Source organism: Odocoileus virginianus, chromosome 16, assembly GCF_023699985.2.
Source record: "Odocoileus virginianus isolate 20LAN1187 ecotype Illinois chromosome 16, Ovbor_1.2, whole genome shotgun sequence".
Classification (NCBI taxonomy): domain Eukaryota; kingdom Metazoa; phylum Chordata; class Mammalia; order Artiodactyla; family Cervidae; genus Odocoileus; species Odocoileus virginianus.
This window is the reverse complement of record NC_069689.1, coordinates 58,080,188-58,152,276: the sequence shown is the minus strand read 5'-3', so window position 1 is coordinate 58,152,276 and position 72,089 is coordinate 58,080,188. Positions and strand designations below refer to the sequence as shown.

Here is a 72,089-nt window from a genome sequence, read left to right as displayed (position 1 = left end):
AAGAGTCTTCTCCAACACTACAATTCGAAAGCATCAATTCTTCAGCGCTCAGCCTTCTTTATGGTCCACCTCTCACATCTGTACATGACTACTGGAAAAACCACAGATTTGACTCTACACACCTTTTTCAGCAAAGTGATGTCTCTGCTTTTTAATACTTAGGAACCCCTAAGTGACGAATGGACTTGGAAAACATTGAGCCCAGTGCCTGGTACATAGCAGGGGCTCATCTAAGGTAACCTGCTTCCCTTTCCCCCACTCCCTCCCTCCCCATTCCTCACGGACACAGCAGATGATGGGTCAAAGCATGAACTACCAATCTGGCCCCAGTCCGGTCCTGCTCGTTACCTGCTGTATGATACTGGGCAGGTCAGGTTCACTATCCTCTGAACTTCTCTTTGCTCCTCTGTGAATCATGGTTTGGGGACAGCATGATTTCAAAGGGCCCTTTCAACTCTAATATTCTATGATTTTATCATATAAGATTTAATAGAACTGCTTTTTCCTGGAAGCTCACACCTTTGCAATGTTTACACACAGGAATCAAAATATAAAGCAAAGGGTGCCAACTGCCCAAAGAAGAAATGCCCGAGGGTGTTCAAAAGGACCTCCATCCGCTTAGCCTCTTATCATCTGACCTGCTTGCCAGGCGTAAGTGCCTCCTAGAAGCTCCCAGTTGCCGGCCCCCCTCAGAAGCCAGGTTTCCTGTAGTGGCCCCACTAACTCACGACTTGTCAGACCCCAGCTATGCAGTTGTCGGTAGGGAGGGTGGAATTCTTTCCAGTCTCATGATGGAAATTTCAAGAAAATCATGTGAGACCTTCACAGGGAGCTGCACCCTCACCACCGCAAATGGTATCATGGCAAAGACAAATATGTAACATTTCAGAACTTGGGAGGGACCCACGCTCAGAAAGGGAGCAATCTGGCTGATGCATGGCCATCCTGTGGTCCAGCCAAGGGAAAAGAAAAACAACAAAGTTTCTAATTACCCAGCCACAATCCTGTATTTTGATGGCAAAGAAAGGAAATAACAGAGTTCTCCTCTAGTCCCAGGCATGCCAAAGAGGCCAGGAGAAAAGTCTTCAGCCCAGAAGACAGCTGAGCCCACGGCTGGTCCTCTGCCCAGGCAGCCCCAGTCGACACTACTCAGATGAACCCCCAGAAGCTGATGGTGGTCCCCACTTCCCCCTCTGCCCCTTTTGTAGGAGTATCAGCAGCAATTACCTCCTTGAGACCTCTTAACTCTCTTCCATGCCCTTTCTCAGACATATGTATTGGGGTGGGAGGAACTGGGGTCAGGGAGATCAAGCAACAACCCTAACTTACCCGATGATAAACCAAATTGCAGCTCATCCATCCCGGGCATTTCTGATCTGGGTGCTCCTTCACTCTGCACTCTCTGAAGCTCTGACACATCCTTCAGCTCTTCTGAATGTCACCTGTGGCCATGAGGTCAGTGAAGTTCTCCTGTCTTAGCGGACTGGCGCTTCAATCCTAAGGTTTTAGAGCATGACTCATACCCCACCTCAAGAATTTGTCAGAGGCATCAGCACAGAGAGTCTGGCATGAAAGACGCTGCTGTTTAGTTGCCAGGTCGCGTCTGACTCTTTACAACTCCATGGACTGTAGGCCACCAGGCTCCTCTGTCCATGGGATTTCCCAGGCAAGAATACTGGAGCGGGCTGCCATTTTCTTCTCAGGGGATCTTTCCGACCCAAAGATTGAAACCTGAGTCTCCTGCATTGGCAGGTGGATTCTTTACCACTGAGCCACCTGGGAAGACCAGCCTGTCGCTACACCCGCCATCGAGTCACTGGGAACCCTGGAACCTCACCCAAGACTTTGCGGCACATGAAGGGCAGAGTTGGATTGGGTGTCCTGGGCCAGATCCTAAACTTTTCTTAGGGTGTCACGTGGCTGTTCTTAACTTTGTGAGTCTAGGCCAGGAGGTTCTCAGGGAGCGGGGATGGTCCCTGGGGGACATATTAGAAACACAGATCCTCTGGCCCCTGACCCACTAACTCAGCAACTCTGACTGTGGGTCCCAGAACTCTGCCTTTAACAAGTCCTACAGGAGATTGTGAGGCTTCCTAGGTGACGCTAGTGGTAAACGCAGGCGACGTAAGAGAGGCGGGTTGGATCCCTGGGTTGAGAAGATTCCCTGGGGGATGAAATGGCAACCCACTCCAGTATTCTTGACTGGAGAACCCCATGGACAGAGGAGCCTGGTGGGCTACAGTCCATGGGCTCAAACAACCGAAGTGACTTAGCATGCACGCACAGGTAATGCTGAGTCAGGGTCAAGTTTAAGAATTTGTATCCCTCAAGATGTGGATTTTTCTGGAACACCGAACTCCTCAAAAGCAATAGTATATGACTTTTCACTCTTCTTCCCACATCTAGCATGGGACCTGGCGGTCAGGCACGTCTCAGCAGCAGGCTGTGGTCCTACGGCCCCTGCAGCCTCCAAAGGAGGTGACCTTGATGGAGGGGAGAAGCAGGGTGCTCATTTTCCAAAAGGGGCATCTATTTAGTGATTGCTATTTAAGATAAAATGGAGATTGCTATTTAAGATAATATCTGAAAAGATATTAGGGGAAGTGGCTGAAACCAGATGGTGAGAAAGGCGGAGAGAGCAGACAGAAGGTGGGCCTGTTTTAAGTGATCACTTCCCAGCGAAGCAGCCTGCCCTTGTCCAGTTCACTCACTGACTTGCTTTTTGCTTGTTTGTTTCTTAAATATTTACTTATGTGGCTGTTCAGGGTCTTTGTTGTGGCATGCAGGATCTTTCAGCTATGGCATGTGGGATCTAGTTCCCTGATCAGGGATCAAACCCGTGCCACCTGCATTGGCAGCGTGGAGTCTTAGCCACTGGACCACCAGGGAAGTCCTCACTCACTGTTTTTAGAGCTCCCCAAGTGCCTGTATTCAGGAACAGTGTCACCTGAACAAACTGACTGCTGGGGAAAATTCCTGAAAGCAGTTTGCCCAAACAGATCAATATGATTTCTAATGAATAGCTTTCAGTTAGATTCTCGGTTTGACCACTGTCTGATCACTCACCTGTGGCCGTGCATGGCAGGCCTCATGCTCCAGCCAGCGGCCAGGTGTGGCTGACTTTACAGCCGTGTTACCCTGGTGCTCCATCCCATGGTTACACCTAGGCCAGTGGTTCCTCACTGGGGCAACTTCACCATCCAGGAGACATTTGACGATATCTGGGGACATTTCTGGTTGGCACAACTGAATGATCTAACGGCCTCTAGTGGAGGTAGAAACGTGGATGGTGCTAGACATCCTTCAATGCACAGGACAGAGGCCCCACAACTAAGTGAGGGGTGCAAAGAGAGAGTCTCCAGCACATGGCTTCTTTCCTTTCTGTGAAACCCTGAAGTACAGCATCCATATCAGAATTGCCCCCCAGGACCCACGACAAGCCTGGGGCTTTGCATAAAAGAGTGGGTTATTAATAAATATTTGGTGAGTGAATCTTTCATCATTAGCTGGTCAGTATGTCTAGTGATTAATTTGCAGACATCTCATGGAATTTGGTCACTCAAAGAAGTTTCTCAGAATATTCTAAGAATGTTCATAACTCCAGAGAGAAACCTGCCAGCTGAGGCCGCCATGACGTGGCTGGGAAAACCAGCTCATCGTATTTCCCAGCCCTGTCCACCAATTTCTTGCTTATATATCACTTTATCTTTCGAAGCAAAGAATATAAAATAGCGATGTATCAGGCTTGTGGAGGAAAGTTTTCTCAGATTTCAAGTCATCAGAGAAAACAGAAAAGAATGGAATCAACAACAGAGAAACTAGTCTTTTAAAAGTGAATTATAAGCAAACTAAAATTAAATGGAGAAAATTATCTGCAAAACATATTTGCATTAGAAGTGATCATGAGTTCAAATGGATTATTGTTGTTGGTCAGTCACTAAGCCATGTCTGACTATTTGTGACTCCATGGACTGCAGCACACCAGATTTGCCTGTCCTTCACTATTTCCTGGAGTTTCCTCAAACTCATGTCCATCGACGGTGATTCCATCCAACCATCTCATCTTCTATTGTCCCTTCTCCTCCTGCCCTTAATCTGAAGTGTTTTATGTATTTTATCTCATTGAATACTCACAACTGGCATTTGAGCTCTGAAACACTGTGATTTTCATTTTTCACAGATGTTGAAACTGAAGTACTGAGAGGATAAGTAAGTTTTCCTGGTTCTCATAGCTGGTAAAAAGGCAGAGTTGGAATTTAAATCCAGATTTGCCTAATTAAATCCAATTCTCACTAGAAAATAGATAGCTAAATGCTGAGACTGTAATCACTGTACAAATTCAATTCAGTGACTATCTGAGTGCCATTTACACCTACTAAATTAGTTAACACTTTTTAAAAACTATTATTCAGTTCCACTGCAGATTAGGCACTAGGAAAAGGTGTACCCACAGAGCTGGCGACACCATGGATGGATACACACTTTGGGGAAGCAACACCGCGGAACCCATCAGAAATTAAAACTACGTTCACAGCGTTTCTTCCGTGATCAGAAGACTGGTTCACTTCTATTGGAACAGCATTCTGCATGAGGGGCAAGGATGTGCGGTCTGGGTCTTGCACTCTTTGGGCAGGAGAAAGACAAGTGTCTTCAGATATGCGAGCCACTGTGCTCTTATCTTTATGACCTAGCCCCGCCTAGGAGCAGCTTCCCCCAAAGGATTGGGGTGGGGTGGAGTGTGCCATTGGTCAGCTGACTGGGCTGGACGACGGGCAGGATGTGGTCCTACTAAAGCCCTAGGATGGGGTGACCCAGGCACTAGGACCCAGACAGAGGGGCACAGCTAAGTTCCGAGTTGTATCCTTCCCAGAAGACTCTTCGTTTGCTCCCAAGCCAGACTCTCACTCACCTGGCTATGGCTGCTCTCAGAGGTGCCCCATGTTGACGTCCAGATATTGAGCAGGTGGAGCCAGGAGGTTTCTAGCTAGAACCTACCATCCTTTTCTGAACTGGAGGACAGCTGTCTCCCTGTGCCCCTGCTGTGAACTCTGGGAACTGCAAGGGGCTTTCTGACATCCCCATTCCAATTTCTTCTGGAAACGAAGCAGGAATTTTCTATTTCCTTCAGTCGTCTCTTTGCCTGATCTAAATTTTGGGCTTTCCTAGTGGCTTGGTGGTAAAGAATTCACCTGCCAGTGCAGGAGACACGGGTTTGATCCCTGGCTCGGCAAGATGCCCTGGAGAAGGGAATGGCTACCCACTCCAGTATTCTATCCTGGGGAATTCGAGGACTAGAGGAGGCTGGTGGGCTACAGTCCGTGGGGTTGCAAAGAGTCGGACAATATTTAGCAACGTAAACAACAACCCGCCCCCCATATTTTAGTGGAAGCAGCAGACTGAGCATCCCAGCACTGCCGCTCATGCACTTAACGTCTTGTTCCCCTGCTCCATCAACGCTGTTTCCTGCCTCACAAGGCCGTCCTGAAACAAGATACACTGTGTTTTGTAAGGGCTTGGCATGTAACAGGCAATCAGTAAACATTCACTTTCCCTTTTTCTTTATTTTCACCCCTTCAACAGACGACAGGTGAAAACACCTCGGAGTGTCTTCATTTTATATGATAAGGCCCATCTCGTGTGGGGCTTTCCCCTCCCTCACAGGTTTTCATACGGGGTCAAAGGGTTGCACCGGGAATCCCGCCTGGTAAATGTACCAGGGGCAGAGAGGGCAGTACAACAGGGCTCCACCAGGGGGCAACAGAGAGCCGGGCTCCACGGGGCGGGGTCTGCACGGGTGACCTCCGGAGCAGGCAGACACACGAGGCTGTGGAAGCGCCGGAGACCCTCCCAGGCTCTGTCGTTAGGGACTGAAGATTTAGGGAGAATGAGCTGTGTCACCAAACTGAAAACTCTAGAGGCGCAGACCTAGGTGAGGCGAGCCTAGCATGGCTCTTAGGTTAAAGAGGAAGTAGTTCTATAAACTTCTATTATATTTATATAATATAAGCATATTAATATGTTTATAAATATGAACATATAAATTATATTATGTATACTATAAATATGTGCCTATAAAGCCATGTGCTTTATATTTTAAAATAGATTTATAATATATATATTATATATTAATATTTATATTATAAACATATATAGAAATTTAAGATTCCCCCCCAATAATATCCTTACTATATCAGCACATTTGACTAATAGCATCTGTTATTACTATTACTCCCCTATCTGAGAGGGTTTCTTCTGGGCTATATTTAGGCTGCAGCATGTGGGTCTTAGTTCCCCTCACCAGGGATCAAACTGGTGCCCCCTGCATTGTGAGCACAGAGTCTTAACCACTGGACCTCCAGGGAAGTCCAACCAATAGTTATTTTATCTGTGGTCATGTCTAATGTCAAACCCAGTATATTCAGGTCATAGAGATTCTTCTGGAGCATAGAGAAGACAGCTCAGCAGTCACAGGCTTCAGGACCTGGGGGTGGAGGAGGTATTGTGTAGGAGGAGACTATCCAGACAGGAGGAGGACTTGGAAATCCTGCTGTCTCCTCTCCACTGCACCACAGAAAGAAGACAGAGGAGGAGACACAGTGGAGCGGACACATGCGTCATGGGCTCCCCGCTGCAGCCCAGCTCACAAGATGTGGTGGGACTGGGTGTTAAGATGAGGGAAAAGCCAAAAATGGGGGGAGGGCCCCGCCATAAAGGTTACAGAGTCCACAATTTAGCAGGGGTCAGGTGGAGGGTGTGTCTGAGATTCAGAAGGCTCTGCAGTACTGAGAACAGTTGGCCAGGGAGAAAAACCAGACTTCAACTGCAATAAGAACACAGACTTCGAGTTAATGTCCATACCCAGGGAGAAGTAGCCCACGGAGAGGGTGGGCATCCCTCCCTGCCTCTGTGTCTGCCTTCCAGCCGCCTCCCCCTCCCCCCTGAACCCCTTCACAGCAGCCGCACCAATGTCCTCAGGTTTCAGTGCTGCCAGGCTTTCACCCGCCACAGGACCTTTGCACATCCCCACTCTCCTTCCTCCAAACTCAGCCCCCTGGCTCGGTCATCTTCTTCTCCATGCTCTCCTTTATGACAACACTTGTCATTTTATTGACTTGTAATTTTGCCTCTATCTTTTTTTTAAATTTATTTTTAACTGGAGCATAGTTGCTTTACAATGTTGCATTCATTTCTGCTGTACAACAAAGTGAGTCAGCTATGAGTGCACGTCTGTCCCCTCCTTCTTGAACCTCCCTCCCTCCCGTCTCCCCCATCCCACCTCCCTAGGTCGTCCCAGAGCGCCAGGCTGAGTTCCCTGTGCTATACGGCAGCTTCCCACTCTGACTGTTGTATAGATGGCAATGTATATGTCTCAGTGCTACTCTTTCCATTTGTCCCACCCTCTCCCTCCCCTGTCCCTGTGTCCACAAGGCTGTTTTCTACATCTTTCTATTCCTGCGCTGCAAATCGGTTTATTGGTACCATTTTTCCAGATTCCATATATATGCAGTAATATACAATACTGGTTTTTCTCATTCTGACTTACTTCAGGCTGTATGAGTCTCTAGGTTCATCCACCTCAGTTCTGCCTCTGTCTTGGATTAACACCTGCCTCCCCCACAAGATGATGAGTTCCCTGGGGGCAGGGACCATGTTTCCATTCACCCGTCACTGTGTGCCCAGCACCCAGCACAGACACTGGCGAATGACAGACCCTCAGTCACCTTTGCTGAATGATTGGACACACAGCTGAATGAGTGAACATGTGGCAACAACTTCATTTCCACTTTTGGAAGAAGATCAGCGGGGAGCTGTGTCTGCAGAGAAGGTGGGGGAGACTGGTCAGAAGCGGGGCAGATCCCACCCTCCTGGAAGAAGCATGTCTGTTCCCACATCATGCCAGCTTTTCCTTCACCCCCAGTCAGGGCAGCATTTTTTCTCTTCAGATGAAGAACCTGAAAATTTGCAGGGTCTTTTGGAGAAAGGAATGGCGACCCACTCCAGTATTCTTGCCTGGAGGATCCCCTGGACAGAGGAGCCTGGTGGGCTACAGTTCATGGAGTTACAAAGAGTCAGACCCCACTGAGAGACAAACACTTTCACTTTCACTTCAGTTTTGCATTTACTTCTCATTTTGATAATTTTCAGCAGATGAGAAAAGTGAGAAGGACAGTATAATATCCATTGGAGAAGAAATATTTTAAAGTAAAGTATGGGCACTTCCATGGTGGTCCAGTGGTTAAGACTCTGCTCTTCCGCTGCAGGGAGCATGGGTTCGATACTTGGTGGAGAAACTAAGATCCCACATGCTGTGAGGTGCAGCTCCTTAAACAAGTTTATGACAGGACAACGGGAACAAAATGATATTTAGAAAAATAAAGCAAATTACAGCTATCTTGACAATTTTCTGTCAAGAATTCAATTTTCATCTTTGCTTTATTTATGTATCTTTGTGTCTGTTGTTAGGGGTCTAATGGTTTATGATGTCTATCTTCTTTGTGAATTGTACCTTTCATCTTTACAAATATTCACCTCTGTTTCATTTAATAATAAGTAAATAAATTTTAAAAGAGAAGGACACTTCCCTGCATAACCCAAAGTCGGATTGGGTTGATCCATAATAGGATGATCAGGAGTTTCTTACTATCACCTCACACTTGGGCCTTGTTCAGATTTCCCCCACTGGGCTCCAAAATGTCTTCTACACTTGGTTTTCCTAGAGCCAAACGAAGTTCTTGCCCAGAGTAGCATGTTTTGAAAACCATCTCAATTGTCTTAATTCAGACCACATGCTGACCAGCGTGGAACCAGATGTCTTCCATTTACACACCGGCATCCTCGGTCCTTCTTCCTTCTCATCCATTCCTGGACAGCCTTGCAAGTCCAGGGAGGAATCGCCACGGAGCCCCAGATCCCTGGGGGGAGAGACCCACAGTGCTCCCCCAACCCCAGGAGAAGCAGCAGCATGCAAGTCAGAGGAGCAGAGAGATGAGCCAGATGGAAAGTATTTTCTTTTTCCAAACTTGCCAAACCCTCCCAGGAAATCTTGCCACCCGCTTCTGGAGGAAGGTGCTGCCCCCAGGCGAATCCTGCGGTGGGGTGGGGGGCGGTGGTGAGGTTGACCTTTGCAAAGTCACCCACTTAAGAGACAACACACTTTCTCTGGCTCCCGGCCCCAGCGAAGCCGGCCTGAGGTCGGCCAGAGGGGCTGCAGACGGGTGTGTCACCAGAATGCCTGGGAGTTGAGCTGAGGGGTGGACACAGGACTTGGCTGTGCCAGTGAGATTTTTTGTTTTTCCATCTTGATGGGAATTTTGTGGTTTTCACATTGCCTTGGGGTAAAATAGGACCTGGGTTCATGGTCCCCCGAGGATGTGGCTGCTGAAGTGTCCTGCAGATGACTCTCTCAAGTCTCCAACTTATACTTTGTTCCTTCGGGGGCTTTGGGGGTACAGCTTCCCCTGCCCCCTACCCTTGGATTGCTTGCCTCTACATGAGGGGACATGTGTGTGTGCTCAGTCACTCACTCGTGTCCGACTCTTTGCAGCCCCATGGCTCCTCTGTCCATGGGATTCTCCAGGCAAGAGTACTGGAGTGGGTTGTCATGCTCTCCTCCAAGGGATCTTCCCTACCCGGGGATCGAACCTGAGTCTCTTAGGTCTCCTGCAGGCAGGAGGTTCTTTACCTGGCAGGCAGGTTCTTTACCACTAGCACCACCTGGGAAGCCCAAAGCATCTATACTCCAATAAAATTTAAAAAACAAACAAAAAAGGATGGAAGAGACTCCTGGCTCACTGTCCCCTCCTGCCCCATCAGTGCAGACGCTTCTCTGAGGCAAGGCCTGTTCTGGGAGATGGAGGGTGTTCAGCAGAGGCCCGGCCTCTACCCACGAGAGGCCAGGAGCATCTCCAGACATTGCCCAATGGGGGCCTAAACCATCCTCGGTGGAAAATCTCTGGTTTAGGTCCTAAACAGAGACTTGTTTAAAAGGCCAGGAAAGTTCCAGAACTGTGCATACCAAGTCAACACAGGGAACTCCAGTGATGGGGAAAACTCCTGAGCATGGGGCCTGGCAAACCTCGGAGCTCTAATGTGTCCAGAAGGATGCTTATCTCCCTCCCGCTTCCCTCTTCCTCTGGCCTGGGCTGGTGAGAAGGAGGTAGATGGAGGGACTGGAGGCAGCCAAGGCCTGACAGCCAACTCAGGAGAAGAAGGGCGGGAATAAAAGGATGGGGGGTCTGAGGGGACCAGGGAAAAGACACAGGAGGTCAAGGGGAAGCGATCCTCTGGCAGCCCCTACTGGGTGACCCTGAGAGAGGAGGGCTGAGGACCATGTGAGCGCCTGGCGGAGGAGGAGCCCCTGGGATGGGGCCGAGGGGCCACGTGCTGTCCCGGCTCCCCCCACGGACTCCGATGTAAAGCCTGGACCGTATGACTCCACTGGCCATCTTACCCCCCCCTCATCCTCTGCAGGGGCTTGACGGTCTTGACCTGTCGGCTCGTCAACCACATCCCCCTCTTCCTTCCACACAGGGACTGTGGTGCTAGGCTCACCTGTAAGTGTGTGATTATTTATTGTTACTTCTGCTGAGGCTCCTCCAGAGGAGGTCAGCATCCTCAGGATCCAGGAGACCCTTTGCTGCTGGTCCTCCTGCCTCTCCTGGTCCCTTCTGCCACCAAGCCTGCCTCCCCACCTCACTGAGAGGTCCAGGCCTCTGGGTCTCAGTCTCTCAGGCCCCTTCGGGCTTCAGTCCTTCCTCCAACCATCTCCAAACAGCCCAAACTCACCTGTCCTTGTGGCTCCTCACCTGAGTCCTCCAGCCTGCCCCGCTCAGCTCGGCTATGTCCTCTGCCTGCCTCACCCGCCTGGGAATTTGCCAACTGACGCTGCTTAAAGGTCACCAAGCCCTTCAGGTCACCAAGCTCTCTGAGCAGCTGCCAGTCTGCCACCAGCCCCTCTTCCATCTTCCATGACCCCATCCTCACTGCTGCTCTCAGGACACCAGCATCATCTCCAGACTCACTTCTCAGGAGGATCTTCCTTCCTCTTTCACTAAAAAGCAAAACCAGATGAAGCAAAGGCCATCAGGGGACTTGCTCTGTTTCAAATATGACCTTCTCTCCATAATCACAGTCGCTGCCCAAGTCAGACCACTGTCACCTTCTGCCCGAAGCACCACAGTCCTTCCCATCTGACTTCTACAGAGCTGCCAGAGTGACCACTTGTAAATACAAATGTAAATCAGCTCATGTCACCCCATCTAGAATTCTCCAAGATTTTGATTGCCCCTAGGGAAAAGATGGAGAAGACAATGTCACCCCACTCCAGTATTCTTGCCTGGAGAATCCCATGGACAGAGGAACCTGGTAGGCTGCAGTCCATGGGGTCGCTACGAGTCGGACATGACTGAGGGACTTCACTTTCACTTTTCACTTTCACACATTGGAGAAGGAAATGGCAACCCACTCCAGTGTTCTTGCCTTGAGAATCCCAGGGATGGAGGGGGCCTGGTGGCTGCTGTCTATTGGGTCACACAGGGTCGGACACAACTGAAGTGACTTAGCAGCAGCAGCAGGGAAAAGATGAAATTCCTCAAATGACCTTTTCTGTCTGGCATCACTTCCCTCCAAGTTCTCTCTGCTCTGGCCATGCTGCTTCGTCTAAAGTCTTCAGAACTACAAATAATCCCCCTGCCACAGGGCCATTGAACACTGTTGGATCTGGAACATGATTTTCTCACCCATCCTGGCCTTGCTGTTGTTCAGTCGCTCAGTCCTGTCTGACTCTTTGTGACTCCATGGGCTGCAGCATGCCAGTTTCCTCTATCCTTCACCATCTCCTGGAGTTTGCTCAGATTCATGTCCACTGAATCAGTGATGCCATCCAACCATCTCATCCTCTGTTGCCCACATCTCCTCCTGCCCTCAATCTTTCCCAGCATCAGGGGCTGTTCCAATGAGTTGACTCGTCACATCAGGTGGCCAAAGGACTGGAGCTTCAGCTTCAGCATCAGTCCTTCCAAGGAATATTCAGGGTTGATTTCCTTTAGGATGAACTGGTTGGATCTCCTTGCAGTCCAAGGGACTCTCAAGAGTCTTCTCCAACACCACAATTTGAAAGCATCAATTCTTTGGTGGTCAGCTTTCTTTATGGTTCAACTCTCACATCCATACATGATTACTGGAAAAATCATAGTTTTGACTATACGGACCTTTGTCAGCAAAGTGACATCTCTGCTTTTTAATTACTTTCCTTCCAAGGAGCAAGAGTCTAAATTTCATGGCCAAGATGTGCTCCAAGGTCACTTTCTCAATAGAAGCTTTTTTCTGGTCTCCCAGGAGGTCAGGTTGCTTTGGCTTACATCCCTTCCTTCCAAGACACTCACCCTAGAGAACTGGAATGTCATCCCCCACCCCCCACCCCAATTAGGACCACCAATATGTCCAGAGTGCCTTGCTCAGCCTTTGGTATGTGGTTGGGACTCAGTAAATGTTGCTTGTTGGACGAATCTCACCTCTAGTCCTTCGTTCTCAGTGGACCGTGTCCTGATCTCTCTCTTTCCTCCCTCTCTACCCACACCCCACATCAAAGACTCTACTAGAGGTGAACTCTTTTAACCGCCGTTCCCTTCACCCCACACCCAGCCCAGCTCCCACGTCAGAAGTAGGCATTTGTGCTTCCACAGCTGCTCTGAGCCAACCACAAGAACACAGGGGGTGGATTCCACAGCTGTTATCGAAAGCCTTTCAGAACGGCTTGAGTCTTTCTGCTGAACACTAGACTGGGTGAATTTCTTGGAAACAATGTGCTTCTTAAGAAAGAGATGAAGTTGAATGTTTCTCAGCAGCTTCTTCCTGGTCTGCCAGACTGCGCCTTGCTAGCTGTGTGCTTCCTGGCATTTTCTGGCTCTCATTTCCATCAGGGAAACTGTGTGCCAACACGCCGGGGGGCCGTGCTGAGAGTCAAGGCCCAGGCACTGGAAGGGCTGAGTCTGAGGCTCTGTTGCAACCACTTATTAGCTGTGTGACCTTTTGGGATTTATCCAAGTTCAAGGCACTTTAGATCAACATCTGTCAATGGGGAAATAACTAACATGTACCTGAGTCAGTTGGGAGGCAGGTTTGGGAATATGAGGTCTGCAGTCTTTTTTTAAATTTTATACATTTTTTCTTTGGCTGCACCAGGTGTTAGTTGCAGCACATAGGATCTTTAATTGCAGCATCTGGGATCTTTTTTAGTTGGGGCACTGGAATATAGCTCCCTGACCAGGGATCGAACACCGGGCCCCTTGCACTGGGAGCTCAGAGTCTCAGCCACTGGACCACCAGGGAAGTCCCAAGGGCATCTGCTTTCTAAGACCTTAAGTTTTGTATGTAAATAATGCTAAGACCCAGAGGGAGGGTGGTGAAAGTTCCCTCCATTTAATGAAAGAATGAGTGATCACTGTGTGTGCGTGTTTTCCCAGAGCCCATAAGATTTGGAAAAATACCATTTATGGCAAAGCAGAGCTTCTTCAGACCCCCATCACAGGAAAACAGAAGCAATCCTACCCCTCTAGCTCTCACCCACCTGCTATTATATGACCTGTAGCTCTTAAAAATGAGGCCCCTAGTTTTTTCTTGAAGTTCTCTGAGAGTGTCTCTGAGGTGGGCCCCTGAGCTGTGAACACGGAGCCGTGCTCCCTCAAGCCCCCTGGGTGTTGAGACTAAGCTGAGTCACGGGCGTTAGTGGGAGAGGTGTCTTTGCTCTCTCCTCAGCTGCCCTTTGGGTCAGGAGGAAGGAAATTGTGCAGTCTTATCTCTCTGGGGGCTCAGAGATTTAGCAAAGCAGCTTTTCCAGTGTTCACCTAAAGCCTGCAATGGGTTCAGGGGGACAAATCTGAAATGCAGATCCTCTGAATTCAGAGTTGCTCCTGTCTTCTTTCCTTGCCACTGTCAAGAGCATGTGTGCTAAGTTGCTTCAGTTGTGTCTGACTCTTTGAGATCCTATGGACTGTAGCCCACCAGGCTCCTCTGTCCCTGGAATTCTCCATTCAAGAATACTGGATTTGTTCCAGGGCTACTCTCTCAATCCATCCCACCCTCTTCTTCCCCTTTGCGTCTGTTCTGTGTCTGCCTCTCCACTGCTGCCCGGCAAGTAGGTCATCAGTACCATCTTCCTAGATCCCACATACATGCGGTGCGCCGCTGTGCTGTGCTTAGTCACTCAGTCATGTCCGACTCTTTGCAACCCCATGGACTGTGGCCCATATATGTGTTAATATATGACATTTGTTTTTCTCTTTCTGACTCACTTCATTTTGCATAATAGGCTCTAGGTTCATCCACCTTATTAGAACTGGGTCAAATGTATTCCTTTCTGTGGCTGAGTAGCAGTCCATGGAGTCACAAGAGTCAGACACGACTTAGCGACTAAACCACCAACCACCACCAGTATTCCATTGTGTATATGCACCACAACTTCCTTATCCATTCATCTGTTGATGGACATCTAGGTTGTCCATTGCCTTCTCCAGAGGACCTTCCGGACGCAGGGGTTGAACCTGGCTCTCCCACACTGGCAGGCGGATTCTTTACTGTCTGAGCCACAAGGACGCCCTGAGTATAGCTAGCGACAGCCATCTGCGTGCATCCCAAGCTACAGCCCGGGAGCAGCCATCTGGTCCCATGGAGAACACGGTGCCAAGGAGCCCATTCACTCAAAACTCCATAAACCCCAGGACACCAGCTGCCGCTGCTGCTAAGTCACTTCAGTCGTGTCCGACTCTGCGTGACCCCATAGACGGCAGCCCACCAGGCTCCGCTGTCCCTGGGATTCTCCAGGCAAGAATACTGGAGTGGGTTGCCATTTCCTTCTCCAATGCATGAAAGTGAAAAGTGAAAGGGAAGTCGCTCAGTCGTGTCTGACTCTTTGCGATGCCATGGACTGCAGCCTGCCAGGCTCCTCTGTCCATAGGATTTTCCAGGCAAGAGTACTGGAGTGGGTTGCCATTGCCTTCTCCGCCAAGACACCAGGGCCCACCTCCTTGAGGCCTTTTAGATACAACACCACCAAAAGGAAGAGGGCGCTCAGCACAGTAATCCATCCCACCTGGATGAAGTCAGCATGTCACTTAAGAAATATTAACCTTTCCTAAATCATAACTGAAAAAGACAACATGCACCCCAATGTTCATCACAACACTATTTACAATAGTAATAGTAATAGTCATGGAAGCAACCTAGATGTCCATCAACAGATGAATGGATAAGGAAGTTGTGGTGCATATACACAATGGAATATTGGTGGTGGTTGGTGGTTTAGTTGCTAAGTCGTGTCTGACTCTTGTGACTCCATGGACTGCTACTCAGCCACAGAAAGGAACACATTTGACTCAGTCCTAATAAGGTGGATGAACCTAGAGCCTATTATGCAAAGTGAAGTGAGTCAGAAAGAGAAAAACAAATGTCATACATTAACACATATATGGGCCACGGTCCATGGGGTTGCAAAGAGTCGGACATGACTAAACACAGCACAGCACCGCACCGCACGTATATGGGATCGAGAAAGATGGTGCTGATGAACTACTTGCCGGGCAGCGTGGAGAGGCAGACACAGAGAACAGACACAGAGGGGAAGAGGGTGGGACGGATGGAGAGAGTAGCCCTGTAACCCATACATTAACATGTAACATAGACAGCCAGTGGGAATTTGCTATGTGATGCAGGAGTTCAGAGCCGGCGCTCTGTGACAATTTAGAAGGGTGGGATGGGGGGTGATGGTGGGAGGGAGTTCACCTGGGAGGGGACACACGTATACCTATGGCTGATTCATGTTGCTGTGTGGCAGAAACCAACACAATATTGTAAAGCAGACATCCTCCAGTTAGAAACAAAATTTTTTTTTTTTTTAATATTAACATTACCAGGGAAGGGAGTTATCACTGCAAGAGAGAAGCCCGGGCAAAGTCTCAGGTTTGAGGGTATTTTTGCCTTCTTTGGAGAAATATTTAACCAGGAAGCACTGTTTTTTCTATATCAAATTCCATCAAATTCCATCTCAAAGGCTAAATTCTATTTATCCTGAAGGGTTGAAGGTGTGGTGGTGGTGGCAATTTTAAAATGTTTCAAAGCCTCTGACAGCAGCCAAATGAATTCACCTCTCATTGACAGTCTCAAAAGTGCAGTTGTTTTAATAAAGGAAAATATATTGGAAAGGATAGGCTGTAAAATTAAAAGTGTGTATTTTCAATGATCTCATGTGCTTTGCTGGACAGAAAAATTCCCCTGGCTCTGGTTTTTCTAGCCGCTCTTAAAGATAAAACAAGGGGAGTAAACATCCATAACTAGACATCTCATAAGGTCACTTCTTTTTTTCTTTTTTGAATTAGGGCACATAAAAAAAGAAACATCTAAATGTGATGTTCAAACAACCTTTCAGTTTGATCCATTCTTCTCGCCTTAAGAGTACGTTTTATAAGTGCTCCAAATCTTTGAGCCTGTTCCTCCCTTTCTTTGCTCCTACCAGGTTTGAAAGGCAAATAACTTCTTCCTCCATCAATGTTCTGTCCAGAATGAACACCATATGGATGCTCTTTTTCAAACTGAATTATTTTTGGTTAGTTCTCTCCTTTGACCTTTAGCCTTCCAATCCTAAAATAACAGTGTATACATTTGAAAAGACTTAAGAGTTTCCATATCTACCATGGGGTGGAAGAAAGTTAATTATCCAAATGAGGCCTTGCAAATGTTACTTAAAATTAGACCTAAGAGGTATAGCGCACACTTTTGCTTGCAAATCACGAAGCAGTTAAGAAAATTTTCAAAAAGTGCAAAGTATAGCTTTATTTTCTTTATTATTACTTTTTAATTTATTTAACTGTGCTGGGTTTTAGATGCAGAGCAGGGGATTTTTAGTTGAGGCATGTGGGATCGAGTTCCCTGACCAGGGATCAAACTGGGGACCCCCTCATTGAGAGTGCAGAACAACTGGACCACCAGGATAGTCCCCAAAGTATAATTTTAAACTGGTAATTAAAATCTCTATGGCACTTGCTTTCAAACTTAAGTATGCATCGGAATCACTTGGAGGCCTTGTTAAAACAGCATACTGAGATCACCTCAGTTTGATAGAGGAAGTCTTAGATGGGGGCCGAGACTTTGCATGTCCCACAAGCTATGACAAACCTAGGCAGCATATTAAAAAGCAGAGACATCACTTTGCTGACAAAGGTCCATGTAGTCAAAGCTGTTGTCTTTCCACTAGTCATGTACGGATATGAGAGTTGGATCATAAAGAAGACTGAGTGCCGAAGAATGATGCTTTCAACTTGTGGTGTTGGAGAAGACTCTTGAGAGTCCCTTGGACTGCAAGGAGATCAAACCAATCAATCCTAAAGGCAATAAACCCTGAATATTCATTGGGAGGACTGATGCTGAAGCTCCAATCCTTTGGCCACCTGATGCAAAAAGCCAACTCACTGGAAAAGACCCTGATACTGGGAAAGATTGAGGGCAGGAGGGGAAGTGGGCAACAGAGGATGAGATGGTTGGATGGGATAACCAATTCAACGGACATGAGTTTGAGTAAACTCCAGGAGATGGTGAAAGACAGGGACTGTCTTCAGTCATCCTCATGACTCAAGATCAAGTCTCTGGCTCTCCAGCCCTGGGCCAGGATTGGCCAGGTTGGGAGGGTCTTGGTCCCTTCACTTCTGCCCTTGCAGGGAGCCCTTCTGTATGTCCTGCCCCCTTCCTTTCTTGGAGTCCATGGCATGTGACTCTCTCATGAACTGCAGGGCACACAGGCCACAGGCTGAGAAGCCTCCCCATGGCTCATCCCTGAATTGAGAGAAGATGCTGTCTGTGCCACAGGCTCTGTCTGTGGAAGGGGATCAAAGGAAAGTCTTCTCAAGTTCCATGGTCCAGTTTGTATGTTTAGGTTGACATTCATAATCCTCTGTTTTTAGAATCTGATCTAAATGCTTGGCTTTCATTATTAGTTTTATATTATTCCCCCCTAGTTTCGGAAGTCTTAAGTGCTCTTTGCCTTAAAAAGAAAGGATTACTTGGATTGCTTCACGAGGACACACCTTCTAATTCTTGAATTTAATCGTCTGTTCAGCTGGAGAGCTCTGGGCCTTACTTGTTGTAAGACAGGTTCAGTCGCTCAGTCGTGTCCGACTCTTTGCAACCACATGGACTGTAGCACGCCAGGCTTCCCTGTCCTTCACCATCTCCCAGAGTTTGCTCAAACTCATGTCCATTGAGTCAGTGATGTCATCCAACCATCTCGAGGGAAGGAATATTTCTTACTCAGTTTTAAGGGCATGGGTTGACCTAATATCTGAAATCAATTATTTCTCTAAACTCACTGGCCATAAATCTGAGCAATATAGTTAATGATTTTGAATCTAGGACACTGCTAGGTTTACCTAACTAAGTTTGAGGCACAGGATAAAAATACCATAAATATGAAGATCTTCCTCTTGTCCTCTGTTATAGTGAAGACATGGCTTCTGTGGATGAGTTCTCTGACCCCGACACAAATCAGGCCGCAGTCCCTGGAATCCTTTTGTGATGTGCTCAGAGCAGGAGGCGCAGCTGGATGAGATGTGGGACCATGGGCCATGCAACGTCTTCCAGGTCCTCTTCTCATTCAGCATGTGTGAGGATCCAGTGAGGATCTCTCTCCCTGTCCCCTCGAACCCCCCCCCCCCCCCATATACCTGGGGTCATAACAGGAGATGGATATTTCTCCTCAAGCCAAGTAGTGCTAGTGGTAAAGAATCCACCTGCCAATGCAGGAGATGTGGGCTCGATCCCTGAGTCAGGAAGATCCCATGGACAGAGGAGCCTGCAGGCTACAGTCCATGGGGTTGCAAAAAGTCAGACAGACATGATGGAGCGACTGAGCACATCGAAGTCTCACCCACCCACTTGCCGCCCCTTGCCCACCTGTGCCCTGGGGCTGTCTTAGAAAAGGCAAGAGATTGATGTTGCCTGTGTCTGTCCTCTGAGATCTTAGCACCTCAATGCCAAGGATCCTCCAGGAGTGAAGGTCTTGGTTGTGTGGCTTCCTCACTGCCCCCTGTCTATAAATGACTGCCAGAGACCAAGCCTGATATAAGAATAGCAACACCCCCATCCCAATTTGGGACAGGTTAAATACTTGGTTCAGACTTCCCAGGTGGCCCAGTGGTAAAGAACCTACTGGCAAATGCAGGAGACACAGGTTCGATCCCTGGGTGGGGAAGATCCCCTGGAGGAGGAAATGGCAACCCACTCCAATATTCTTGCCTGGGAAATCCCATGGACAAAGGAGCCTGGCGGTTACAGTCCCAGGGGCATCACAAGAATTGAACATGACTGAGCGTCACAGCTTCTTGGCTCACTTTCACTGCATTTCATACGTGCAGGTGAGGGTCTGAGTGTGGCCCAGGGACATGAAGTAGACACACACCTCAGTGAGCTGTCACACGTGATGGGGCATCCCTGGCTGGGGCCCCTTCGCCAGTTACACAACATGGCAGATGACTCACGTGGTGGATCAGCTGCACCCTGTGGCCTGCAGTCACCTCACTGCTTGCTGATATCTCCCCAAACATGGAGAAGGAAGAGCGGCATCTATCAGGCTGACGTCCTCCCCCAACACCAGCCTATCTGCCAGGGCCGGCAGGACGCAGCGAGCGCTCCAGCTCTCTCGGGGCTGTGCCTCTTTTCTATTAAATGCAGGATTTGCTGATAAAGTGGAGAGTCTAAGAATACTTTATATGGTACATCTGGCAGTTTGAATGATGTTATTCACAAATGCTATAAATCGATGTGTTAGCTCTTCCTGTGTTATCCAAGTTTTTAGATAACCAGTATGTGGTGGAACTCTCCTCAATTAATTCAGATTATAAGTATCTGTTCAACTTGGACAGACAGTGAAATATCTAGCTACACATTCCCCAAAGGCAGGATCAATCAGACTTAACCAGATTTGCCAGGGCTCTAGTGTTAAGAGTGACCTAGTGTATTAACACAAAACAAAACAAAACAAAAAACCCCTAAACAAACAAACAAAAAAACCATTAAAAGCATTTCAAGTCTGGTCTTATAATTTTATGCATTTTGAAGAAGAATCCTTTAAAGTGGCTATAAAAGGTATTAGGGAAACATCAAAAATTACAAAATCTATTTTTGACTAGATTCATTTGTCCCTTATATGGGGATCTCCCTGAATGAGGCAACTGAGGAGATTTAGGGAAGACATTTACAAGAAAGGCAATAATCTCATCATATAAGATAATACCCTTCAGTAAGGCTAAGAGGAAACAGCCAAGAGAATTACAGAAATTTACTCTTTTTTTTAAAAGAAAAATATCAGTTCAGTTCAGTTCACTCAGTCGTGTTCGACTCTTTGCAACCCCATGGACTGCAGCACACCAGGACTCCCTGGTCCATCACCAAATCCCAGAGTTTACTCAAACTCATGTTCATCAAGTCGGTGATGCCACCCAACCATCTCATCCTCTGTTGTCCCCTTCTCCTTCTGCCTTCAATCTTTCTCAGCATCAGGGTCTTTTCCATTGAGTCAGTTCTTCACATTAGGTGGCCAAAGTATTGGAGTTTCAGCTTCAGCATCAGTCTTTCCAATGAATATTCAGGACTGATTTCCTTTAGGATGGACTGGTTGGACCTCCTTGCAGTCCAAGGGACTCTCAAGAGAGTCTTCTCCAACACCACAGTTCAAAAGCATCAGTTCTTCGGTGCTCAGCTTTCTTTATAGTCCAACTCTCACATCCGTATGTGACTACTGGATAAACCAGTCTTGATGAGATGGACCTTTGTTGGCAAAGTAATGTCTCTGGTTTTTAATATGCTGTCTAGGTTGGTCACAATTTTTCTTCCAAGGAGCAAGTGTCTTTTAATTTTATGGCTGCAGTCACCATCTGTAGTGATTTCGGAGCCCAAAAAAATAAAGTCTGTCACTGTTTCCACTGTTTCCCCATCTATTTGTCATGAAGTGATGGGACCAGATGCCATGATCTTTGTTCTCTGAATATTGAGTTTTAAGCCAACTTTTTCACTCTCCTCTTTCACTTCCATCTAGAGGCTCTTTAGTTCTTCTTTGCTTTCTGCCATAAGGGTGGTGTCATCTGCATATCTGAGGTTATTGATAATTCTCCCAGCAATCTTGATTCCAGCTTGTGCTTCATCCAGCCCAGCATTTCTCATGATGTACTATGCATATAAGTTAAATAAGCAAGGTGACAATATATAGCCTTGTCATACTCCTTTCCCGATTTGGAACCAGTCTGTTAATTTAATTAACATTTATTTATATATGAGTGATACAATATATGAAGGAATGTGAAAACAGAAGGTTTAAAGGCCAACAGTTGAACATTACATCAAAACCTTGTTTTGATGGACAAATAAACCTTAAGATGAATCAGCTGTAAAAGTGACTTGGTTTAACTAATCTAAAGGTAGCTGGTCTTGCAAGTTTGTGGTCTCTTCAAAGGATGTTAAATGCTGTTAACCAAAGATTACATATAAAATATGTTTAAGTGGAGGATGTAGCTGCAAGTGAGATGCTGACGACAGGCAGAGGTGGGCTGCTCAATGTAGAGGAGGCAGCCCCCACAGCAGGGTCTGCGCACCCTGCCCTCAGCACTGAGCAGACTGCCCTCACCACAGCCTGAGCTTTACTGCCGGGGGCAGTTACACACAGGGTATGGAGGAGGCCCTGGGAGGGCATGGCAACCCACTCCAGGATTCTTGCCCAGAGAATCCCATGGACAGAGGAGCCTGGCAGGCTACGGTCCATGGGGTCGCAAAGAGTCGGACATGACTGAAGCACACACAAAGGGAGAAGGGTCCACTGCAATGCTTATAATAACATCTTGCTTTGTAGCAGAATCAATTACAAAAAAATTCTGGAATGCCCTATGTAAAATATTATACCGATCAACTTTATTGAAAGTGAATGCAGAGATGACGCAGCATAAAGAAATTTCCCCAGTATCAAAGCCTGGGTGACCTTTCCTTATTTATTACAAAGGGGAGGATCAGCCAGCAGGGCCGGTTACTTATTCTTGCTGAGGGTTCTCTGCTTTTCTGCGTGCTCCACAATCTTCTCTTCCACATAGAGACCCTTCCGCTTCCGCACTGCGTTCATGTACTTCCGGGCCTGGTTCTCGGAATCGGCCTTTTCCCCAAAGTGCAGGTACTCCTCCTCGGTGGTTGGTACCCAGAAGGGGTCGCTGGGGATGATCTTGTAAAGGAAGGTGACAGAATGTGCTAGATTAGACAACTATACTTTTATTCCCAGTGCCGATTCATACAGTCTTAGCTTAAGAAACGAATGCTAAGCAATGAAGAGGTAAGCTTGCTAGAAATGGTAATGAACAACCATGAACAAATGGAGGCAGATTCAATGAAACCTGTAATATACACGTTAGTCTTTACTCTTAGAGCCTTTATAGAACACTAATGAAGTAGGAAAACTATGACTTTTGAATAATGTAATAGGAAAAACTCTCCCCTACACTATGATATCCCTGGGTAGAGGTGTTTTTTCATTAATTTCGCCTTTGTCCTCAGCACAGATCAACCCATGGGTCTGTTCTTGACTATTAACGAGTTTTTGCTCCAAAATTCAGTGCAGTATTAGGAGGTCAGGATTGCCAACACGCTGACCACATTCTACAAAATTGGCTTTACCAATAAGGACAGTGAGATTCTGACTTTCATATGTCTTGTTCTTTTTGTTGTCTTTTCCTTATTTTCCAACTGGGCAGAAAGAGGTGGTATGTCTCAAGTGGTCTCAAATCTCAATACTCTTTTGTTTAAGACACAGAAATGAAGGAAGAATTTATTTTATAATAGTCAGTCTTCAATACAACAGTAGGAAATCTCTGTGGACCAGGAAGGGAGAGAAGAGAGCCCACAGTGATAAATGGAGGTACAAGCCCCATCCACTTCCCACAGGGAGTCAAGACAGGAATGGTCATGAGGGCCAGACTCTTACTGCCCACTGAGGATGGACGGGCCCAAAGCCACATACCCCAGGCATGTGGGGACCAGAACCACCTAGTCTTCTAGGGAGGTGGAGTAACTGTGTCTGTCTGGGGCTGTGGCTAGAAGTGACTAGCAGGTCACGAGAGAAAAGCCATCACCTTCTGAAGATGAGGCTCAGCCCATGCAGAGTCTGTGGTCCTGCATCATCCACACTGGAAAAGGCCCTGACCTGAGCCTCAGCCCTCAGGATGGCAGAGGAGGAGAGAAGCCCCGCGGCAAGTGACCCTGCCAGCGTGACTCTCCAAGGACAAGAGGAAATCCAGCACCACGAAAGACAGGCGCCAGACTCAACAAAAGGAGAACGAACAGTCAGAGAGAGAGAGAGAACAAGGCAATCTGAAGACAAAGTTCTAGGGAGTTCATGTAAAAATCCTCCAAGAAATAAAAGAGATGGGGGTGGGGAACAGCAGTCATAAAAGAGTAGGCAGTTGTGAAACAGAACTAGACCACATGTCACAGTCTCCTAAGTGTGTAAAAGCACAGACAGTGCCCTCAGGCTGCAGTAGTAGACATGAGGACTCAGGTGTCCTCAAGGTGTATGTCCACAGAGCATAAGCAACATCTCCAAGGGTGCCATCAGCAAAGGACTGGCAGGAGGCTGTTCAGTCAGTCACTAAGTCATGTCCAACTCCTTGTGACCCCATGGACTGCAGCATGCCAGGCTCCTCTGTCCTCCGCTACCTCCCAGAGTTTGCTTAAATTTATGTCCATTTAGTTGATGATGCCATCCAGCCATCTCACCCTACACTTCCCCCTTCTCCTGCCTTCAATCTTTCCCTGCATCAGGGTCTTTTCCAATGAGTGGCCTCTTCGCATCAGGTGGCCAGAGTGCTGGAGCTTCAGTATTAGCATCAGTCCTTCCAATGAACACTCAAGATTGACTCCCTTTTAGGACTGGCAAGTTGCTGGGGTCCTGCCCACTCCAGGTCTCATCTGACAAGGTAGCAGAGCAGTGCAAGGGGTAATGCTGCTGATCTGGAAGTCCCCACATGTGAGAGGACGTGGAGTGGCCAAGATGCTGGTAGCAGCCTGGGCGCAGGACAAAGGCAGCTCAGGTGGGGACTTCCAGAGATCAGTGGCTGCTGGAAAGATTCCTGAAACTGTTTGGTGCACCATGCTGGCTCTAGCAGCTAGATGAGACCGAACCAGGCAAGCCACTTCCCAGACAAGGTCACTGAGGCTCTAGAGGGCACTGTGCTGAAGCTGAGGTCCCACCCTCTCCCCACAGAAGGCCCTCTCTTTCTCGGAGAGGGGAAGGGGAAGAAGGTCAGGAAATGGACCATTTACTTGGGTGGTCATCCACAAACACTGTACTTGTAGGACACTAGTTCTAAGCCAGTCATTAGTGTCCCCCTCTAACTAGTTGGATGATAAACCCATCATGGAATATAAAGAAGCCACATGTTCTTAGCAGGTCTCAGCGGTAGCAGTGAATACATTTTTGTTGTTGTTCAGTCGCTAAGTCGTGTACAATTCTTTTTGACCCCGTGTACTGTGGCACGCCAGGCTTCCCTGTCCTTTACTATCTCCGGTAGTTTGCTCAAATTCATGTCCATCGAGTCAGTGATGCCATCCACCTCATCCTCTGCCACTCCCTTCTCCTCCTGCCCTCAATCTTTTCTAGCAGTAAGTGAGGGGCTGGTTGGGAGACAGCGGACTTGGACTGGCCAGTTTAAGACCAGAGAGTCCTTTTTTCAAGAATGCAGGACCCAGGAGCTTCAGAAGGGTCCCGTTTCCCCTCGGCACATATTTCTGAGGTTTGCTCAGTTTGCTTCCTGAGACTCTGGGGCTTCTGTATGTGTTCATCTCCTGCTGCCCAGGGACTTGCCTGACACAGGCCCAATTGCCTGCACCTTCTCTGTCCTGCACGGGCAGCTGATGTCTTCACCGGCACCCCTCCTGTACCTAGGTTCTTGCCCTGACATGTCGAACAAACTCTCAGGAGAGGGGAGATGGAGTACTCTTTGTCAGGAAGAGGCTAGCCTGGTTCAGCCCCATCTGACTGCAGTAGGGTCATTATGAATTTTCTTTGTGGGTGATGACAAGGTGACCCCAAAAACAGTACACGTGATGCTCACAGAAAAGCCTCTCTGAGGCAGGAGAGCAAAGTTTGCCATCAGTTTTGAAGAAAAGGTACTTCCTTCTAATTGGCTCACCCTGAATTCACGTGCCTGTGGGGAGGATATTTTTTGCATCTTCAGAATCTAAAGAGGACTTCATCTTCTAACTCACAGGAAGGAAGGCCCAAGTGCTAGTTGTTGCCCTGAGTGTTAAAAACAACAACAAAACAACAAAACTAGAAAATAAAAAAGCTTTGGGAGGTCTATTTCAACATTTTGCCCAGTCCTTCCTATGATTACAGCCAGCAGGTGGGAAATACCATGTCCACATTCCATGCCCGGTGCTGCTGCAATCACTTCTTCCTTACCCTGCACGGCCTTCAGTGCACCCCCTGGGGGAATCTCAGTATTAACAGGGAGACTCGAGGTTATGCTGACATACATGGAGAACAGCAATGACTGGTAATATTTCTTTCTGTGTCCCTTATTAGCTCCTTTTCTTCCTTTTTTGCAGAAGGGTAAAACATAGAAAGAGAAATTATGAGATTGCTGACTTCAAAGGTTTCCTCGTGGAAAATGCCTGTAATTTTATTTTCTCTCTTTTTCTGAAGCACTTTCTCTCAAAAGCTCTTGATTGTAAATTATATGGTGTGGTAGAATACAAATGAAAAACAGTGCCTTGGAGTGAGAAGCCAGATCTTAACAACTGTGTTATTTCTGAACCGAACTATGGCGGGGGGTGGCGGGGGGAGCGTGGGGGGCAGCGGGAAAAAAACTAAGACAGCCAGAAAATATCAGATCAGTAAAATTTAAGTGTAATGGATTTTCAAGACTTTCAAAGATTTGAAGCTTTGGGGAATGGGACCATGACAGGTGGCAAGGGGATGACAGAAGGATGGTACAAAACTGCAGCTAACTTTCTTGACTACACTTCCCCTACAGTTGTTTACTGAAGGATCGATTTGTAATAACAAGCTATAACTAAGCCTAAAACTAGTATTTTTAAAAAAACTACTATTAAGTACATAGGATTAACTTTCAACCCCCCACCTCTTTTTTCACATTTTGAGAAAGAAAACTGATGATTTTCATACCAACAAAAACTGCCTATTCGGTCAAAATTTGATGTTTTATATTAACTGTTCCTAAATACCTATTCTCTTTTTTCTTTGGTAATAGGTATTTTGGGTGGGCATACAGATGACTGAGGTTCTGCAGGGAGGGGTAGATCGTCACACCTTTTCTATAAAGCCCAAGACAGTAGGTAAAATAGACTGTGGGCCACACGGTCTCTGTCTTAACTAACAGAGTCCACTTGAAAGCAGTCATGTAAGATATGCAAATGAAGGGGTATGGTTATATTTTATTTACCAAAACAAGTAATGGGTCAGAGTTTGCTGACTCCTGGTGCTAGTGGCAAAGAAATCACCTGCCAAGGCAGGAGACCCAAGAGATGTGGGTTTAATACCTGTGTGGGAAGGGTCCCCTGGAGGAGGAAATGGCAACCCACTCTAGTATTCTTGCCTGGAGAATCTCATGGACAGAGGAGCCTGGTGGGCTACAGTCCATGGTGTTGCAAAGAGTCAGACTCAACTGAAGTGACTTAGCATGCATGTATGACCCGGGTAAGACCACACTGCAGGCCTCCTTGTCAGGTGGAGCCTTGCTTGACGTGCTGGATGACTTGTTCTGGGCAGTGGGATGAAGAGGAGTGACTTGGGCAGCATCCTCTTAAAGGGATGGAGTATGCCCTCTAGCTGTTCCTCGATCTTACTGGCTGGAATGCAGGGGTGATGGGAGGAGGTGGAATGGCTGCTCCAGACCACCAGTGGACAACGAGTACTGAGGGCAGCCCTGGACTCGAGAGAAACTTCTGCTTTATCTGAGCCACTCTGCTTTGGGATTCTTTCCACAGAGCAGCCTTATCAGTTTCATACACAATGTTATTTGCCAGTTGGGAAAAGATGAGAAGTTTTATAGATTTTAAAAAAAAATATGTGCACTACAGAATCACTTTCAAGGATAAGAGTGACTATAAGGTGATGAAGTATTTTAAACAAATAGAATAAGCGAATTCCAATACAGAACTCTTCCAATGATGGTGCCATTTCAAGAGCTCTGAATATGTGTCTTCCATCTGCATCTACAGAGAATCCCACTGATCACTCAACCTACACTCTCTTTGTTCTGATCAAACATCCTGTCACCCAGTTTTTTGCACCAGAGTTGAGCTAGGTCTTCTTAATGAGATGGACTCATCATCTCTTATGACATTCAGAAGCACGAGCTCCAAGTTCTGAAGGCTGTTTTCAGTAGCAGTAGCACAAGTGAAGAAAGTGTTTCATTTCTCAAGGTCATTACTTTGAAGTAGAGTAAGTCTTCTAAGTATCACTTTGCTGCACTGTCCTATAATCACACATCTGGTTGCTAGAACGTGTGGGAGACAATGCTGTTTTTCATTAGGAACATCAGTAGTATATTTATCCTGCTCCAATATGCTTGCCTCGAGAATCCCACGGACAGAGGGGCCTGGTGGACTTCAGTCCATGGGGTTGCAAAGAGTCAGACACAACTGAGTGACTAACGCTTTCACTTCTTGATAGACATAACTCTTCAGAAGCTCCCTTTATGAATCCATCCCTTCTATTTCTTACTGGTTTGTGCTCTTATGTAAAAGTTGAGTGCCAAAAACCAAAACCAAAAAGTGAGAAGTCCAGATAAGTGGGAAATTATTGCCCATAAGCATGGGGATTAACAAATAACTTACATGTTGTGTGCTACTGTTTCCTACATAATGAAGTCCAGCAGTGGTGTCTACTCAGACATAAGCCAGTAAAGCCACAGAAACATCATTTAGTTTTGAGGCAAAAATGCAAGAAAAATTTCACAGGAAATCACTGTTAAAAGGTAGCTTGTACCAACAACCAAAATATGTAATCTAAATTGGAACAATGTTAACTTTAGTTCTATCAAGCAAAAAGAATGTAACCTTCTTTTTTTAAGGAGAAGCAGACACAACTGGGTGTTCTGGACTAGCAACTAAATCTACAGATTTAGATGATATAAACTTGCCCAATTAAAATCAAATTTGCCCTGTCCAAGGTTAGTTTTTCTAAAGTGTCACCGTTCTTTACTCTTCCAGATTCACTTGACTAGAGAATTCATTTTAAGGAGAAAGCTCTCCCTCAATTATTTCCATTCCCCTGTATTGTCTAAATTTAAACTGTTCATTTGAAGTGTTCCAGAGAAGGGACCCAGTTGGCTAAAGAAAGTAAAAGAAGTGAGAAGAGCTTAGCACAGAACCTAAACCACAAGCTTTGTCTAAATTGTTTAAGGAATAAGTCTGGATTATTTGTTTGAAGTTGAGTTCCTTGTACTATACAGTAGGTCCTTGTTGGCTATCCATTTTAAATACAGCTGTGTATACATGTCCATCTCAAACTCCCTGATTATCCCTTACCCCGGTAACCATAAGTTTGTTCTCTAAGTGTACGTGTTTTGATGAGCCATTTTGTGCCACAACACCTGAAGCCCACAGGAGCCCTGAGTCTCCATAATGGGGACTGTAGAACATGAAACACAGAATAATTTAAAGTTCTCTCTTAATACTTAGGAGTATATCTACCTAAAGAAACAAAAGACCTATATATAGAAAACTATAAAACACTGATGAAAGAAATCAAAGAGGACACAAATAGAAGGAGAAATATACCGTGTTCATGGATTGGAAGAATCAATATTGTGAAAATGATTATACTACCCAAAGCAATCTACAGATTCAATGCAATTCCCTATTAAGCTACCAACGGTATTTTTCACAGAACTAGAACAAATAATTTCACAATTTGTATGGAAATACAAAAAACCTCGAATAGCCAAAGCAATCTTGAGAAAGAAGACTGAAACTGGAGGAATCAACCTGCCTGACTTCAGACTCTACTACAAAGCCACAGTCATCAAGACAGTATGGTATTGGCACAAAGACAGAAACATAGATCAATGGAACAGAATAGAAAGCCCAGAGATAAATCCACGAACCTATGGACACCTTATCTTCGACAAAGGAGGCAAGGATATACAATGGAAAAAAGACAACCTCTTTAACAAGTGGTGCTGGGAAAACTGGTCAACCACCTGTAAAAGAATGAAACTAGAACACTTTCTAACACCATACACAAAAATAAACTCAAAATGGATTAAAGATCTAAATGTAAGACCAGAAACTATAAAACTCCTAGAGGAGAACATAGGCAAAACACTCTCTGACATAAATCACAGCAGGATCCTCTATGACCCACCTCCCAGAATATTGGAAATAAAAGCAAAAATAAACAAATGGGACCTAATGAAACTTAAAAGCTTTTGCACAACAAAGGAAACTATAAGCAAGGTGAAAAGACAGCCCTCAGAATGGGAGAAAATAATAGCAAACGAAGCAACAAAGGATTAATCTCAAAAATATACAAGCTCAATTTCTGCAGCTCAATTCCAGAAAAATAAATGACCCAATCAAAAAATGGGCCAAAGAACTAAACAGACATTTCTCCAAAGACATACAGATGGCTAACAAACACATGAAAAGATGCTCAACATCACTCATCATCAGAGAAATGCAAATCAAAACCACAATGAGGTACCATTACACGCCAGTCAGGATGGCTGCTATCCAAAAGTCTACAAGCAATAAATGCTGGAGAGGGTGTGGAGAAAAGGGAACCCTCTTACACTGTTGGTGGGAATGCAAACTAGTACAGCCGCTATGGAGAACAGTGTGGAGGTTTCTTAAAAAACTGGAAACAGAACTGCCATATGACCCAGCAATCCCATTCCTGGGCATTCACACCAAGGAAACCAGATCTGAAAGAGACACATGCACCCCAATGTTCATCGCAGCACTGTGTATAATTTCCAGGACTGGAAGCAACCTAGATGCCCATCAGCAGATGAATGGATAAGGAAGCTATGGTACATATACACAATGGAATATTACTCAGCCATTAAAAAGAATTCATTTGAATCAGTTCTAATGAGATGGATGAAACTGGAGCCGGTAAGCCAGAAAGAAAAACACCAATACAGTATACTAACGCATATATATATATAATTTAAAAAGATGGTAATGATAACCCTATATGCAAAACAGAAAAAGAGACACAGATGTACAGAACAGACTTTGGGACTCTGTGGGAGAAGGTGAGGGTGGGATGTTCTGAGAGAATAGCATTGAAACAAGTATACTATCAAGGGTGAAAGAGATTACCAGCCCAGGTTGGATGCATGAGACAAGTGCTCAGGGCTGGTGCACTGGGAAGACCCAGAGGGATGGGATGGGGAGGGCGGTGGGAGGGGGGATCGGGATGGGGAACACATGTAAATCCATGGCTGATTCATGTCAATGTATGGCAAAAATCACTACAATATTGTAAAGTAATTAGCCTCTAACTAATAAAAATAAATGAAAAAAAAAATAAAGTTTTCTCTTTTAAGAAGCATAACTGTTTGCCTTTAAATGTTAGAAGTGCTTTTTCCCCAGAAGAAACATTAAGTTTCATTTTCAAAATATCTGTGGTTTTCTTACCTACAATATATCTTTGGAAGGGAAAAAAGGATTAAACGTTCTGTCTTAAATTTTACATCAAATGAAAAAAACTGAGTGTGTGTGTGTGTGTGTGTATTACAAAGCACATATAATCTCAGGTCTTCCAGTCTGGATGAAAAAATGCCATCTGCTTTGTCCTGTTCATCTGACCAAGCAGGACCAGATAAGACCAACCAGACTGGGAAGCGGTTGGCTCCCAGGGGTGCCCCCTGTGGGGAAGCACAGCCTGAAATGACAAGGAAGGAACTTGGATTTGGCTTCTTACCTCCCAGTGGCTGAATACCAGCTGTGGGCTGGCCAGGCCACTGGTCCTTTTCCGAATCTCATCGGCAAAGCCGAAGCTCTCAGCCACGGGCAGCACGGCCTTGATGATGAACATGTCTGTCCCCTCTTTCATCTCCTCCTGCAGCACTCGTCCTTCTCTCTTTGACAGGACAGCGTAGACCCGACCTGCAAAGCCACACATCTTTTAAATTCATCGACCAGTTACATGTCTTGAGCTGCACAGAGATGCAACTGTTCCTACACCCTCTTAACCCTCTACTAATGATTAACTTTGATCCCAGTAATTCTGGCTTACAAAGGCATGGTAAATATTCCAGCATTTATTTAAAAGGATAAGCGTGACAATCACAGAAAAATTAGAAACAAGTAACAAAAGGTGAAATCATCCCAAAGTGCATTACCCAAGACAATCCCCTCCACACAGCAAGGAAAGAGGGAGACCTTTAAAAGGACCCTGGATACACTGTCACTAGGAGCTGTCGTTGAGCATGAAATCCAATGAGTCAGTGTGACTGGGCTTTATAAATGTTACAAGTATTTTCACAATTACAAGACATGATTAATGTGATGATGATAATTATAATGATGACAAGCTATTTGGGCCTAGTAAGCAAGAAACTGGCACAATGACATTTTTATACTAAAAATTAAAGCATATATATATATGTGTGTGTGTGTGTGTGTGTGTGTGTGTGTGTGTGTATATATATATATATATAAATGCTTGCTCATATTTAAGCTGATAATATTTCAGTGGTACAAGAATATGGGTTTTATTCCCCGAAAACTGATTTTGTTTGGAATCTTTAACATCTGGTAAGAACTTTTGGCTTTTGGGCTTCCTGATGGCTCAGTGGTGAAGAACCCACCTGCCACGGCAGGAGACCTGTGTTCAATCCCTGGGTTGGGAAGATCCCCTGGAGGAGGAAATGGCAACCTACTCCAGTATTCTTGCCTGGGAAATCCCATGAACAGAGGAGCCTGGCGGGCTATAGTCCATGGAGTCATAGAGTCAGAAATGACTGAGTACACACAAGTTTTAGCGCCATGTCACAGAAATTCTAGCAAATCCTCTTGGTTAACACCTTTATTTCAGTTTCAGGGATAATTCTGCCCTCCACACAGAAGGGAGACAACCTCCCCTCTGACTGGCCTCTGTGTGAGCGCCACTGGGTGCTCCAGATACCCCTCCCATCAGTAAGCAGAACAAATTGCAAAGAGCAGAGATAAACCAAATATCATGGACAGTGGTGAGGAACTTGCTCGAATGAGGGGAATACACAGCCTCCTCCTTCAGCTACCACTTAGAGAAATTACTTCTAAGGACACACTAGTCTACAAACACGTTATCCTGGAGAATTCACATTGCAGTGAAGCAGAGCACAAGTCTCCTGGGACTACACCACAGGAGTCCTGGACTCTGCCATCCTCAACAACAGGGCAGGGAGCTGGTGTGGAGGTCGCCCGCCTTGACTTACATTTTACTTTTTAGACTATAAGCTGAGTGCACAGAGCAAAACTGTCTGAGCTGGCAAACTTTTCTCTCTGATTCAGATTTCCCCCTGGTGGTGGTGATGAGGAAGGAGAAAGGAAAACCAATGGCAGGAAACCCATTGTGTCACAAATAAAAACTTAAAAATTCTGATGGGCCTTCGCATCTCCAGGCTTAGCAGAAACCAAGTTAAAAACGGCCACAGTGATGACAGGGACACCTGTCCTCTTTTCTAACCCATTGAACACTGCCCCCCACCCCCGGCACCGTCCTCCCCATGTGCCCAAAGGGGCTGACACTGGCTTCTTCACTATGTGCTCTGTCTTCAACGGCCAGCTGCCCTGAGCTCTATTAAAACTGCTTCTTTTGAAGTTGCAGCCATTTTCATATTCCCCCAGGTGGCACAGTGGTAAAGAACCCCCTGCCATCACAGGAAGATGTGTGTGTGACCCCTGTGTTGGGAAGATCACCTGGAGAAGGAAATGGCAACCCACTCCAGTATTCTTTCCTGGGAAATCCCTTGGACAGAGGAGCCTGGAAGGCTGTAGTCGTGGGGTTGCAGAGAGTTGGATGTGACTGACAACTAACACACACACATCATCATCGACCTAAGTGTCTTTTCCTCAGTCCTCACTCTGCGTGACTTCTCTGCAGTTTCTGCAACTACTGATCAACTCTGACAAATCTCAACAATCTGAGGGCTACCTTCCTCTGACCCCTGGCCTTCTGACCATCATTCTACTGTCTATGACAATAATTCTTAAAGGCATGATTTCTTCCTAAGAGTATTCTTTGAAGCTCCAAGCTCTTCTCCAAACCACTTTCCTTTCAGAGAGCCCCTTCATTTCTCATTGGTGTGCTTTAAATGATTAACTTTATGTCTGGGATGCTTGGGACTCTATTTCTTAGCCAGGCCTCTCACTTGACCTCTGATCCCACATTTACTGAGACTGTGGCCCTCAGGGCATCTCCATGGTGGAGGGTGTGCTAAGTCACTTGGGTTGTGTCCCACGACCATATGGGCCTTTAAGCTGCTTGAAGACAGCATCAGCCTTCTCTCCTCCAGCGTTTCTCTGACGTGACCTTCCTTTCCTCTGGCATCCTGACCACTCTCCTGTTTGAACTAATATAACTTATTTACATAATTTTTAGAACACAGTATCTAGAACTGAAAGCAATATTTTAGGTACAGTGTGAAAAGCTCTTGAAAAAAGCAGAACAATTAGTGTCTTTATTAGTGATTCCCCTCTGGGCTATGTAAGAGTTGCCTGAAATTCATGAGGGAAAAAAATTCACTGGAATTAGCCAGCGTGTGAACTAATCATCTTTATTTACTCTGCCACCTCATTCTAAGGGAAGTTTTAAGGTGGTTTATGCAAGTTTAGCCAAAACAAGGGGATAGGGCGGGAGAAAGAATGAGTAAACTGGGGTAAATGCACCATGAAGAGGTGGGCCAGTGGGGATGAGCCGACTGACTCCGTCCCACTGCAGAGGTTAGAAGCTCTTCCCCTACCTTCACGGGTCACGCCAGCAGGCATGGATCAATAATTGTAACTGAAACTGAACGTAATTAATCATGCAAATTTGGCCCATTTCATCTTAATTCTGCTAAAACTAAAAAACTGGGACACAGTGATGGATCATTGAACAAAGGAAAACAGTCACAATAAAAAAAAAAAAACCTAGATACACTTGAAGCTCATGACAGGTGTGTCCAATCCTTGGGAGCACTCCGGGACCCTCTGCACAGCCGCTGTTCGGCTGGGAAACACATGCAGCGCATCAACGAGGATTTGTGAGCCTGTGGCCCCTGACTGGGAATATCCTGATGCCCTCTTGACTGGGCATCTGCTCCATTACCCCAAGTCGTTCATTCACTCACTCAAAGGAAACTCACTGTGCGCCCAATTGTATGCAAGGCAGCAGGGGAGAGGCATCCTCCAGGATAGACGCCAGCAACACAAAGGTTAACTGCCTGGACTGGTTGTGATCAGGACTCCGGTTTTAGTGACTACACTATAAATGTCTCAGCCTGTACTCCAGGCCCTTTATGACCTGGCAGGAACCCAACAGCCCAGCTCCTGAAACGGCCAGACCCTAGTGCACGGACCCTACACTCTTAGCCAAGACAAACCGTGCACTGCCCACAGGACACATTTGAGGTTTTTCCACTCTGAGCTCAGTTTCTCCAACTCGGAGCACACTCGGCCAAACTTTACAGTCAAATCCTTTCCATTGTTTAAAGCCCATTCAAAAACAACTTGTTCCACGAAGCGCTCTGTGAGATCCTAAGCTCAAAATAATCTCTTCACCATTTGGGCCTCACTGGGCCTCATCTGTTCTTTTGTGGCATTATAGATACTTAGGTATCAATACATTTTTTCTTCTTCCACACTAGGCAGTAAGATTGGTTTGCAGATTCTACAATCTTTAGAGCCGAAGTCTGGCAATTAAAGTTGACTTTTTTCTTTTCTTTTCTTCTGAATTAGCAAAGGAGGCAGTGGATCATAGCAATGTTTTCTCTAATAGGAAACAACATGAATTTCCAATGTGGGGATGATGGGAAGTAAACTATAGCATATCAGATTGATAGGATATCATGCAGAGATTAAAATGCAAATTATGACTACTAAGTAGCCAAAAGGAAGTGTGTTTATAAAGTAAACAACAAATGTAAAAAGCAAAACACCTAGTAGCCTCTAGCATAATACACAACAGCTACGCAAAATGTACTACTGTGGACAAAGATTGTACAAGAAAATGAAAAACAATGGGTTTATTTCCAAGAAGGAAGATTTTTCTTTCATCTTATGGTTTCTGTTACTGTTGGTGACACTTGTGGTTTAACTTCAACTAAACACACACACACACACAGAAATCGGTGGGCACCTCTTATTCCTACTAGACTAACTTCTCTTCCTTTTGTCATAGAACACCCAGACTGCTAAATCAAGCCAGTACGGTTGACAGGATGCAGATGGTCTTCAACCAAACATGAGATAAAGTGCATGTGGACACAGTGGGGAGTGTGGGCTGGTGGCTATAAGATAGATGGATTCAGCCACAATCTATAGGAAATGGATGTTAACCCTCACTCCCACGCAGGATGGATGTCCTGAGTTTAGAAGGGTCAGTGCTCACAGCTCTGTCCTTACTATGATAATCAGCTACTTAAAAACCCAGAAGGCATGGGATCAAATCCCAAGCTGACATGAGCTGGCAAAGGTAATAAATACTTCGACAGGATTAGGATAACTATCTAAGAACCCAATTTAACAAGACACAGTGTGGGTAAACACAAGGTTTCACTGTTGGGTTCAGTCAACCAGTGGCCAGGATTAGAAACATAGTGCTGCATTTGCTATTGTTGGCGGTTAGTCGTTCAGTCATGTCCAACTCTTTACGACCCCAGGGACTGTAGCCCACCAAGCTCCTCTGTCCATGGGATTCTCCAGGCAAGAATACTGGAGTGGGTTGTCCATTTCTGTTTCCAGGAGATCTTTCCAGACCAGGGATAGAACCTGCATCTCCTGCACTGACAAGCAAATTGTTTACCACCCAGGAAGCCCCATTAATGCTGCAGAGCAGTTCCTAGAAAACCAACTAGAAAGGCGTTTAAGTTCAATAGAAGTTTCTGGTGCTGCGGACAAAGACAATTTAATATCTAGTTGATAAACACAAAATTACTCCATCCATCAAAGCTTATTTCAAAGTTCTGTCACTTTCAAAAGACTTACCTGGTTTTGAATTTTGCTATCCAAATGTCTCATAAAATTTCGCCAAAAATTTGTACTTATTCACTAAATTCAATTGTATTTTACTAATTTTTTTTTACAAAATCAAGCTCTTGTCACCTTAACTCATCTCTCAAAACAGGAACCATGCTTAACACAGCATTAGCATACATAGTTCAATGAATTTTTGTTGCATTGAATTATAAAACGCTGGTGAAATACAAAAACAATTACAACTATGAGATAAAAATAGGTTTTTAAATGTAAAGAGTAATACTAAGTAGGCTTCTGATACATTAAAATACATATATTTATAACAGTATAAGCATTTATCCCTAAAATAAGACAGAACGACAGTAATTGTAGATGTGATTAAACTAATACTATCTAAGAGAAGTCATTTTTTATATGTGAAGTTTTCACGCAAAGATAAAAAACAATGAAGAGCAAGAATGACAGATGTAAATAGTTGGAAGAAGAAATATGAAGAGAGACAATTTACCAGTTACATGATGATCAATTAAAAACACAAACCAATTCTGACATCTATTCAAGCCCATTAAAAAAAATTTTTCATGGGTTAAAAAAATTCTAATAAAACTACACTGCTAGTTAAGTAGATTTTGCAAGTAAAGAAGGTCATTTTCTTGGTATTATTTCCCCAGACAAAACAATTTTAAGATGATTATTTTTTCTGTAATATTTCCCATTTTGACCATAAGCAATTCTACACATTTATAAAAGGATTTCTAATTTCAACAATCTGTGTAAAAAAAATTTTAAGAGACTAACTCATCTTACTAAATAAAAAAGGCCTGAGCTCGTCCTTTTGCCAATTTTTGCCAATTCTTGGAGAGTTAAAGCAACTGGAAGGCTTCCCTGGTGGCTCAGTGGTAAAGAATCTGCCTGCAATGTAGGAGATGAGGAGTCAGTCTCCAGGCTGAAGTCTTCCTGGAAGATCGCTGACCATCCAGGTAGGAGGCAAAAAGTCTCAGGAATATAGAGATCTCCTCATTTCTTTCTCCAGTCGTAGGTGGTGATTTAGAAAGAAAAAGCAAAATGTAAGAGAACACAAGACCTGACTACCCTGACAGACCTCCGGTACTAAAAACCGATTATCACAGCCAAAGCATCCCCCAAACAAGAGAAAACAGGTTTAGGAGTAATTCTCTAGTTTAAGAAGGCTTCAAACCAATTAAAGAAAACAAATTCCAGATCAAATCTAAACACAGTTTTTTCTAAGGCAGTGGGTAGGGCAGTCAGTCAGTCTCTGAGAAATGTGTAATGAAGGCCAACCAGTGACACTGGTACAAACTGTGTACAGTGGACCCTTGAACAGCACAGGTCTGAACTGTGTGGGTCCACTTATACATGTGTTTTTCTAAGTACATACTATGCTGTTGCTGTTTGGTTATTCAGTTGTGCCCGACTCTTTATGACCCCATGGGCCTCTGTCCATGGGATTCTCCAGGCAAGAATACTGGAGTGGGTGCCATTTCCTTCTCCAGGATCTTTCCAACCCAGGGATTGAACCTGTGTCTCTTACGTCTCCTGCTTTTGCAGGCAGATTCTTTACCACTGAGTCACTAGCGAAGCCCAAGCACATCTTACAGTACTACACAACCTGCATCTGAATACACATATAGGGAAGGCCAACTTTAAAGTAATATACAGATGTTCAGCTGCATGGTCAGTCAGTGCCCATAATCCCCGTGCTGTTCAAGGGTCAACTGTACTAACCCTTCTCCATGTTCACAGTTGAGATTTGTACCTGGATAAGGCAAGGCAAAGACGAGCTCTGCTTTTAAGGGAGAAGAAGGCAAAGAACCCTGAGGGCTGAGATAAGCATCTCTTCCTAGAAAATGTCAGAACTGACTCTGCTGGCCAAGTGGAAAGTGCCTGGTGAAGATCAAAGAGCAGGATGACAAGAGATGCTCCAAGGACTGTGGAGCACAGGCAGGGCCCTGGTGGTGATCTCCTAACACAAACGAACACATGAGCACAGAGGACAGACTTCACAAAGGTGACTCAACGGTCTGCTGGGGACTTCTGGTAAATGCCAACAGCTGATCCTGCCTTCGTTTGCTGTGCTGAAAAAGCTGTCTTCTCAGAAAGGTCAAATGCTGCTCCGAATGGATAACACAAGGAGAAATGGCAGTTTGGCGAGGAGACATGTGTTCCTGTTACCCTTGGGAGTGCAGTGGAGAGACAGGCAGGCACAGACCTACCTGGACCCTGGGGCCTGAGAAGATCATTTCAAACACACAAAGGAAAAGAAAAAAAAAAAAAAAAAACAGTTTTCAGGATAACAAACCCTAAGATGAAACTCCTTTTTGGGAGTAATGAGAGTCTGAAAATATCAATCATGAATGATCCCAATGAGAAAAAAAGAAGGAAAAATCCTCCCCACCCAAAATAAAGCTGTCAGGTCACAGGAGGTGCCTGCTATGCCTCTGACTCCTGTTTTAAGAGGACACACACGGGAGATGGGAGAAGAAGAGGAAGATAGCAACTAAGACTGAGGGATGGGGGCGGGGGGGGGGGGCACCGTATGTCCCGGATGGTGAAAACTAGAATAAGGTGAGCTGACCAAAATTACAGTTATAAGCAACAAAAGGGTCTTTTCCATGACTTTCAGAACAAGAACGAGACACACTTACAACGAGACACACTTACAACGTGGAGAGGCTACTGTAATGTTAACAGAGGACAGCGGGATAGCAGAGGCTGGTTCTCCATACCTATGTTAACTCCATTTTCCCCAACAAGGAGACTGGAGAAGAAACCAGAACAAGTAGAACAAACCTCACACAGGAAATGCTGAAGTTCAAGACAGCTGAGAAGTTGACAAGCAACTTCTTAAATCTTCTTGACCCTTCTCAAACAAGTTCAAGTCTCCAAGACCAGAAATGTATCCTGTGGTCCTAAAGAAATCTGCCCTTTTCAGAAATTATGCATAGCAGGGTAGCTGCCAAACTACACACTAAGTGACAAACTCTTTAAGGATAAAGGCACTGGATTCCATGAACTACAGACTAGAAAATCATATGCTAATTTCTTACAAAATTTTAAGAAAACATAAAGATTTGTATATATTTATACAAGCATGAGTTAAATGAAGACATGGACTTTCTAACACAAAGTTGTTATCAATCTAAGCTTATTTCTTCTTATAACATGGCTAGTAAGTTGGTAATGAGGGGAATGCTATATATAGAAAGGACCTCAACTTCATCAGAACATCTGATTCACTACTTTCCACTACTTTTTTTTGGCATCATGGGGCATGCAGGATCTTAGTTGCCTGACCAGGGATTGAACCTGTACCCCCCTGCAGTGGAAGTGTGGAGTCCTAATCACTGGCGTGCCAGAAAAGTCCCTGATTCAATACCTAGTGACCTTCCTTTCTCACCAGGACACATTAAAAAAAAAAGAGAGAGAGAGAAACGAATCACTGTGTTAAGATTATGATGTTGAGAATTTTCTTGGCCTTAAAAAAACCACCAAACTTCCTTCATTATTATTATAATGTTTATTACTATTTTACACACACACACACGAAATCTAAGAAAAAAAAATTATATAGACCCAGTTTACTCATATGTAAATACAGGGGTTCTAGTAGGACTATATCACTTCAGTTACTGAAATTTAAATCCAGCTTTTTGGGGAACAAAATAAGGACAACCACAAAAAAAAATTATTAAAAAAAGAAGTGAAGCTGATCCTAACTCCTCACAAGTTAATGACAAGATGCAACTGCTGAGACTGTGTTAAAAGAACGTTGTGCCACCCATGGGAGGTAACAGCGTGTCTGTGTTCGGTCCTGGTGAGATAGTATCTTAGGTTGCTTAATTTAAGAGGGAGGCTGACCAAATAAAGTATGTCTAAAGGACAGCAACTGAATTGATGAAAGGATTAAAAAAAAAAATTCATATCCTGAAAACCAGCTGAAGGACATGGAGAGTTTTCCCCTGGATGTAAAACTAGAAAATAAATGCTCCCCTCAAACATATGAAGTGCTATGCATGTGAGAGGGATCAATGATGGGATGAATGGCAAGATACTGACAGGAAACAAGACTTTTTGCTCAACATGAGAAATAAACTGTTTAATCTCAGAACTGGCTGTGAGCTACTCATCCACAGAAGTATTCAAACAGAGCACCTGTCAGGGTAGGAGAGATAGGAAGATACCTCTGAAGTCTTCTTCAAGGATCTGAAGGAATAAAGACTAGTTGGCTCTAATTCTACCTTTACCTTTTAAATTAAGATGGTTAAGTTGGCTTAAAACTCAACATTAAAAAAAAAAAAAAACACTAAGATCATGACATCTGGCCCCATCATTTCATGGCAAATAGAAGGGGAGAAAGCGAAAACAGTGACAGATTTTCTTTTCTTGGATTCCAAAACCACTGCAGACAAGGACTGCAGCCATGAAATTAAAAGACACTTGCTCCTTGGAAGAAAAGCAATGACAAACCTAGAAAGCATATTAAAAAGCAGAGATATCACTTTGCCAATGAAAGTCCATATAGTCAAAGCTATGGTTTTTCCAGCAGTCATGTATGGATGTGAGAGTTGGACCAGAAAGAAGTATGAGTGCCAAAGAACTGATGCTTTCGAACTGTGGTGCTGGAGAAGACTCTTGAGAGTCCCATGGACAGCAAGAAGATCAAACCAGTCAATCCTAAAAGAAATTAACCCTGAATATTCACTGGAAGGACAGATGTCGAGTTCCAAAACTGCGGCCACCTGATGAGAAGAGTCAACTCCTTGCAAAAGATCCTGATGCTGGGAAAGACTGAAGGCGAAGAGGGCAGCAGATGAGATGGTTAAATAGCACCACCGACTCAATGGACATGAGTTTAAGCAAACTCCAGGAGACAGTGAAGGACAGAGGAGCCTAGTGTGCTGCAGTCCATGGGGATGCAAAGAGCTAGACGTGACTCATCGACTGGACAACAATAACAACTGAAATGTGAAGAAAATCTGGGAATGGTCTAGACCAGTGTTCGCTGAACTCAACGATGGATTCCGAGAGGTATTAACAGGATGCCATACTCAAGGTAGGCTGAGAAACACTGCGTGTTCCAGGCCATATCGGCAGATCTGACACCTGGCACACACTGACTTTAAGCCATCCAAGGGTAGCCGAATCTCTGTGCCTTTGTTTAGCTCAACTGGTTTTTTTTTTTTTTTTTTTATACCAATTAATCATTTATTTCAGGACATAATATACTATTTAGACCCAAGGACAATACTAAATCATAACCCTGTTAAATATCTATAGGATATTTTATTTTTGTGAAGATAGGTCCTTAAAAACTGGACAGATTAATAATATAACAAATATCAAAATCAGATGAAAAATATGTATTGCTCTCATTCACTCTGTCCTAATGTTAAAGATATTACAAAGATACACAGATTATCATCATGCTGTTCTTTTGGGAGGCTATATTCAAACTGACAAAAAGGTGTTGTCAAAGGGATCTTTCTCTGATTTTTGCGAAGAAAAACAGTCCAAATTGTATTCTTAATGCTACGTGATTTAACTGTATCATACTTAGCACATGGTATTATTATTTCTCCTACTGGAGCAAGTTCTCATTTTCTCAAAGCCTTTCCCCCAGCTTTTCTAGAAATAAAGCTTAAACATCATTTGTTTCAAGCCTTCAAAATAAAGTTAACCTCATTTATACAGGTACCAGGTTGGTATACTCATATATATATTTTCCAAATTGCAGGCTAAGCAAAGGCATGCATTTAGAGCTGTATTAATATATTGAAGCAAAAGACAATCCAACTTAATATCAAGAGAAATTGTGACCTTCCATGTAGTGTTTGATAGAGAAAACACTGATTCTGACACATTGTCTTATTTTATTCAAAGAGCAGTCTGTTCACACATGGTCCAAGAACACTTGAATAATAAAGCAGATATAATCACATGTTAAAAATTGGTCTTCAAACATCATAGCCAATGATGCCACGCTTGCCTATGATCTTGCCAACATAAAACCACATCCACACCTCAGTGGCCACCAAACCATTCAGTAGAGCTTCCTTAACAGTGAGCTGTTTGAAGCTACCGGTTTTAGCACTGTTGATAATTTTTTTCAAGCTCTGAATTGCTGTAGGGATCTCAGCAGGGGTTGGAGGAACCAGCTCAACCTTGGCATAGTACCAAAACGTGGCCAATCGAGGCTTCGAGTAAGTCACAGCAGCGTTGACCAGCGCCGGGGCCTTCTCCGCGAGGTTACGGACAAACTGGGCCATGGTACTAGGACGGAGAGCCCATCGCCCCGACTCAGCTCAACTGTTTTTAAAACGCTGCTATGGGTGCTCAATTCCTTTCACAAGAACTTTACTGTGATGCAAGTCTAAATTTCTTTTGGGGGGAAAAAAACCCCAACAACTTAGATTTATGCTTTTAGCAATTAATTAGCAAAAGAACCAAACTAAAAGGAATGCAGAGTAAGCACAAACTGACTCAAAGGACCTCAAGGCTAGAGAAAATCCAGCAGTTTTGTCCACTTGCTCAACCAGCGCAGGATCCTCCGTCTGCCCTCCTCACTGCAAAGCAGCTCCATGATCTCAGGAGGGTTAGAGAACTACTGGGTGCCAGGCCTGGTTCTGGGGCCTGTATTTGTGTTCTCATGTTACTTTCCACAACTTCCAATGAGTTATTACCTTCCTTTTTCAGAGGTGAAGAAAGTAAGTCTCAATGAAGTCAAATCTTTCAAAAGTCAAAATAGCTACTGAGTCCCAGGTTCAATGTCTCCTAAAGAAATCCTAAACATTCTTCTCCCAAAGAGAGGAAAAATCAGGAGTGGCATTTGGTAATAATGTTAGCAGTGGATAAAGTCCTCAAGTCTCCTCAGAAGAGACCCAGAATTCACAGAAGCCCTTTGGGTTAGGGGCACAAGAGTGTTGTCTGACTCTTTGATCATTGTCACAACTTTGCTTACCCACATTGATATGGCGATTCCCTTGTGAAAAACTACTGCACATGTTTGGATGGTAATGTATATGAGCAGTTTAAACCTCATTTACCAGACCTTTCATTACAGAAATGAGTCTTTCTACTTTTGCAGAATAAAATATCCTTAGTTGTCCAACTTTCACTCCCTTGCCCCCGAGATTTTTATTTTACATTTAAGGCCTCTGGCTTTGCAAGATCTTGCTGTTGTTTAGTTGCTTAGTCACGTCTGACTCTTTGTGAACCCATGGACTGTAGCCTGCTAGGTTCCTTTGTCCCTGGGATTCTCCAGGCAAGAATACTAAAGTGGGATGCTGTTTCCTTCTCCAGAGCATTTTCCCAACCCAGGGATCAAACCTGCATCTCCTGCACTGGCAAGAGGATTCTTTATCACTGAGCCACCTGGGAAATCCCATTCTAAGATCTTGTGCCATGTGCTCAGTCACTCAGTTGTGTCTGACTCTTTGTGACCCCAGGGACTACAGCCCACCAGGCTCCTCTGTCCATAGAATTTTCCAGGCAATGAAAAGACAGCTCTCAGATTGGGAGAAAATAATAGCAAATGAAGCAACAGACAAAGGATTAATCTCAAAAATATACAAGCAACTCTTGCAGCTCAATTCCAGAAAAAAAATGACCCAATCAAAAAATGGGCCAAAGAACTAAACAGACATTTCTCCAAAGAAGACATACAGATGGCTAACAAACACATGAAAAGATGCTCAACATCACTCATTATCAGAGAAATACAAATCAAAACCACAATGAGGTACCATTACATGCCAGTCAGGATGGCTGCTATCCAAAAGTCTACAAGCAATAAATGCTGGAGAGGGTGTGGAGAAAAGGGAACCCTCTTACACTGTTGGTGGGAATGCAAACTAGTACAGCCGCTATGGAGAACAGTGTGGAGATTTCTTAAAAAACTGGAAATAGAACTGCCACATGACCCAGCAATCCCACTTCTGGGCATACACACTGAGGAAATCAGATCTGAAAGAGACACATGCACCCCAATGTTCATCGCAGCACTGTGTATAATTCCCAGGACTGGAAGCAACCTAGATGCCCATCAGCAGACGAACGGATAAGGAAGCTATGGTACATATACACAATGGAATACTACTCAGCCATTAAAAAGAATCCATTTGAATCAGTTCTAATTAGATGGATGAAACTGGAGCCCATTATACAGAGTGAAGTAAGCCAGAAAGATAAAGACTGATACAGTATACAAACGCATATAAATGGAATTTAGAAAGATGGTAATGATAACCCTATATGTAAAACAGAAAAAGAGACACAGATGTACAGAACAGACTTTTGGACTCTGTGGGAGAAGGCGAGGGTGGGATGTTTTGAGAGAACAGCATCGAAACATGTATATTATCTAGGGTGAAACAGATCACCAGCCCAGGTTGGATGCATGAGACAAGTGCTCGGGCCTGGAGCACTGGGAAGACCCAGAGGGACTGGGTAGAGAGAGAGGTAGGAGGGGGGATAGGGATGGGGAATACATGTAAATCCATGGCTGATTCATGTCAATGTATGACAAAAACCACTACAATATTATAAAGTAATTAGCCTCCAACTAATAAAAATATATGGAAAAAAAAAAAAAAAAGGATTTTCCAGGCAAGAATGATGGAGTTGGCTGCCATTTCCTAGTCCAATGGCTTGTCTTTCCTGTTGGTAAAAGATGCAGGAACCCTACATGGCTGGAGCCCCACACCTTGATAAAAGTGAGAACACAGAAGCTGTGACAAGGATGGTATCAGCCCCTCTTGGGCCCCTTAATTGCGAGCTACCCTTTCCTTTGGCTTGGGGAGTCTCCAATATTCTCTCCAGGGTCCTTCTTGCCTCACCCCATCGTGGCCTACCTCGAGGGACTCAGAGCCTGAGTTTGGGGCTGTGTGCTAATGCATGCAGGGTGGCCACAGTGAGGTGGCTAAGATCTTAGTTCCTTGAAAAATCAGACAACAAAATATAGCTTCTGTGAAAACATATTAAATGAGTTTGGTTTCCTAATCTACAAGAGGTCACTACTACTCAGGGCACCTGTCTTTCCCTCTCCCGCCTTACCGAGAACATCGCTGGTGGCCATGATGTCGCATGTGTACATCGCTGCCATCAGTCGCTGCGGCTTCACCTGCAGTGCGTAGCGACAGGCTTCCTTCATGGTGGCTATGAGCTGCCCTGAGAAGGGCCCGTAGCAGTCAGTGAGTGGAGACTCTCCTCTCTGGGAAGCCCTTTTCTCAAAGGGCTCAGAGCCATCGTCTTGCAGCTCCTGCTGTTTGTCTCCATCTGAGCAGGGTGTCACCTTCCCCCTGTCCCTCCTTCGTCAGATCACCCGGTTCTTGACTCTGTTTATTACTTGCTGTCTGTTCTTCAAACTTACTCAGGTCCCATTTTTCCAGGACGAAACACACACCCATGAGCGGCTCCTCGCACATGGGGCCGGAGAGGGTGGCTAGCTGGAAGCCGCTCACAATGCTGTTGCCCAGGTCTCGGTACCGACTGGCTTCTTTTGAAGCTTTGCCATCGAAGCCTGTCCACACTGAATTCTGAAAATCCTCACTTTTATTTACTAGTATGTTGGGCCCACATTTTCTTGGGCCAAATGACCAGATTTGGTCCACTGTGTTCCTCCACTTCCTCCCGGTGAGGTGGTGCTCGAGCTTTCCTTTGAATTCCCAGATTTTCTCTTGGGTCTTCTGATGGATCATCTGAGAATTATTTTTGCCCTCGTTTAGAGAGGACGTTAACTGCTCCATAGAACGAATCAGGTCACTGCTTTCTTCTAGAATCTGAGTGACCTCCTCTGGGAGCGGCAGGGCTCGGACGCTGAGAGTGGCAAGTTTGTTGGGAGTCGTCATGGTGATGAGCCCATCGGAGTCAACCTGGATTCCTTCAGGGATTTTGCTCTGATCCTCCTTTGTTTGGTGGATGACCGCAACTTTCTGTTGTTTGCCAATTTCTTCATTGACCATGTCGACTTTCGGGGGTTTTGTGATTGTTTCTCTGAATGGAATGATGGGTTCAGATACACTGATTTGAATCTTTGCAAACCTACAAAGTTGAGAGGAATAACACAAGGTTATCATCAAAATGGCATCAGAACGCCCATGGAGCAATATTACATAATGAATATTCTACAAAAATGCAGATATATAAAAATTATTTCACTAGGAAATATTGGTGATTTACATTCTATCAGAATTCAAAAACCACTTTCACTTCACATTGAAAAGACTACCTCTAGTGGGAAGAGACCTTCAGGGAGTTCCTTGCATATACCAGAATCTCACTGTTTTGTTCATTCATTCTCAAAACAAATAAACCATGTATTTAGATAAGACTTTTGAGTGGAGAATAAATGTTTTAATAAGATTGACATATTAATTCTTTAAAATAATATTTGCCAGTTGAAGAATCTGGATAAGGAAAGCTTAATGATGAAAACTTAATAGAGAGAAAAAAAAATTCACAGAACATCAGGATATGCACTCAATTCCTGACAGTGTACTTGGCTTTGATGAGACTCATGGTGAGGCCGGCAAGGTCGAGGAGCTTGTGAGCGGCTCTCTCCTAAAGACCTTCTGCAATGATAGGAATGCTCCGTACCTGTACTGTGATTACTGAGCACTTGAAATGCAGCTAGTATAACTAGGGAAATCAAGTTTTATTTTTACTTAATTTTAATTACATTTAAATAGCCACACGTAGCTACTGAACATCTGAAATGTGGCTAGTGTGACTGAGGGACTGAATTTTCAATCTTAGTCAACTTTAATATCTGGCCACTGTATTGGATCACAGAAGTCTTGACCCTCAGTGTGGCATCAAGTTCGGAAAGCCCTTTTTCTCACACGCCATCAAGTTTAGTTTCACATTGCACTTTCTTTCAGATGAGCTTTAAGTTCACAGAGGGCAGGTTCTGGAAACTGGCATGGTTTGAGTCTGATGATGATAAAACCAGGCCATCTTTCTTTTTCTCTTATTTTCTGTCTACCTCATTCTCAGGTAATACTAAGGATTTGGTCTGGTCTACCATTGGCAATGTGGATGGATATATGTATAAATGTACATATATATGTACATAAATAAGCGTATATGTATGTACACATATATACTATGAGATATCTCTGGATCCTGGAATAATGCTTTTTCCCTGGGAAATGTGATTCAATAAGGAAATTAGATACTGAAATTAAAATGTTTTGAAATGCTTTTTATTCTAGGTTTGTTTTTGCTTTCTACATTTTGTGGGTATAGGGCAGGTATTTGGTTTATCTGATTTTATACTTTTTGATAAATTTGAAAATTCAGTAAATGGTTTTCTAAAAATAATGTTACCATAAGTGGTTTTAGAATACAGAACCCAAAGAGAATCATAAAATGTGGAAGAAAATTAAAATGTTGTGAAAAAATAATCCCTTTCAAGGAAGATGGTCTTGCCAATGAGTATGTTTACTTTCAAGGATTAGTTTATTCCAATACTATATATATTGTTGCAGAATATACAACAAGATGGATATCTACCTGATACTTTATTATTACTCTGACACTTGAACTTGATAAAGGTGGCAGACACAGACAGAACTGTAGTTCAATCTTACCTAAGAACTGGCACTTGTTTTCAAACATTCACATGCTCTGCACTGCCAGGGTTTAAAGAACCTTTAGCCTGAGATGTAAAATTTAAGATAAAATAACAGTGAAAAAAGATGTATATATACATATATGTCTGTGTGTGTTTTCTTCCCACTAATCCCTTATTATGTACGAGGCACTGTGGTACATGATTTACATGTGTTACTTAGTAGATGTATTACTATCCTCATTTTGTAGAGGAGAAAACGAAGTAAGAAAGATCAAATAATTTCTCCAAAGTCACAGAACAAGTAAGCTGGGTTTCAAGTCTAGGTCCGACCTCAGAATCAATGTGTTTAGCCATTATGCTATCCGGAAAAATCCAATTAAACAGCATATTAAAAGAATAATTCACTACAATACTAAGTAGTTTTTATTATAGGTTATAAAAATTGATTTGTATTGGGACATCTGCTAAAATACCACATTAAAAAGTATCTAATAATCTATTCAACTATCTTTACAAATGCTAAATGGCATTCAGTAAAATTTAATATCCATTCCTGTTTTTTTAAAAAGAAAAGCACTTAGCAATCTTAGAAATAGGGGAATGTTTTTAAAATTACCATTATTTAGAGAAAATAAGTTCATACACCGAGAACACTCAAGAAAACAGACTGCACAGCTACTGAAACTATGAGAGTGAGTCCATCTATGACACTGTCCCATTTTCCTCCTAGTATAAGGTCCAAAGGGTTAAAAGTCTCATTAGTCCTTCTAATTTCTAAGGTTTCCAAGAATTCTTCCACAGTCATCACTTGTAAGAATAATCAGGATCACTCCGCATCATGGAAAGGTTGGTGTGTGTATGTATGGTTGTCATACCTGCAAAGTGCCTCAGAGCTAAAGGTTCTTTAAACCCTGGCAGTGCAGAGCATGTGAATGTTTCAAAACAAGTGCCAGAGGCTCAGACTACATTAGTAATTTCCCGTGGCTTCCTGCCATATTTGAGCATTACTGCCTTGAGAGGTGGATGGTGAGAACTCTGACAGTTTTGCTGGCCAAAAGAGCCCCCTTGTCTCTGAAACCTGTACTAACGCATTCCTGAACATGTATGTCAATGTCAAAAGGGCTTATATATTAGAAGGCAGGTTCTGTCATATGAGAGGTTAAAAAAAAAACTTTAGAATTTTCTGTATGTTCTAAGTATAACTGCAAACTTTAACAGTCATATCAAACAGTACACAAAGCAAAACTCCACTGATCTATGACTTGTCACAATGTGAACACTCATGTAAACCACTACTCAAGTTAAGAAACATTACTAATCCTCAGAAGGCCCCCTCATGTGTTCTTCCAACCCCATGAATGTAACCACTATCTTGATTTTCACTGTAATCCATTTTAAATTATTTCTATCACCTAAACATGTAACCCCTATAGTACAGATGTTCAGTTTGACCTGCTTCTTGGACTTCATGTAAACAGAATCCAACATTTTTTTCAGTTGTCTTCTTTTGCTCAACATTATGCTGTGAGATTCATCCATGTCTGCACAGTTAGCTTGAGATTATTCTATAAAATTTCATAATTTTTTTATTCAAATTTTTTTTCAGCTTTTGCCTATTAAAATTTTTGTTGCTATGAATATTTTTAAAAATTTATTTATTTTTTAATTGAAGAATAATTGCTTTACAATATTGGCTTCATTTCTGCCATACATCAAGCTATGAATATTCTTGACACATCTGTCCACTGTGTGTTACACACAGATAGAATAAAAACGAGAGTGGATTTGCTAAGCTATAGGAAATAACTATCTTCTACCTCAGGAGATAACACCAAGTAATTGCTGACTTAAAGTAGAATTCTAAGTACCAAAAAGTATTATTTTTAAAGGCAAGTTCATGACCTGAGAAATGTAAGGTTACTTAACACTGGGTTTTAATTTGGTAGCAAAGAGTGCAAAAAGAAAGAAAATAGTTCAAAAATGCCAAAAAATAACTTTTAAATATTATTAAAAAAATAAAATAAAATAACCCTCTGAGGGACTTTCCCGGTGGTTCAGTGGTTAAGAATCTACCTGCTAATGCAGCGGACACTGGTTTGATCCCTGGTTGGGGAACTAAAATCCCACACGCCCTGCGGCAACTAAGCCCGTCCGCCACAACTACTGAGCCCAGGCAACCTACAGCCGTGCTCCGCAACAAGAGAAGCCACTGCAATGAGAAACCCAAGCACCATAACTAGAGAGGAGCCCCTGCTCCCACAACTAGAGAAAGCCCAGCACAGCCAAAACTAAATATATAAATAAAATCACACAGAGAGAGAGAGAGAGAGAGAGAGAGAGAGAGAGAGAGAGAGAGAATATAAACCCCAAGTAGGTGGTGCTACAGAAGCAGCTCTTCTTATTCTACTGTATTATTATTAGTAGTAGTAAAGTAGAACTACAATACCACCTACTACTACTACAACCAGTACCACCACCACCAATTTTACTAGGTTGTTTTAAGAATTAAATGAGACATGAAGACTTTAACAGTGACTGATATGTAATATTTAGTAGGTAATTATGTTGATTACTTATAATTATTATTTAACTATAATGATTATGGTTATTAAAGTCCCAGAAAATTGAAAAACAAAAGGAAGGAAGGCCACTATAGGGCCATTCATCAAAGAAAAATAAATGATCAATAAATACATTAAAAAATGTTTCAGTATCATTACTAAGCATAGAAAGTGTATATTAACAATGAACAAACATTTGTCTTCCAGACTGATGAAATTTTTAAAAATTATGATATACAGGGCTGCCAAAAGTTTGGGAAAAGGAACACTTTCAAATACACTTTGCTAGTTACAGTGTAAATAGGTACAGACTTTAAGGATAATACAGATCATAAGCCTAAAAAATATGCCAGCAATATAATATGCCACCTTTTGAGTTAGCAATTGCTAGCAATTAGCAGTTTATCTGAACTAAATAATCAGAACTGTATATTATAGATATCTGTAGATAGTTGAGTATGCATAGAACAGACTAGGGATTTATCAACCCAAATGTAATGGTCATATTATCTCTGCATGGCAACTGAATGATTCTTTTTATTCTTCTGTATTTTCCTAATTGCTATAATAAACATATATTACCTTTGGAATGAAGAAGAAAAACGTAACTCACAAAAAGTTATTTGGGATGCCTATTTTATGACACTTACATATCACTATGATAGAAAAATATGAAGATTTACTGAAGGTTTGTACTGCAGAGATGACATCAATAAGGAAGAAAGTCTATCCTAATTACAGCATAAGTTCACAAAATATGATTTTGTTTTGTTGCCCTGACATGCTGTGTGTATATATGCTTAAAGTAAAATACGTATTTATGAAACTATTTTATGACTTACACTAAAAATGCAAAATCATGCAAGTAGAGCAGTGAATACTGTTAGTAAAATTAAATCTATGATCCAATAACGCAATAACAATTCATGTTTAAGTTGAGGGCACTTAGTTTTTCTCCAACAACAAACCACAGTATAAGTTCAAGGGGTTTAGCAAACACTAAGATATCCCACTGATCGGGGGGCTCCATCTCGGTCGTCACCTAACCTTTCTTTTAGGTCATCCAGGCAGCGCTGAAGGTGCACTTCCCCTGCTGTGACTAAAACGTGCTCTCCTGTTTCCTGAATTAAAATCTGGACACAAGGATCAGCTTGGTTTAACAGCTTCATTCCTTTGACGAGTTGAGGCATTTCACCTAGGTTAACAAAATGAAATACTGATTACAAGGTAAGGACTAACATAATCTAAAGACAGCATCCATGGGAAAACTCATGACAAATTCTGAAGGGAAAAGCATAATGCAATGAACGTTTACAATAATGGTTTACTCTGTTTTTCCAAATAATATAGCAATGTGAAGAAAACTATCCTTTAATAATTTATCTGTACAGACAGCTAACATGAGACACATGTCACAAACTTATCATCAAGGCTCCCAAAGCTGAGCCATACCACTTCTTCAAACTCTCAGCAGATACAAATTACCATTATTATACTTGTAAATCACCAAAATATATTAGAAACGTATATACATGTAGGAATGTAACAGAACTCTTTCCATACAGTACTTACAAAACTATAAAATCAGTGTTCTAATTAGTATGAGAAAAATTGAGGTCAGAAAAAAAAATCACCATCTTCATTTCATCAAAATCTGTGTAACTGGTACGTGGGACTGTAAAAATTGATATCATGACTTAGTAAAGCCAGTGACGCATGTCTTCCATTGGACTGTGTGTAACTTTGTGAGGTGCATTTCTCAGTAATAACAGTCACTAAAATCAAGCGCTGTAATAAATGGAGCCTGGAAACAGATCTGTGCAGCTATCTTACAAAGTGTTATGGTAAGGTTTTAAAAAATAATGAGGCCTCATTGTGGAAGGCAGACGCCAAGATGGCCCCAAGTCACCCTCGTCTTCTGCTAGTCAGACTCCAGCGCAGTCCTCTCCCACAGGGAACCGGGCTGGCCCGTCGGACCAACACAATACTGCAGAGCCGGTATGTGACTCCTAAGGCGGATCACAGAAGGCTTCTGCTTTAGTGTCCTGGACTCCTGGTGAAAGCCAGGCACCACACTGCACTCCAGGACCGCCAAGCAGCTCTGAGGAGAGGTCGCTGTGGAGGAACCCAGGTCTGCAGCGAGCACCGACTTGTGAGGCCCTGTGAGTGAACCACCCTGCGAGGCCAGGTACACCTTCAGATGGCTGCGGCCTGTGGTTACACACAACTACAACTGCATAAGACCCCCTAACTGAACCCTTCCAGAACTCCTGACCAGAAGAATCGCCAAAAATAATAAATGAGTAGTTACTGTTCTCTCAAGTCACCAAATTTTGGAGTAACATGTTAGGCAGTCCTAGGTAACTAACATAATTATAAACCACAATCACAAATGATTGGGCTGGCCAAAAAGTTCATTCGGGTTTCCCCGTACCATCATCCATATCTGTTAAGGGTCTCCGGGAACCTCAGTGGCTAGGATATGTCTCAGAACCTGGGGCAGAGACAAGCTTTCTGAAGGCCCGGCTCTGAGGAGAGAGGGGATATATAGATGCAGGGGCAGTGAGGCTACTACACACGCCAACAGAAATCTGTGTTTGTGAGCAAATCACATGTTTGCTCTCTGGTTCCCCTAGAGCAGTCTGGAAGACGCTTCACTGGCTACCCCTGAACGCCGGGAACAGCGGGTGAGTGACAGTCACAGGAAGTAAAGTACAAGAGTCCGTGAGGACTGGCCAGGCACATGGTAGGAACCGAAGACTAATTCTTAGTTATCAATACCACAGGGCCTGGTGTATGTGGGTATCACACAGCCAGACAGAAAGGGGCAGGGAGTGCTTTCCAAACACAAAGGGAATGCCCAGTGTCCAGATAATCTAGCACACCCAGAGGGGAGCAGATGTGATTCTGAATCAAGCAGTCTTGTATAAGATTCTAAAGAACCAGTCACATAAAACGTGAGCTTTGTTGAGACATGACCCTGTGCCAGGGTTCTGGGGGATGCAGAGACGACCCTGTTTCTGCCATAAGGAAGAAGATAAAGTCTCCCTGGATGGCAAAGGTGCCTAAAGATGCCAGGTTCCTAAGACAGAGGTTAGATTCCCCTGGAGATGGTGGTGGTCTGTATGGCCTTAAGGCTGGGTAAGTTACCCCTGTTATATACCTCCATGAAAATTCACAGTCTATACTGAAACAAATCAGGAGAAACCAAGCATTAAATGCATGCATTTAAAAAATGTAATGATCACACGCTTTTAAAAACAAGGTTATCTTACTTGGGTGTTTCGGTTCAATAGCAACCCTCACAATAGGGGTGGCTTCAAAGTTGAGAGGTATGAACGGGGGACAGGATGGTGAGGTACACAGTGTGGCCGACTTCAGCACAAAGTCCTGAAGGCCTCCAATTCCTGCAGGGAGGAAAAGACCCATGGAGTCAATAAAAGAAGACAAATACTTAATTTACGTTAGAAAAATAACGTCAACCCAGTATATACATCACAGAGAAAAAACACTTAAGAAATCAGGCTAAAACATACCTACTTTGTCCACAGCAGTGATCCTGTCCAGATATGTATGTCTAAAGACATCAATTACTTTTTAAATTGGAACTCTAAAATTTTTAAATACTTTGATTATTAATTTGAAGATGAGTCACTATTGAAATAATCTTTTTTGCCAAATTGACTTGCATGTGGGTAAAAGGAATTTTAGAGACTTTCAGACGAGAGTATCAGCTACCCCCCACCCCATCCGTCTCCTGCCCTGATCCACTTCAGGCTCCCAGCTGGGAGTTGCATAAGCTTCTAGAGCAGGGGTTTCTACCCTCTGGGCTGCATTCTGGTATCTCCTGTCAGATCAGGTGGTGGCATCAGACTAGAAATAAAATGCACAATAAACATAATGTATTTGAATCATCCTGAAATCATCCCCACACCCCCAGTCTGTGAAAAAACTGTCTTCCATGACATTGGTCCCTGGTGCCAAAAAGGTTGGGGACCCCTGCTCTAGAGGATACATATTTTTCTTTGAACAGATAGGAACAGAGAGAATGCCTCCAAAAGTGAGATGAAGGGGTCATACTGAACCTCACATCCAGAGTAAGAGCAGACAACACTTTAGAACAAATTAAGAAACACGTGGGCTTCTCTGATAGCTCAGCTGGTAGAGAATCCACCTGCAATGCGGGAAGATCTGCTGGAGGAGGGATAGGCTACCCACTCCAGTATTCTTGGGCTTCCCTTGTGGCTCAGGTGGTAAAGAATCCACCCGCAATGCGGGAGACCTGGGTTTGATCTCTGGGTTGGGAAGATCCCCTGGAGAAGGGAAAGTCTACCCACTCCAGTATTCTGGCCTGGAGAATTCCATGGACTGCATAGTCTATGGGGTAGCAAAGAGTCAGACATGACTGAACAACTTTCACTTTAAGAAACACAGAGAAGGCCCATTTTCGTGTTTTTTGTTTAAGGTAAACACTAAAGAGGGCATGGAAGGAGAGGCCACCTGTTTTAGGAGAAAGTGACACAGGTGAAAGGGGCAGGGCTATGCAGGCAGCATGGCGCTTCTCCATCTCCAGCTTAGAGACAAGTATGCAAAGGAAACAACTCTGCTGCTGGCTGGCGATGGACGTAAAGGCACAGGGTGCTGGGGTGCCACACCATGGACCACCCACCCTGGGGGAGGGAACTGAAGCAGAGCTTTCTGACCCACGAGCCCAGAAGGTGGCAGAGGTCTCTCTGAGTCTGATCACACAGGGTGAAAAGCCCCCTCCAGCTGCCCCTCCTGAAAGTCTCCAGGCATCACTCTCCCCACTACGTTACAGGGTCACTCCAGCTATAGGAACACCTTCTTCACACTGCGCTGGAACATGTCTCCCCCATCTCTACAGTGTTCGGAGTTCCATTCCTCAAAGGTCCACAGAAAACGTGCTTCTTCCACTTTTACCAACTACCCTGTGGGTTTCAGAGGCATCTGTCAGGCCCTTTTAATCCCCTTCTGTCTCACACTAAACCTCATTAGGTCCTTTGACTCTAACTCATGACATGACCGCGAGAACTTTCCTGTGCAGGCGACCCTCTTCAGACTGATGTCTCCAAGGTGCTGCCAGTTCATTTCCTTGGTCAAAGTCTACACTTCTTACTGCTGTGCGTCTTGGCCCAGCACACAGAGACATCTATGCCTGGCCACGGCTTCCTGTTAACGTGCCCCACGTACCATGGCAGACCCGGGTCTGCCCAAGTTTCCATCAAGTCTGCTAGAAATAACAGCATCTGCCATGAAAACAGGGGGTGAGGACAACCTCACAGTAAACACTCCCCCTCAAACCTCATCCATCCTGCTGTGACCTCTGGTGAGCAGGCACTTCCTTCCTGCTCACACAGCACATGGTTTCAAAGAAACGATAAATGCTGTTCTCTCCTCTGTGTCATCAGGGAAGCAGGCTGCAGATGGTCACTATATTCTGAACACTGTCTCTTTAAAAACTTCTAGTTTACATTTTTGCTGTCCTTGCTACTTAGATATGCCCAGATTTGTGAACATGATTGCAACTCCCCTAAAAACAGAAAGTCAATACTACAGTATTCCTAGTCAAGATTAAGATTTTAAGGAAAAGATTATGTTCCAATGACAGTCATTGGAGTTATTTGGGTGAATCACAATAAAATGATTTAACAATCACTTTGAGAATTTCTTGTTGCACTATCAGATAATTATGAAGATAGAACTTTATATTTATACAAAACACATTTTAAAACAAGCTTTCTGTTTTAAAAATGATAAATCAGATACAATTTAAAAAAAAAAAATAGGGACTTCCCTGGTGGTCCAGTAGCTAATTCTCTTTGCTCTCATTGCAGGGAGTCAGGGTTCGATCCCTGGTCAGGGAACTAGATCCCACAAGCTGCAACTAAGAATTTGCATGACACAACTAAAGATCGCACATGCCATAACTAAGACCCAGTGTAGCCAAATGAATAAATAAAAATTGAAAAAATAAAACAAACCACCATATCCCCATGTAATACCATTCTAATATTGTCACTATATTCATTTGATATATTTCCCTTTTTAGTCCTTCCTCTATTGGCACACATAATTTACACTGTTATAATCTCCACATAGCATCACTGACTCACTGGACATGAATTTGAGCAAACTCCAGGATGCCTGACATGCTGTAGTTCATGGGGTCACAAAGAGTCCAACACGACTTAGTGACTCAACAACAACAACAAAATTTCCACATAATTCTATGCCTTTTTTTTTCCTATTTAAATCATGGGATTTTCACTTCACTTGTTTAAATCACAACTGTATCAGTTAAGGAGGAATCATTCCTTCACATACAGTACATCTGCTCAAGCATTTTTCAACTGGAATCAAGGCTGAAGGACATGTTCCCTTCAGGGAATAATTTCAGAATTTCTGGAATAGGAGAAGTGATAGGCCAGAAAAAAATATGTAAAATTAGCATTGCATGAATTTGTTTCAAGGGTTAAAGAGGATGAAAAGTTTTTTCCATGCATATTTATAAAATAGCATATGATTTAAAGAAAAGAAAGCAAAAACAGGCTGAGGAATATGGAGCGAACAGAATTTACTAAACAGCAAGAATTCTAGCTTGTTTTCATACAAACGCCAGTAACTTCTGTCTGACTGTAGATGAAGGATCCAAGTCCTTGCTGGTCCCAATTCTTCTCTATAAACAAGGAATATTAGCTATTTTGGGAGAGTGAACTCTAGCTTGGGCTTCCCAGGTGACTCAGTGGTAAAGAATCTGCCTGCCAATGCAGGAGATGCAAGAGACACCAGTTCAATCCCTGGGTTGGGAAGATCCCCTGGATGAGGAAGTGGTAACCCAATCCAGTATGCTTGCCTGGGAAAACCTGTGGACAGAGGAGCCAGTCGGGTTACAGTCCATGAGATCGTAAAGAATCGGACACGACTGAGCATGCACTCATAAACTCTAGCTCAGAGACTGGGGTGACACCTGAGTAAACACCGAGTTCTCCCACTGGGCACACACTGGCCCTTACCAGAGTATATACCATACCCTCAAATGCTTCTTAATCAAAAATCAGCATTTTTGCAAACACTGTCAGACCAAAATTTTTTTCCAGGTAGTCTGTTTCCTGTTACAAGCTATTCCATTTTCAGTCTTTTTGAGAAACTACTATACTGTTGTCCCGTGGCTGTACCAATTCACATTCACACCAACAGTGTAGCAGGGTTCCCTTTTCTCCACATCCTCACCAACATTTGTTATCTGTGTTGTTTTTGATGATGGCCATTCTGACAGGTGTGAGGTGGTTTCTCATCATGCTTCTGGATTTGCGCTTCCCTGATGATTAGTGATGCTGAGCATCTTTGCAAGGGTCTGTTGGCCATCTGTTTCCCCTTTGGAAAAATATCTATTTAATTCTTTGGCCCATTTTCTTAGATTGATTTTTTTTTATGTTGAGTTATACTAGCTGTTTATATATGTTGGATATTAACCCCTTATTGGTCATATCATTCACATACAATGATACGCAAAAAGATATTTCAAATAAAAAGTAAAAGTATTATTTACAGTCGCCAAGATATGGAAGCAATCTGAGTGCCCATCAACAAATGAATGGATAAAGACTGTATTTGCAGCAACATGGAAGCACTTGGAGGGCATTATGCTAACTGAAATAAGTCAGACAGAGAAGACAAATACTGTATGATATCACTTATTCTTGGACTCTAAAAAGTACAACGAACAAAGAAGCAGACTCCCAGGTCTGGAGAACAAACGAGTGGCTACCAGTGGGGAGGGGGAGGACAAGGCACAAAATTTCTGGGTGTGCAATAGGCTTAGGGATGTACTCTACGATGGGGGAGTAGAGTCAACATGTTATAATAACTGCAAATGGAAATAACCTTTAATATTTACATAGAAACTTTTTAAAAGTATTCCATAAACAAGTAACATAAAGGAGCACACCTTTTATGATGTGAGACTGAAAATACTGTGTCGGACTGGAGAGATGGATGGGCCCTTTGTCGACAACTGTTTTCCTTTAATGACCCCCTGCTGCACAGGTTGAATCAATCGAGAATGAGGTCACACTGGCAGCAGGAACATGGTGAAGTCACTACAGAGTTCTAACACCGCTTCGCTTCGTGGGGACAAGACTTCGAGCTGTCTGGACAGAGGACGGCATTACTATCTTTAGCAAAGTTTAGATGTGTAAAGTGCTCTTTCATTGCTGGTATAAATATATTGGAATTGAAAAAAAAAAAGAACTTTGTGGTAAAACATGTAAGGGCTCTAGACAGAATATGGTCACCTAATCTCCAAAGTTTTATTTCAGGCCAACTTTAACATCACTACATCCGGAACCACCAACCTGTTCCTCTTAAAACTGTTTAATAAGCCCAAGTTAATGGATTCCTTTAAATCTTCACAGTAAATCCAACCGTGGATGTCTATAGAGCCTCAGGCCTATGACCGCAGTAAACACTACTTTAGAAGACACACAAGGATTCAGACAACTATCACACACAAAAAATGTTTTTTCTAAAGTACAGGTTCACAGAGTAGTTGTTGAGAACCTAGAAAACCTTCGTTCTGGTCCTTCTGTCTTTGAATACCAAGGAAGCCCATATGCTCTGCCTCTCATTTGTGTCTTTATTCTGCACCTTTCCCATCAAACTCGGATTCTACTCTCTGTGAGTCAACTACAAAGGCTATCAGGGGATCCATGTGCTTTATAACCCTTGTCATGGAGACAGCAGGCAGGCAGGTATGATATAATAAATAAGAAATGGGCCTTTTCCAAGCCTGCTTGCCTAGCATCTCCAGCACAGACCAGTACTGCTAACGTTTGCAGAGGATTATCAAGTCTGTCCATTATGCTAAACACGTTTCTTAAATCAACTGCCCTTTAGCTTCTTGGTGTTATAGGAGGCCCAAGGGAAAACTCTTGCAAAATGACATCACTGTGTCAGGATTTTTTTTTCTTCTCCTAGGGACAGATGGAGCTCATAACCAGCTAATAACAGTTTTAAGAAAGTTTCACCAGGATCTGGGGCCTTTTTCTCAACAGAGAGACTACAATAAATGGAAAATGTAACACCTTAAGAATCAAAACTTTTTTTTCTTTTTAAAGCGCTGTGTAGGCTTGCTGTCTTCGTCTATACTTGAGAACAGGTGGAAACTTGGCGTAAGGGTCCTGAACCAGGTTAAGGGAGCTATAATTAGGGTTCACTGTGGAGTTTCAATTTGTGCATCAGGACCACTTTCATTTATGCCCCCAACCACCATTCCTGTGAAACAGAATCACTTGGTAGAGCTGGCTGTCACCAAGGGAATTAACACAGTTGGAAGGGTCTAGGATTCAACAGGGGATGAAATTTCATCTTGGACCTGGAGGCAACGCAGAGTACCTGAATGGTACCGAAGGTGTATCTCAAGGTGAATGAAAGGGCAGTCAGTATAAAGCAGTCTTCTGGTTGTCTCTTGGCATGTGATATCATGATAAATAATCTACTGATGCTAACCCAGGAGAAAGGATGATGCACATAATTAAGAGAGTTGAAAACAATATTTTTTATTAGAACAGAAATAGACGTGAAGGACTATGGGGAAGGAAGACAGCATATATTAATACAAACTGCTGGAGTGCGGTGGGAACCCAAAGTGGTTTCAGAATACTTGGTGCAAAGAACACAGTTCGGGGGCTGGTGAAACAGGAGGCTGAAGGAAAGCAGAGACAGACTGTCAAGAGATGTAGATGTCAACCTGAGTTTAGACTTTACTCTGAAGGGTGTGGATGTGGAAGACCGCAGATGAGCTAGAGAAGTGAGGGTAAGCTGTCAAGTCTTGGGGGTTACTTAGGAATTGGAAGGAAGGGACAAGGAGAAATGAGGATGAAATCCAGATTTCTAACTTGGAAAACTAAGCAGATGATTACTTAGTCAAAGCATTTCTCGACTCTTGAGGTTCATAATTTTTTCCTACCATTTTTACTAGTTCTTTATGTAATAAATACTTTAACTCATCACATTTTTTCCTTCAGACTACAGTTTCCCCGTTTATTTTGCTTCTATTTTTTCTTTTTAGTATCTTTTTGAGCTTTTTCTATTGGGCGTCTAAACTCCAGAGCTTACAAAGTTGTGTTGTCAAAGAACTGAAATTGACTCAATATTCAGTTACTTTTCCAACAGCTGAGTTTTCAGGGCAGGGGCACGACTGGGCACTTCATAGTTCTTCAGTGAACAAGTGAGCCTCGGGGACTTCCCGGGTGGCCCAGTGGTTAAGCCCCTAGCTTCCACTGCAGGGGCATGATCCCTGGTCAGGGAATGGAGATCCTCATGCCACGTGTGGCCAAAAAGCAGGGGGGGGGAATCTGAAGGGGGACAAAGGCAGATGAACAAGCAATTACAGTGTAATGTAGTAAGTGTCACAACAGGAACAATACAAGGTGTGTTTATGTAGGGAGAGAAATTGAGAAGTTAGAGACTTCCCAGAGAAGTTGACACTCGGGGTATTTGAGATAACTCTGAGTGCTGAGTGGGGGAAATGGCAAGAGTGGAGGCCCAGGTGAGAATCCAAAGTCATTACCTACAACTGCAGTGAGGATCAGAAAGCAGGAATGAAGAGACACTGGCATCCCGTTCATGTCCGTTTCTCTGAGATCTTGCAACTGCCATCAGTTTTTTTCCTTAGGCAACATGCATTCTTGTTATGTCTGATTTGGAATCAGAGGGACTTGAATTTAATTAAAGCTCTCACCTTATGCCAGTGACCTGATCCCTCCCTAGTTTTAGTTTCCAAATGTGCTGATGGCACATGGTACTTTCGCAGGGTTACTGTGAACCTCAAGTAAGTTAAAAGGGTAAGAGAGTCCCTGGCAGAGTCAGCATTCATAAATGGAGGTGGTGGCAGTGGTGGTTATAATGGTCATGGGAGTATCAGCAGCTGTCTTAGTAACAGTTTTGTTAATTAATTAGGGTTTTCTGGTGTATGTATGAAGAGCATATTTAATTTTTTACATATACCATTAGTTACTCAACTGTATTGAAGGTTGTAACAACTTCTTGCAAGGCACAAGCTTATAATCATATCCATTTATAAGCTTTGAAGCCTGTCCCACTGACCTAAATTTATATTTTGTAGAGTAACACATGGTTTTAAGTGATGCTCCTTCAAAGATGTGATTCTAATTCAAAGGTTTCAATAAAATGGAGAAAATGTAAGATGTTTAGAATGTAAGAAAAATAAAACACCTAGTACAATTTTAAACAATAACAGAAATTTGTTTCAAGATTTTAAAAAAAGAGAGATGACTTCATACAACTGGGAAACTGTAACTGGATTTCTTCTAGCTTTAAACTAAAAATATTTCCAATGAAAAACAGTAGGCAGAGACACTTCTGGATGAAATGGCAACTTCATCACAAGTATACAAAAGATTCTAACTGAAATGACCTAAGGAGAAAACAAACGAAGAACTGAATGACCACTGAAACTATAGAGGCCACTTCAAACTGTGAGTCATTTCTGTTAATTGTAGAGCAAATTAAAGAAAAATAGCAGTGTCAGTTCATAACTCAGTTTTTGAGAAATCAATACAACTTAAAAAAAAAAGACTGTATATATAATGTACTAGTGGTAGTCTATTTGATAACAGATCAACAGAAATGAATGAAGAGCCCAGAAACATGTGTGTGTGAAGGTGAAAAAGTAAATGAAATGGAAAAAATAATACAACTGTATCTACACCATATACCATCTAGAAAAATAAATTTCATGTGGATTTGAAAGCACAAGTCAGGATGACATTATGAGACTGCAAAGTCTTACTATATCATAAAATCTATAAAACAAAAATACCATAAAGAAAGTAAAAAGTTATAAAATAGATGATTTCAATGTCAAAACAAGACAAAGGATTAGTAGGCATAATATATAAAGAACTAGTACAAATCAACAAAAAGGAAGGCAACCAACAGGAATGTAGGCAAAGAATAAAAACAGCTCTAAGAAAAGAGACCAGAAGAAAAGGAAGCTCAAAACACTCAAAAAAATACTAAAAAACTTAATCTCATTAATGATAAGTTAATGTAAATGAAAACCATGAGATACTATTTGACACCAATACAACTGGTATAAATCGGAAGAACACACATGCTGGCAAGTATATGCAGAAATCATAGGTCTTATGAAGTGGAAATGGGAACAAAAATTGTTAAAATCATATGAATCAAGTGAGAGAACAAGTTTGTGATGTTCCACCAAATATGGTAGATGTGCAACTCACTGGTTTGATTTCTGCTTGTATTTCCCAAATCAGTGTGAGCAGAAGGCTCAATAGTGGACCAGGAACATACCACGAACAGTGGTACAACCCGAGGTGATTTGGTAACTGGCAGGAACATTTCTGGTTGGGGCGGACTGCCGGCATTTGTGGGCAGGGCCAAAGATGAGGGCCTTAGGAGCATGTGCAAACATCCCACACAAAGGATTCTCCTAAGCTGCACGGCTTTTGAGTATTCTGCTGGACAAGCCTGTTCATAACGATATGAGTTTAAATTTAACTCCATTTAAAAAACAAGGTACTTTTGGCACCGATTAACACATGTTGCATTTTCAAGAGTTTTACTCTATTCACCATGAAAATGAGCTAGTTACTGTTTGAGCAACAGCCATGTCTGGCGCCCAGTTATCAGCACAGTGTGTGAGCATCACACTGCACCCAGGGCCGTCACATGCACAGTGACTGCAAGCGCGTATCTAACTCGATCTGTTAGCTAGTACAGTGAGATGGGAACGTTTGCTCACTGCAGGTTGAAAGTGAAAGTTGCTCAGTCAAGTCTGACTCTTTGCAACCCCATGGACTATACAGTCCATGGAATTCTCCAGGCCAGAATACTGGAATGGGTAGCTTCTCCCATCTCCAGGGGATCTTCCCAACCCAGGGATCAAACCCAGGTCTCCTGCATCGCAGGTGGGTTCTTTACCAGCTGAGCAGGTTACTTTATCATAAAACAACAAAAAAAATTTTTTTAAACAGTAAGAAAACAACCTTTCTGAGGCTTCAGCACCTTGAATACTTGCATTGTCTGAATTATCACACAGCCATAGACCCTGGGATTATGTAGTAAACACATTACATTTGCATTAGCCAATTTAGGCCCTAGAAACCGAAACTGCTCTCACCTCTAGGCTGCTAGCCACAGACTTCCCTGGAGCCTGGTGTGCGCGGAGGGAGTCTTGGATTCCTACCTGATAGGGAGCTGGAATGTTTCTCGAGGTTAATCAAGGTCCTGAGACTGGGGCATACGGCAGCCTCAGACTCAAGGCCCTGCTCTCAGTTCCACGGGAAGCCCCTAATCTCTGGGTCCATCCACAGGCTGCCCTGGCATGAGAAGTGAGCCAGTGTACCTGATGCCACCTCTGTACCCTTTACCATCTATAATGATCACTTTTCAGTGGTAAACATTCTCCTCAGTGTTAATTCCGAAATTACGGAATACAGTGGGGCCTACTGAACCCTACGTTGTTGTTGTTTAGTTGCTCAGTCGTGTCTGACTCTTCTGCAACCCTATGGGCTGCAGCTCGCCAGGCTCCTCTGTCCATGGGATTCTCCAGGCAAGAATATTGGAGTGGGTTACCATTTCCTTCTCCAGAGGCTCTTTCCAACCCAGGGATTGAACCCACGTCTCCTGCATTGGCAGGAGGGTTCTTTACTGCTGAGCCACCAGAGAAGCCCTGGTGTCATTATTAATTTGAGAGTAGGGCTCAAAACAGCTAGTGAAGGAACATTTCACACAATTCCTGAGCTTGTTAAGATTTATGTCAACAAATTTCTACTGATAATTATGTCTGTGCTGAACACCACAGAGGAGGCAGAGATAAAGCCAACCAAGATCCCACAAATTTCTCTCATTTAATAGTACAAGCACTCCTAAAACATTTTTAAAACTCTATCACATTATTGCTGATAATTTATTCCAATCCCTGAACCTTGGAGCTGGAGATTTTTGTGACCCCTGCCACATGTCTAAGTCTTGACGTGGCACAGTTACTGTGGCATGGCAGAGGTACAACTTACTTGATATCAGAACTTACTGAAGAAATGTAATTCCTAAGGTGAAAAGATAACAATGCTAGACTGTTAATGAAATTTTAAGTAAACACAGGTTATTTTAATCCAAGCCAATACTTTTTCCAGTGAATCCATTACTTCTCTGTAAGAAGCAGCTTTCAAAGTGGTTCTCTTATTGTGGCCTGATTACTTCAAAGATCAATGAAGTAAGAATTTTTGATTGAATTTTTTTAAAATGTTAATAGTAGTACAACAAAGCTACAGTAATCAAAACAGTATGGTACTAACAAACACAACACTGTAATACAACTATAGTCCAATAAAAACTTATTAAAAAAAAACAGGATGGTACTGGCACAAAAACATAACATAGATCAATGGAATAAGACAGAAAGCCGAGACAAACCACACACCTGTGGTCCTTAACCTATGACAAAGGAGGTAAGAAAACACAGTGGAGAAAAGACAGTCTCTTCTATAAGAGATGCTGGGAAAACTGGACAACTACATGCAAAAGAACCAAGTCAGAATATTCCCTAACACCATGTGCTAAGTCACTTTAGTTGTGTCTGACTCTTTGCAACCCTATGGACTGCAGTCTGCCAGGCTCCTCTGTCCATGGGATTCCCCAGCAAGGATACAGGAGTGGGTTGCCATTTCCTTCTCCAACACCATACTCAAAAACTTGAGCTGGATTAAAGACCTAAATGTAAGGCTGGGCACTATAAAACTCTTAGAGGAAAACATAGGCAGAACACTCTTTGACATAAATTGCAGCAAGATCTTTTTTGATCCACCTCCTAGAGTAGTGAAAATAAAAACAAAAATAAATAAAAGGGATCTAAATAAACTTAAAAGCTTTTGCACAGCAAAGGAAACCATAAACATAACAAAAAGAGAACCCTCAGAATGGGAGAAAAGATGTGCAAATGAAGCAACTGATGAGGGATTAATCTCCTACACATACAAATAGCTCATGCAGCTCAATATCAGAAAACCCAAATAACCCCATGAAAAAACGGCCAGGAGATTTAGACATTTCTTCAAAGAAGACATACAGATGACCAAAAAAAGCACATGAAAAGATCCTCAACATCACTAATTATTAGAGAATGCAAATCAAAACTACAATGAGGTATCACTTAACACCAGTCAGAACGGCTATCATCAAAAAGTCTACAAACAATAAATGCTAGCGAGGATGTGGGGAAAAGGGAACCCTCCTGCACTGTTGGTGAGTATGTAAACTGGTACAGTATGGAGGTTCCTTAAAAAACTAAAAACAGAACTACCATATGACCCAGCAATCCTAGTCGTGGGCATATACCCAGAGAAAATCATAATTTGAAAAAAACATATGCCCTCCAATGTTCACTGCAGCACTATTTACAACAGCCAAGACACGGAAGCAACCTAAATGTCCACTGACAGAGAAATGCATAAAGAAGACGCGGTACATATACACAATGGAGTATTACTCAGCCAAAATAATGCCACTTACAGCAACACGAATGAACCTACTGGTACTGTAAAGAAATCAAAATGCTCTATAAAGAACAAAGGACTGTATACTAAAGAGCTGGATTAGTGCAGACTCAGTTAAAAAAACAAGTGAAAATAATTAAAGCAGGATTTTACTCAGAAGATATAAAGAATGCCTACAAATCACTACAAAAAGGCAGACAATCTTAAAAAAATATAAACGTAGGTAAAGACTTAATGACAATTCAAAAATGAGCAAGATCAATAGTTAATAAATAAATAGGAGTTTAACGCCCCTGGTCATCAGGGAAACCAACTACTACTCCATAGACATCAGAGTGGCTCAAACAAAAACAAAAATAAGTGTTGGCAGGGAGATGGAGCAACTGAAACTTGCAGGCCCTCCTGGTGGAGCATAAATTTGTACACTCACCGAGCCTCAACGTACACCTGCCCTATCACAGCAACTTCTCTTCCAACAGACGTGTACAAATGTTCAGCAAAAAACATGCACATGAATATTCAGAGCAACAGTACTCCTGACAGACCAATACCAAAAATAAAATACAATGTCCGCCAACACAAGAACAGATAAATGGTGGCAGTCACACAATACAGCTACTAGAACAAACAGATTACAACCATGTGCAATGACATGGATGAATCTCACATTCAGAGTGAATGAATACAAAAAGCCCAACCCAAATGCATTCTCTATAACTCAGCTTGTACAAAGCTTAAAAATGTGTAAAATTAACCTATGTTAGAAGCCAGGACAGTTGCTACTCTTTGGGGTGGAGGGTGCAGGTAACAGTGACTGGAAATGCACGTGGCTTCTGCACTCGGGCAGTGTTCTATCTCCGGGTCTGGATGCTACCAACGCTGGCCTATGTTCAGTTTATGAAAACCTATTAACCTGTGGTTTAAGATTTGCATTCTTTTCCATATGGCTATTAGGTATTAATAAAGCTACTTAAGGGTGTAATTTGGCACAAATTACATGGGTATATAAGGTGCTTCTGAGTCTTTCAGAGATGCCATTAGCTGCAGCTAATAAAGATAAACCTTTTTTAGAGCCTTTCAAAAAGAACTGGCAGGAAGAGTGAGCGGATGGTTTGTCTTGTTTACTGTGTCCTTTCTCTGCACATCATCCTAGGACTAATGAAAGGTATCATTCACTTCAATGTCCTTACATAGATTCTTCTGAACATGTCTGCCCTTGAGCAAATCATTTCTTTATTCAAGTAAGTGCATCCAGGAGGAGACTGGCTACCCTCTGTTGTTCATACTCTTTGGTTCTTCACTCAGAGGCTGGTCCTTTTAAAACATCCACTGGAAGATAAACAGTTTAGAAAACTATTCTTTGGGTTTTGGTTTGTTTCATTTGTTCCAGTTCAGACTCTAAGTTGTGTCCAACTCTTTGCTACCCCGTGGACTGCAGCACACCAGGCTTCCCTGTACTCCACTATCTCCCAGAGTTCACTCAAACTCACGTCTGTTGAGTCGGTGATGCCATCCAACCATCTCATCCTCTGTTGCCCCCTTCTCCTCCTGCCCTCAATCTTTCCCAGCATCAGGGTCTTTCCCAATGACTCGGCTCTTCGCATCAGGTGGCCAGAGTATTGGAGCTTCAGTGTCACCATCAGTCCTCCCAGTGAATATTCAGGGTTGATTTCCTTTAGGATTGACTGGTTTGATCTCCTCAATGTCCAAGGGAATTTTAAGAGCCTTCTCCAGCACCACACTTTGAAAGCATCAATTCTTCAGAGCCCAGTCTTCTTTATGGTTCAGCTCTCACATCTGTACAAGTTTCATTGGGGGCGGGGCGGGGGTGGGGGGGACCAATCCCCAGAAAACACCACGTAATTCTCTAAGACTGCCTTTATTTATATATAAAAAACATTCAACACACTATCCAAGAATTTCCAAGTGTCTCATTCCATTTTTACCAGCTACCACTGCTGAAAACTAAGGACCATTAGAGTAAAGTAATCTCAACTCCCATCATCAGAAATGTTCCTTGGGCACTAAGAAAAACAGAGTAAGTGCTATGAAAAGTAGGTCAGCAAAGTATGTGACAGTTGTTTCCAGTTGACTATTTCCATAATATGATCCATGGGGGCCTTGTGTATATTGGTCTCTTCAGCAAATATCTCAGAAATACTGTGAGGTAAGATGATCATTTCGAACTGACCTCAAATAGGAGTCCTGCAAACAGGGTATGCCGGGCAGCCCTCCTTGACTCTACCAAGGCACTTGGCTCTGTTTTCTCAAACAGACACAGGTGTCCTTCTGATTTATGAATGAGCTCTCTCTCCAGTGAAACCTGTGGCAAACGAAAGAATTCCGCCATGACAAAAGGCAGAAATGCCAACTCAGCATCTATAAAGCACCTTTCACAATAGAGACTAATGGGAACCACTGACTCGAGACTTCCCAGACTGTGCCGACTAGGTGAAGCTGGATGACCAATAACTAAATCCTAGTGGTGCCCTGGTCCCCACCAGTTCACACAAGATCTTCACCTTCCTGACCATCACCTTCTCTGGGAATCCCAGGGGCTGGTCCTCACAGGCTCATGAGCCCACACCTGCCACAGACACTCAGGCACTTGTGTTCTCATGGTGCAGAAACCCTTGAGGGGTCTCTGATGCAGGAGCAATGCTTCCTTTGAATGCCATACGCCTTTAGAGGGTAGACAATGCTAGTGACCCAGTGTCTTAGAGCCAACTCTTCCGGGCTTTACTCCTACCTTCGAAGGTCTCCATCACGGGAGCAACAGGGTGGCAACACAAGGCAAATCCAGTGATAGGTGTCATGCCATTCCTCCCTTAGCTACTGGCCTGTCCTGTCACATCTGGTTTCTTGTCCCTTAGGAGCAGTTTCCTTCCAGGAGGTCTCAGTGATTTTCAAGGGCCCTTTCCACTAACACCTTCGTATGCCCCTCATCTGAATCCTGGAAGGTGAAGCAGCCCATGCTGAAGCTGATCCTTGGTACTTCAACTATCTGAGTTACTATTCTACAGGAAGAGAATGACTTGCGGTATTTGGCTCAGGAGCAGAAGAGAAGGGGGCAGTGACCGTACTGAACACCCCAGGCTGTGGGGAAAGCCCTCAGCGAGATGGGAAAGCGGCCAGCTTCCCAGATTGAGTACCGGGTATCAAGTAGGTCACTGCTTCATGGAGGGTAAAATCTGCTCTAGAAGCATCTAACGTTTGCACACAGCTTTTACAGCTTGCTTGTAAAACATCACTGTCCCTAAATTAAAGACAGAAACATCAAATTTCTACTTCAGCAAGTTCTTGGGCTTCCCAGGTGGCACAGTGGTAAAGAACCTGCCTGCCAATGTATGAGACGCAGGTTCAATCCCTGGGTCAGGAAGATCCCGTGGAGAAGGGAATGGCAACCCACTCCAGTATTTTTGCTGGGAGAATCCCACGGACAGAGGACCGGGCAGACTACAGTCCGTGGGGTTGCAAATAGTCAGACACGACTGAGCGTCTGAGCACGCATACCTCGGCACTCCCTAGAGCTCCTCCCTTTCAGAGGCGGGGAATCTGAGGGGTACAGAGGGGAGAGACTGATCTCACATCAGTTTCTGGCAGTTCCAACAAGAGTCCAGTTTTCCTGAGTCCCAGGACAGGGCTTTTCCTCTATGCCATACTTCATCACTGGATTCCACAGAAGACAAATTGCATTTTTCCAGCACCAATAAATAGCCATGATATTTTTGCTCCTTTCCAAAATCCCTAAAATCTCATTCAGATTGCCTGTCCTTCAGTGAAGGAAAAGTAAAAATGATGAATCTGGTAAAGAAGAAGAGAGAGGAGGAAGAACTGGTGGAGACAAAGAGGCAATGGATCACTCTATCCCCGCAGAGCTGGTTATAACAGGGTGTAGAAGCACAGTGCAGCAGGGTAGAGTGGATGAGGTGTAATTCCTAAAGACTCCAGTACCTGAGCCCTTGCGCTTGCACTGCTGGGGGCACAGGTTCGATCCTTGGTTGGGGAACTAAGATCCCAGGATGCTGAGTGACACAGCCAAAAGATCTAAAAATAAATAATTAAAAAAAATCATATTCCTTGTTATTAATACAACACCACTGCCTCTCATTGTGCTCTTTGGAATAAACCAAGCTGTTAAATTCTTCTGAAAGCTAGCTATCACATCTCCCGCAACATTTCTGTTTCCAGAAAACTCCCTAAAAGCTTCTTACATTTTTTTTTTAAATTTATTTTTGGCTGCACTTGGATCTTGGTTGATGCGCACAGCCTTTCTCTAGTTTCAGCAAGTGTGTGTCTACCCTCCAGTTGTGGTTCACAAGATTCTCACTGTTGTGGCTTCTCTTGTTGCTGAGCACAGGCTCTAGGCGCCTAGTCTTCAGCGGTTGCGGCGCATGGGCTCTAGGCATGCGGGCTCAGCAGCGGTGCATGGGCTCGGATGCTCCATGGCACGTGGGATCTTCCTGGACCAAGGATCAAACCTGTGTCCCCTGCACTGGCAGGCAGGTTCTTATCCACTGTGCCACCAGAAGTCCCCTCTAAAAACTTCTATTCCCTCTGTGCTCCAAACATAAATTTAACAAAGTAGTACATTTAGGTCAAAAAATAAGCTGCTCACACTGGTACAATTTCAGGCAGTCATTTGTGTGAAAAAGGTCTATGGTGTGTGGATGAAAACAGGTTTGCTGCAAGCTAACAGTCTGAGGTAGCTGCTAGTTCAGACTTAGGTTTCCTTCATGGAGCCTGGGAACCAGTTCATAAAGTAAAAGGCACCCGCAACCATCACCTGTATGTGAAGTATTCTGTGAGGAAGGGTAAGGACAAGCCGGAGTCCAGCCAGAAACGGCGGGAGAGGATGTCTGTGAACCATGTTCTACAGTCATGAAGCACGGGGAGCCAAAATTCGGTCTGCAGTCTGGCTTAGTCACCAGAGCAGTCGGCCTGTGGAGGCAGCGGCAGGCCAACAAGTGGAGGGAAAGCCTGGGCACCCACCCTTCCATCAGGGCCAGAGCCTCCCTGGCATAGGGCATCTGTAAAGGGCATGGGGTCGGGAGACAGCGAGGAGGCTGCAGGTAAAAGGGGTCACCCGGCAGGAAAGGGGAAACGGTGCTGACAGTCGCTGAGACACAGATTTGCAGGGGAGATGGCAAAGCTAAGTGGGGACTTGTCCAGGGAACTGTACTATAGAAGCCCTCTGGCTGTATGTTAAGTATTCAAATCATCAATTTCTCCGAAGTGGGGAGAAAGAAAAGTGGATAATCATATTTTATAATAATTTTGCCCTGAAGAGCTAAACTTTGTTTTCGTTAGTAACTCATATAGCATTTTACATATACCAGGGTATATCTGCCTAATTTTCAAGCACATGGGATAAAAATAAATACGGCAGTGAAATCTTTTTTTTTTTTTTTTTTTAAGCAGGCAGCTCTCTCACTTGCTTCTTTGGTAAGTTCATCTCTTTATTTTGCAGCGGGTAGAGGTGGAGGGAGTGAAAGTGAAAAGTGTTAGTCGCTCAGTCGTGTCCAAATCTTTGTGACCCCATGGACTGAAGCCCGCCAGGCTCCTCTGTCCATGGGATTCTCCTGGCAAGAATACTGGAGTGGGCTGCCCTTCTTCAGGGGAATCTTCCCAACCCAGGGACTGAACCTGGGTCTCCTGCATTGCAGGCAGATTCTTTACCTGCTGAGCCACCAGGGAAGCCCACTTTGGCAGGAGAGTCGGGGAATACCTGACTCCTTAGGATGTGGTCTCACACCACCACTCAGGGCACCTTCCATCATCACTCACCCCAGTCCTGGCCCTGCTCTCCCTGCTCCACTGACCACAGCGGAAGCCGGCCGAGGAGAACAGGACTGTGATAAACTGCACCCACCCGGCCCAAACCTGACGGAAGCAGTTGGAAGAAATGGAATAACAAAGGTTGAAAGGATGGGCCAGCAAAATGTATTCTGTGGCTCTGAAGCACTGAATTTTTAGCCATTCTGAATACTATTGCTGCGTTTACAATAGGCCCTTGTGTTCTCTGTTTGTGAGCCGGGTCAGCTGGTGGCTGGCTGCATTTCTCTGGGCGCTACTGAAGGCAATAGTAAAACAAAACCAAGAACAGAATTCCCTAAAAAGTGCAGAGCAGTGGGAAGTCGCCCAGAACACTGTCAGGTT

General features: G+C 43.7%; 1 protein-coding gene and 1 pseudogene across 1 annotated transcript; both read right to left on the bottom strand.

Moving 5' to 3' along the window:
- Window positions 1-21,920: 21,920 nt before the first annotated feature.
- Window positions 21,921-68,695, bottom strand: EFL1 (elongation factor like GTPase 1). Its single transcript, XM_070477530.1, is given in 7 exon segments — window positions 21,921-22,243; window positions 30,974-31,158; window positions 45,286-45,514; window positions 45,516-46,272; window positions 51,415-51,562; window positions 53,643-53,774; window positions 68,680-68,695. Coding segments are annotated over 7 exon segments (1,656 nt in total). The 3' UTR covers window positions 21,921-22,054.
- Window positions 41,659-42,545, bottom strand: LOC110141942 (ATP synthase subunit g, mitochondrial pseudogene; annotated as a pseudogene).
- Window positions 68,696-72,089: the final 3,394 nt, after the last annotated feature.